The following is a 72,089-nucleotide window of genomic DNA, read 5'->3' as shown; positions in this document are numbered from 1 at the left end:
AAATCCTTTTAACAATTATGGGTTCAATTATCTGTATGTACGTTACACCCATAAGCCCCACCTAAGGGGTTGTTCACCTATAAATTTTATGTGCATTAGCTCTTGTTACACCTGAGGAAAGCAAGGGGATCTTGCTGAAACGCGTTGTGAAGTGATAACAAGAGCTTTATCCTTTTAACAATAAAGCCTTATCTTCAAAAGAACATCCAGATTCTAATCCATTACCAGTGCTCAAAGACCGGTTTCATCACTATTATCTACATTGTCTTCCCCCTTGAGGGAGGGATTGTTCGGCAGTCACAGCGACGACGCTGACCAGGTAAGTGCGTGTGACGCTGCCTTAGCGATAATGTTCGCTGCGGCAGCGATCACACGATATCGCACACACGACGGGGGCGGGTGCTTACACGCTCGATATCGCTAGCAATTGCTAGCGATATCGTAGCGTGTAAAGCCCGCTTAAGACCTCCTCCACACAGTCTACTTTAAAATGCAGAGTTTACATTGTAAAACACCAGTACATTTTTTAATACCTAACAAATGCTTTTTGAGTTTAGTTTTTTTTTTACTTTTTAGAATATTTCTTTTCCATACTATTGTGCCTATGAAGATTCTGCTATAAAAAAAACTGCCATAATTAGATCATGCTGCTTTTAAAAAAAATTAGAAAAACAAAAACACCTAAGACCGAAAAACAAAATCAAGCCAAATTTTAAAAACCACAATGTATTTTACGTAGTGCATTTTATGTTGGATTATATACATCTATCTTCAGAAAAATGTTCAAAAAGTGTAATTTTTTTAACTGCTGTGCTTGAAACAATCCTTCATTGTTTAAAATGCTAGAGGCGTTCTAAAATATATAGTAATAAAAATAAGATGCGTAAAATAATTGTCCGTCTTGTTTTCATATTATACTGAATTAAGGTGTGGATGATACTAGACACATTCCTTGTGTATTTCAAATTTGAAAAAGTACAGATATTCTTATAGATGGCAAATTATATTAAAATCAAATGGAATTTGCTATGAATGCTTTATGTCCAGCGAAATGGTGGCTTTCCAGTCTCCATATTGTTGGATTCTTTAAAAGGAAGAGAAAGGGTTAAAGAGGTTGTCCCATAACCATTCTTTTCATTGATGCCTTACCTTTTGACCTCTTGCTTGCCAGAGGGCGATGCACTCCTGAAGATTGCCAAATTGGCCAGTGGCATGGTTGCTCCCTGCTGGCTCATACTGATCTGGCTATGCGGAAGAGGCAGTTTTGACTCTGAAGCATGTGAGGAGCATAGGGAGCTAAAGCTGATGCATCCACGCCAACTTCAGAACAACATTTGCAGGATCCAAACCCATGTTCCCCAACTCCAGTCCTCAAGAGCCACTAAGAGTACATAGTTTTAGGATTTCCTTAGTATTGCACAGGTGATGATTCCAACACCACTGCATTACTAAGGAAACCCTAAAAACATGCACTGTTGGTGGCTTCTGTAAACTGAATTTGGGGATCACTGCCCTAGACCAAAGAGCTTGCAAGCATTCACTGTTTGTCAACAAGCAACACATTGAAGAAATTAAAATCCATTTCTTCTTGAGAACATAGATGATTTTTAACAAGTAGTAAATCGCTAAAATGCTTCTTATTATAAGTACTTTGGAATTTTATTCATTTAACCAGATGAGGGTAACCCTTTAAAAAATAAAACAGCTCCCCACTTCCTTTCTCTTCAGTCTTCAATCTTTGGTGCCCTTGACATTGACTTTGCCTCACATGAGGTCATGATTAGTGATGAGTGAGCATTACCATGCTTGGGTGCTTGTTACTAGTGATGAGTGAGCACTACCATGCTTGAGTGCCTGGTACTGATGATGAGCGAGCACTACCATGCTTGAGTGCCTGGTACTGGTGATGAGCGAGCACTACCATGCTTGAGTGCCTGGTACTGGTGATGAGCGAGCATTACCATGCTTGGTTGCTTCGTACTCGTAAGAAGCAGTTGGATGATCAGATGGGAGTGACTCGAGTGCCAAATATAATGGAAGTTAATGGGGACTTGAGGGTTTTTGCAGGAAATTTTCTGGAAAAATGCTTAACTTACCCATTGACTTCCCTTATACTCGGGTGCTCAAGTCACGCCCACCCAAGTATCCAACTGCTCTTAATGAGTGATGAGCGAGCACCCAAGCATGATAGTGCTCGCTCATAACTAGTACAAGGCATTCAAGCATGATAGTGCTCTCTCAACACTAGTACCGGGCACTCAAGTATGGTAGTGCTTGCTAATCACTAGTACCGAGCCCTCAAGCATGATAGTGCTCACTCATCACTGGTACCGGGAACTCAAGCATGATAGTGCTCACTCATCACTAGTACCGGGCACTCAAGCATTATAGTGCTCACTCATCACTACTACCGGGTACTCAAGCATAATAGTGCTTACTCATCACTAGTAATGGGCACTCAAGCATGATAATGCTTTCTCGACATTAGTACCGGGCACTCAAGTATGATACTGCTAACTCATCACTAGTACCGGGCACTCAAGCATGATAGTGCTCACTCATCATTAGTACCGGGTACTCAAGCATGATAGTGCTCACTCATCATTAGTACCGGGTACTCAAAACTCAAACATGATAGTGCTCACTCATTACTACTACCGGGTATTCAAGCATGATAGTGCTCACTCATCACTAGTACCGGGCACTCAAGCATGATAGTGCTCATTCATCACTAGTACCAGGCACTCAAGCATGATAGTGCTCATTAATCACTAGTACCGGGCACGCAAGCTAATAGGGTTCACTTATCACTAGTACTGAGCACTCAAGCATGCTAGTGCTCACTCATCACTAGTACTTGGCACTCAAGCATGATAGTGCTCACTCAACACTATTCATGATGATGATTCATTCATATGGAGCAATGGATGAAAATACATTTTCATGGCTGGATTCAAAAGAATCTGCCAAATTCAAGTTTTTACAGATCGGTCCTCACTACATATTCTCATTGCAGAATCTAGTATTTTCACAATGCTGAACAATTCTGATGTCTTGTCTTTATTTGCTTTGCCTCGTGTAAGTCTCATCGTTATTGTGCAGGTATATGCTTACATTCTTTATTTCTCTTTATTCCAAGGTACTTAAATATTAGAAAGACATATTCTCTTAGCAAAAAATGTCACAAAGCTCAGTGATTTCTCCTACAGACAGAGATTTGTGGAGTCATCAAGAGATTCAGGTTGCATCTGCAGAAATTGATTATCCTTCCTTTCTAATAAAGCTGAAGTCTCTGTACTATCACCAGCTACTGGTCCCTCGAAATGGAACAAGCAGCAGTAAAAATAGATATAACTCAAGAAAGCAGAAGAAAGAAAAAAAAATATCATTGCTTTCTTACCATTCTCTCTCACTCTCTCAGGGCGGCATGTGGGTTACATATAAATTATTTATGTTCAGGAAGCTGTGTAGGTGTTTGACTTTCTACAATAACAGATACACAGACAATACTGGAAATCTGAAATTGCTGTGTATCTTAAATCTACTGGAGCTGAAATCCAAATAAAACGACACAGCAATCAGGCAGAATGCTGATGAGCAAAACAAACAGGCTCGTCTAATGCAGTGACCACAATATCACAGGCAGAAAATTGAAAACGACAAAAACATTTTGTACCATTAGTAATCTGGAAGGAAAATAAAAGTTACATCTATCAATTTTTCTGTCTTTCCTCAATACCATACCTAAAAACCATACATTTTTGACAATTTTATACTGAAAGGTATGTTTCAGTGATCTCTATAGTCCTCTTGGGGGCACCAACACACCTTAGTGCTGTCACATTATTTTAAGAGTTCTGTTTCCCAATGGATATTTTTAATTTGGACAAATCCAAAGAGAAATGCCCATAGTATAACTCCTAAATGTACAGTTTATAATAATATTTAACTTTATAATAGATGGGTGTCTATTCTAATTCATAGCTTCAAATTCCTTGTATAATTGTAGATTGATAAGATAACATGTTTGCTCCTTACAGCTGCCAATGGAGAAAGCATAAGAGTTTATTGCATACTCCTGACTTATTGTATTCAATTCACACCAGTATGCAGTTTTTTCCCAAGCTCCCTCTAGTGGTTACTACATATCGCCAGTTTGTTATCGTTGGAGTTCTGAATCAGAAGCTATGCTGAATTTTTTTAACATTTTAGTTACATAAAAATATATTTAATCACATACAGTTAGGTTCAGAAATATTTGGACAGTGACACAAGTTTTGTTATTTTAGCTGTTTACAAAAACATGTTCAGAAATACAATTATATATATGATATGGGCTGAAAGTGCACACTCCCAGCTGCAATATGAGAGTTTTCACATCCAAATCGGAGAAAGGGTTTAGGAATCATAGCTCTGTAATGCATAGCCTCCTCTTTTTCAAGGGACCAAAAGTAATTGGACAAGGGACTCTAAGGGCTGTAATTAACTCTGAAGGCGTCTCCCTCGTTAACCTGTAATCAATGAAGTAGTTAAAAGGTCTGGGGTTGATTACAGGTGTGTGGTTTTGCATTTGGAAGCTGTTGCTGTGACCAGACAACATGCGGTCTAAGGAACTCTCAATTGAGGTGAAGCAGAACATCCTGAGGCTGAAAAAAAAGAAAAAATCCATCAGAGAGATAGCAGACATGCTTGGAGTAGCAAAATCAACAGTCGGGTACATTCTGAGAAAAAAGGAATTGACTGGTGAGCTTGGGAACTCAAAAAGGCCTGGGCGTCCACGGATGACAACAGTGGTGGATGATCGCCGCATACTTTCTTTGGTGAAGAAGAACCCGTTCACAACATCAACTGAAGTCCAGAACACTCTCAGTCAAGTAGGTGTATCTGTCTCTAAGTCAACAGTAAAGAGAAGACTCCATGAAAGTAAATACAAAGGGTTCAAACCTAGATGCAAACCATTCATCAATTCCAAAAATAGACAGTCCAGAGTTAAATTAGCTGAAAAACACCTCATGAAGCCAGCTCAGTTCTGGAAAAGTATTCTATGGACAGATAAGACCAAGATCAACCTGTACCAGAATGATGGGAAGAAAAAAGTTTGGAGAAGAAAGGGAACGGCACATGATCCAAGGCACATCACATCCTCTGTAAAACATGGTGGAGGCAACGTGATGGCATGGGCATGCATGGCTTTCAATGGCACTGGGTCACTTGTGTTTATTGATGACATAACAGCAGACAAGAGTAGCCGGATGAATTCTGAAGAGTACCGGGATATACTTTCAGCCCAGATTCAGCCAAATGCCGCAAAGTTGATCGGACGGCGCTTCATAGTACAGATGGACAATGACCCCAAGCATACAGCCAAAGCTACCCAGGAGTTCATGAGTGCAAAAAAGTGGAACATTCTGCAATGGCCAAGTCAATCACCAGATCTTAACCCAATTGAGCATGCATTTCACTTGCTCAAATCCAGACTTAAGACGGAAAGACCCACAAACAAGCAAGACCTGAAGGCTGCGGCTGTAAAGGCCTGGCAAAGCATTAAGAAAGAGGAAACGCAGCGTTTGGTGATGTCCATGGGTTCCAGACGTAAGGCAGTGATTGCCTACAAAGGATTCGTAACAAAATATTGAAAATAAAAATATTTTTTTTGGGTTTGATTTATTTGTCCAATTACTTTTGACCTCCTAAAATGTGGAGTGTTTGTAAAGAAATGTGTACAATTCTTCCAATTTCTATCACATATTTTTGTTCAAACCTTCAAATTAAACGTTACAATGGGCACTTGAATTCTGTTGTAGAGGTTTCATTTCAATTCCAATGTGGTGGCATGCAGAGCCCAACTCACGTAAATTGTGTCACTGTCCAAATATTTCTGGACCTAACTGTATAATCACTTTTTAAAGACATACCTTACTAGAAGGTGGCCCAATTCTAACGCATCGGGTATTCTAGAATTTATTGTGTAGATAATGTATGATTTTTGTTATATATATATATATACAGTTAGGTCCAGAAATATTTGGACAGTGACACAATTTTCGCGAGTTGGGCTCTGCATGCCACCACATTGGATTTGAAATGAAACCTCTACAACAGAATTCAAGTGCAGATTGTAACGTTTAATTTGAAGGTTTGAACAAAAATATCTGATAGAAATTGTAGGAATTGTACACATTTCTTTACAAACACTCCACATTTTAGGAGGTCAAAAGTAATTGGACAAATAAACCAAACCCAAAAAATTTTTTTTAGTTTCAATATTTTGTTGTGAATCCTTTGGAGGCAATCACTGCCTTAAGTCTGGAACCCATGGACATCACCAAACGCTGGGTTTCCTCCTTCTTAATGCTTTGCCAGGCCTTTACAGCCGCAGCCTTCAGGTCTTGCTTGTTTGTGGATCTTTCCGTCTTAAGTCTGGGTTTGAGCAAGTGAAATGCATGCTCAATTGGGTTAAGATCTGGTGATTGACTTGGCCATTGTAGAATGTTCCACTTTTTTGCACTCATGAACTCCTGGGTAGCTTTGGCTGTATGCTTGGGGTCATTGTCCATCTGTACTATGAAGCGCCGTCCGATCAACTTTGCAGCATTTGGCTGAATCTGGGCTGAAAGTATATCCCGGTACACTTCAGAATTCATCTGGCTACTCTTGTCTGCTGTTATGTCATCAATAAACACAAGTGACCCAGTGCCATTGAAAGCCATGCATGCCCATGCCATCACGTTGCCTCCACCATGTTTTACAGAGGATGTGGTGTGCCTTGGATCATGTGCCATTCCCTTTCTTCTCCAAACTTTTTTCTTCCCATCATTCTGGTACAGGTTGATCTTAGTCTCATCTGTCCATAGAATACTTATCCAGAACTGAGCTGGCTTCATGAGGGGTTTTTCAGCTAATTTAACTCTGGCCTGTCTATTTTTGGAATTGATGAATGGTTTGCATCTAGATGTGAACCCTTTGTATTTACTTTCATGGAGTCTTCTCTTTACTGTTGACTTAGAGACAGATACACCTACTTCACTGAGAGTGTTCTGGACTTCAGTTGATGTTGTGAACGGGTTCTTCTTCACCAAAGAAAGTATGCGGCAATCATCCACCACTGTTGTCATCCGTGGACGCCCAGGCCTTTTTGAGTTCCCAAGCTCACCAGTCAATTCCTTTTTTCTCAGAATGTACCCGACTGTTGATTTTGCTACTCCAAGCATGTCTGCTATCTCTCTGATGGATTTTTTCTTTTTTTCAGCCTCAGGATGTTCTGATTCACCTCAATTGAGAGTTCCTTAGACCGCATGTTGTCTGGTCACAGCAACAGCTTCCAAATGCAAAACCACACACCTGTAATCAACCCCAGACCTCTTAACTACTTCATTGATTACAGGTTAACGAGGGAGACGCCTTCAGAGTTAATTGCAGCCCTTAGAGTCCCTTGTCCAATTACTTTTGGTCCCTTGAAAAAGAGGAGGCTATGCATTACAGAGCTATGATTCCTAAACCCTTTCTCTGATTTGGATGTGAAAACTCTCATATTGCAGCTGAGAGTGTGCACTTTCAGCCCATAATATATATATATATATATATATATATATATATATATATATAATTGTATTTCTGAACATGTTTTTGTAAACAGCTAAAATAACAAAACTTGTGTCACTGTCCAAATATTTCTGGACCTAACTGTAAATATTGATGTTGTTGTGTGTAGTTGCCAAGTGTTTGTGTAGGGTGCTGTAAATGTTCTGGGTGTTGTCTGGGTGTGGGGGTGTGTGAGAGCGGTGTTGTTTGTGTGTTGCGTTGCTTGTGGCGCGCTGTGTCTACAGCGTTGTGTGTGTGGTACTGTGTGTGTTGCGCGGTTTGTGTGGGTGTGTGTGTTTTGGGGGGAGGTATGTTTTGTGCAGTGTGTGTGTTGAAGGAGTAGTCCTGTGGAGAGAGAAGTATAATAGGAGGAGAAGTCCTGGGGAGAGAGGAGGATAATAGGAGGAGTAGTCCTGGAGGGAGAGGAGTATAATAGCAGGAATAGTCCTGGGGGGAGAGTAGGATAATAGGAGGAGCAGTCCTTGGGGGAGAGGAGTATAATAGGAGGAGTAGTCCTGGAGGGAGAGGAGGATACTAGAAGCAGTAGTCGGGGGGGAGAGGAATATAATAGTTGGAGTAGTCCTGGGGGAGAGGAGTATAATAGGAGGAGCAGTCCTTGGGGGAGAGGAGTATAATAGGAGGAGTAGTCCTGGAGGGAGAGGAGGATACTAGAAGCAGTAGTCGGGGGGGAGAGGAATATAATAGTTGGAGTAGTCCTGGGGGAGAGGAGTATAATAGGAGGAGTAGTCCTGGGGGGAGGAGTCTAATAGTAGGAGTTATACTGAGGGAGAGGAGTATAATAGGAGGAGTAGTCCTGGGGGGGAGAGGAGTCTAATAGGAGGAGTAGTCCTTGGGGGGAGAGGAGTATAATAGGAGGAGTAGTCCTGGGGGGAGAGGAGGATAATAGGAGGAGTAGTCCTGGAGGGAGAGGAGTCTAATAGGAGGAGTAGTCCTGGGGGAAAAGGAGTATAATAGGTGGAGAAGTCCTGGAGAGGAGGTGTCTAATAGGTGGAGTAGTCCTGCGAAGAGGTGTCTAATAGGTGGAGTAGTCCTGGGGGGAGGTGTATAATAGGTGGAGTAGTCCTGGGGGGAGGTGTCTAATAGGTGGAGCAGTCTTGAGGGAGGTGTATAAGTGCCCAATGTGTGTGGGGGGCGTAGCTAAGCAGGCAGAGTGTGTGTGGGGCATGGCCGAGCGGGCAGAGTGGGTGTCTATTAGGTGGAGTAGTCCTGAGGGGGAGGTGTATAGGTGCCCAATGTGTGTGTGGGGCGTGGCCGAGCGGGCAGAGTGTGTGGGGGGAGTGGCCGACTGGGCAGAGTTTGTGATAGGCGTGGTCGAGCAGGCAGAGTGTGTGGGGGGCGTGGCTGAGTGGGCAGAGTGGGTGTCTATTAGGTGGATTAGTCCTGGGGGGAGGTGTATACGGTAGGTGCCCAATGTGTGTGGGGGGCGTGGCTGAGCGGGCAGAGTGTATGGGGGGGCATGGCCGAGCGGGCAGAGTGTGTGGGGGTGTGGCTGAGCGGGCAGAGTGTGTGGGGCGCGTGGCTGAGCGGGCAAAGTGTGTGGGGGGCGTGCCCGAGATGGCAGAGTGTGTGGGGGGAGTGGCCGAGTGGGCAGAGTTTGTGGTAGGCGTGGTCGAGCGGGCAGAGTGTGTGAGGGGCGTGGCCGAGCGGGCAGAGTGGGTGTCTATTAGGTGGACTAGTCCTGGGGGAGGTGTATACGGTAGGTGCCCAATGTGTGTGGGGGCGGTCAGAGTGTGTTGGGGCTCTATTGCATTGATCAATTCAGTAGCTAAATTTCTCTTTATTCATATATTCATGGCAGTAATGCAGGTTCCATTTTTCACATTTCATTCTTACATATAGCTATTGAATTTTTCATGTCAGTATTCACACAGCAGTTTCTGCTATTCCATGTATTCCCCTTACATAGTCACTGGTGTGCATACCTTATCTCCCCATAGAGTGTGTGGGGAGGCATGGCCGAGCAGGCAGAGTGTATAGGGGATGTGGCTGAGCTGGCAGAGTGTGTGGGGGCGTGGCCGAGCGGGCAGAGTGTGTGGGGCATGACCGAGCGGGCAGAGTGTGTGGGGGGGCGTGGCCAAGTGGGCAACTATTCAAAGTGGTTTCCATAGTTACCCAATGTGTATCATGGTTACCAGCATACGCCGGCTCCGGGACACGTGTGTCGGGAGTTGAGGTAAGCTAGCAAGCATGGTACACATCAGGTAACTATTCAAAGCGACAGTGCTGGTTCACTTTTTGTTTGTTGGTCTCCTGCTGTGCAGCACGCATCGGCGTGTTTGACAGCAGGAGACCAACGATCTGAATGGGCAGGGAGCCGGCATACGCTGGTACCCATGGTACACAATCGGGTAATTAAGCAAAGTGGTTTCCATGGTTATCCGATGTGTACCATAGTTACCAGTGTACGCCAGCAACCCCAGCAATGCGAGGGTATGTCTCCGCTGGGTTGCCGGTGTGGGCACCCGGGTGTGCAGCACTCACCTCGGAGTCGGGGCTCCGTGTGGGTTCAGGGAATGCGTGCAGGGGACGGGGCCAGGCCGAGCGTCCAATGTGTGAGGGAGCGGAGACTGGTCAAGCTGCCAATGCGTGCGGGGGGCGGGGCCTGGTCGAGCCAAGAAGCCAATCCGTGTGGGGGCGGGGCTAGGCTGAGCCCAGCGGCCAATGCGACGGTTGTCACTGTAATGACGTCATTTTGGTGACAGACAGACAGACAGAATAAGGCAATTATATATATAGATTCTCTATATTAGAATTCAGAAATACAACTTTCACTTTGTTAGTCTTGGTATCAAAATGCCAATGAATCCAAAATTTTCAGTACTGCCAATATGTTCACCACTAGATTTATAATTAAAGCACTGACTATAACCTACAGCCATATATTTTGTGTAGGTAATGGCAAGGCTAATGTCACAGGGAATCAGGGAAACAGAAGATGGATACAGCACTGGGGTAGGGAACATACATCTCTTCGGTGGTATGCAGTACTGGATTGGAGGGGCATACAGTTCTGGGGGGTATACAGCACTTGGATGGGGGGACATACAGCTCTAGACAGGGGCATTCAGCTCTGGGGTAGTGGAACATACCGCTTGGGGGGAACATACAGCTTTGAGGGAAAATACAGCTCTGGGGAGGCATACAGCTTTGATAGTATACAGTTCTGGGGTGCTGGCGCATACAACTCTGGGGGGAAACTCAGCCTGTGGTGGGAGACATACAGCTCTGGGGGAGTACACAATACTGGGATGGGGGGACATATACACCACTGGAGTTGTGGAACATACAGTTCTAGAGGGGGAATTCAGCTCTGGAGTAGGAGAACATTTAGCTCTGGGAGGAAACATACCACTCAAGGGAGAACATACAGATCTTGGTGGGTATACAGCTCTGGGGTTATACAGCCCTAAGGTATTGGGCATACAGCTCTGGGGGGTAAACAGCCCTGGGGTTGGGGGACATACAGCTCTGGAAGGGAATTCAGCACTTGGGTCGGGTGACATACTGCTCTGGGGGAGTACACAGCACTGATGTGAGGGGATATACAGCTCTGTGGGAGTATACATCACTGAGGTGAAGGGATATACAGCTCTGGGGGGTATGCAGCACTAGGTTATGGCACATACAGCTCTAAGAGGTATACAGCACTGGAGTGGGGGGACATACAGCCCTGGGGTGTATATAGCACTGGGGTGGGGAAACATACATTTCTGGGAGGGTAAAAAGCACTGGAGTAGGGGTACATACAGCACTTGGGGGTATACAGCACTGGGGTGCAGGATATACAGTTCTGATGGAGTATACAGCAATGGGTTGGGGGACATACATCTCTGGGGTGGTATGCAGTACTCAGTTGTAGGGACATACCGCTTTGTGGCATATACTGCACTAGGGTGGGTGTAAATACAGCTTTTAGGGGTATACAGCACTAGGGTGGGGGACATACAGGTCTGGGGGGTATACAGCACTGGATAGGGAGATGTGACATCCTGGACTAGCCAGGGGGTCACAGACACAACACCACCCACCACCCTTCCCCGGACAGGTGACATCACCAGGTGGGGTGGAGCCAGGCAGTTGGCCATGCCCACTGAGGAGTTCACAGGCCTCGAGGCGGGAAAACACATCAGTTCAGTTTCAGTGGAGTAGAGGATAGGAGAGTGGAAGGAGAGGAGGAAAGTCATGCACAGGCGGACCTGAGACCAGGCCCCCCAGTGGAACTGTTAGGTGTCTGGTGTCTGGGTCGGAGCCCAGGCACCTCCAGCAAGGTTGGCAGACGGTGATGGCCGTCTGCAGGAGTTGGCCGCATGGTCAGTGGAACCGTAGGACCGAGGTCGGGCGGTGGCCCACCGGTACTGAACCGGGGAGCCTATTGGGAGCCAAGCACCAGGCAGGGTACTCAGACCCCGACTAGGCTAGAAGCCGCCCTGATAGTCAAATTTATTGATTGCGGTCTGGACCTCAGAGGTTCATTCCCACCCAAGTCCCGATTGAAGGCAACAGCCCAACCATCCAGGATAAGTGCCACCGCCAAAGGCAAGAGATCCAAAGGGCCAGCGCCTGCGGGCAAACGGGCTCCTACAACACTTACAGGCCAGGGAGCGGACTACCAGTGTCCAGGCACAGGAGTCAATATCTACATAACACAGGTGCAGGGAAACGACAGCCATCACAAACCCGTCCAGGGAGAACACTGCAGCCGGCTGCGGGCCCCGTCCATTCTGCCGTTTGGTTTACCAGATACTCCAGTGTTTTGTGTCAGAGTGAGTACACCAGCGCCTTTGGGCCGTGCACCGCACCGCACCTGCGTCCTGTACGCCCACACTCCCTCGCCTCCCTACCCGCTGGGCCCCCGGGACCATCGCCCCTGCCCACGAAGGGGTTAACACCGAGCTGCACAACACCATCCCCTGGAGGCCTAGTCAACAGCAGCGGTGGTGTCCACCATACAATCACCACAACCCGTGGGTGGCGTCACGAACTTCACCAATTCCACTAAACCACCACCCGAACCCCTGCGTGCATCGCCACTACCCCTTTCAGAGCGACGTGACCCCCGGGTCCGTGAGAGGCTCGAGCCACCACCCGCAGTACGCGAGAACGGACGCGAGCGGCTCGGCGGCCGCAGCCGAGGCCGCGGGGCAGTACAGAGACATACAGGTCTGCGGAGTATACAGCACTGGGGTGAGGGGACATACAGCACTGGTGTTGGGGGCATACAGCTCAATGGGAAGCAGGTAGTGATGTTGCTCCTATCTCTCTGTTCATCTGTGTGATGGGAGCACATCACACGTTAGCGCCACCTACATATGAACTTTAATGCTCCTCATTGCAGCGTTCAACAGTGAACGCTGCATGCAAGTGACCATTTAAAAGGTTAATTCTATTTGTGGGATGATTTATATTTCCAATAAAATCTTTTTTTTTTTTTTGTGGGGTGGGGTGGGGGTGGGAGTGGTACAAGCAGTTCTAACTGCAATGTTGAAGTTTATGTGATTTAGTCATGGTTGGTGAGCACTGTGAAATACAGGCCTGTGATTTTAAACAGTTTATAAAATGTTCTTGAGTATTTGTTTATTTATACCCCTTTGTAACTGTGGGCGCAATGGGCATACATTTAGACATTTAGTACATGATAGCAAATAATGTCCACCCAGCTTATTCACACCAATCAACAAGTGTTTGTTTCAGTGTATTGTTAGTTAAAAGAAAAAGGTTTTAGTACCGTGTTAGCCAGTTGAAAAATGATTGATTGCTCTCAGTGAGAGAAACAAAATTAAAATTTTGTAGTTGTGATACCTTTTAATGGCTAACTAAAATAAAATATGATGTTATAAATAGAGATGAGCGAACCGGTCGCGGTTCGGCTCGAGGTCGGTTCGCCGAACGGAGCTCCCGTTCGAGTTCGGTTCGTCGAACGTTCGACGAACCGAACTCGAACGTATAGGCTATAATGGGAGGCAATCACAAACATATAAAAATGCATTATAAATGTACACAAACAGTTAATAAACATTGCCATAACACTTACCGGTCCTCGCGATCCCTTCTGCACTCTGTCTCCTGCCGCTATTCCATCCGATGATCGCTGAATCCTCCCGGTGACCTGCACTGCCAGCAGAGAAGCAGGACCTATCGTGACGTCAAAATAGCCATGTGACCAGTCACGTGGCTATTATCTCATTGGCTACAGACTGGTCACATGACTATGACACGTCATGTAGGACCTGCGAGTGCATCTCTCCGGTACACGGTGCACATATGTGTATCGCCGTGTACCGACGACATGCTCTAGCACACGGTCGACTCCCCGTTCCGTTAGGGACCGGCTGACACAGCCGGTCATTAACGGAGATCACCGTTGCCATAGCAACGCAGTTAGCGGTGACGTCACCGCTAACCGCGGCTCCGAGAGCACCGTTGCTATGGTAACGCGTCTGTCAGCGTTACCGCTAGCAGCCAGCAGTGATCACTCACGGAGTGAAGGCTGCACGCTGCTTCCCGATTGTAGTGAGTATTGTAGTTAGGATGGAGGTTCCCCAGCCCCAAGTGATGAGCTGGTGAATCTCATCCTTCCTCACTACAATCGTCACTACTACTACACTAGAAAGAAAGAAGACAGAAGAGCAGGATCGTGGAGGGCTGACAGGGGTAATAAAGATGGAGTCTCTAATGTGTCTGTGTATTTATTTCTATTAAAGTATTTTTTCTCTGTGTGGTGTCTTTTTTTAACCCTTTATTGGAGATTCTTAATGGCCGGGTCAAACGTGCCTGACATTAAGAATCTCTGGCTTAATACTGGCTGGTAAAACAAAGCCAGTATTAACTCATGATTACCCAACAAGCCACCCGGCTCCAGGGCTGTTGGAAGAGTTGGATACAGCGCCAGATGATGGCGCTTCTATGAGAGCGCCATTTTCTGGGACGGCTGCGGACTGAAATCCGCAGCAGAGGCGCCCACAAACCTCGGGCTAACCTGTGCTGCGGATTCCAATCCCCAGCTGCCTAGTTGTACCCGGCTGGACACAAAAATAGGGCGAAGCCCACGTCATTTGTTTTTTAATTATTTCATGAAATAAGTGAAATAATTAAAAAAAACGGGCTTCCCTATATTTTTGGTTCCCAGCCGGGTACAAATAGGCAACTGGGGGTTGGAGGCAGCCCGTGGCTGCCAGCTGTACCTGGCTAGCATACAAAAATATGGCGAAGCCCACGTCATTTTTTTGGTGGGCAAAAAACTTCTGCATACAGTCCTGGATGGAGTATGCTGAGCCTTGTAGTTCTGCAGCTGCTGTCTGCTCTTCTCCATACAGACAGACAGCAGCTGCAGAACTATAAGGCTCAGCATACTCCATCCAGGACTGTATGCAGAAGTTTTTTGCCCCCTGAAAAAATTATGTGGCTTCGCCATATTTTTGTATGCTAGCCAGGTACAGCAGGCAGGTACGGCTGCCCCCAACCCCCAGTTGCCTATTTGTACCCGGCTGGGAACCAAAAATAAAGGGAAGCCCTTTTTTTATTATTTCATGAATTTCATGAAATAATTAGAAAACAAATGACGTAGGCTTTGCCCCATTTTTGTGTCCAGCCAGGTACAACTAGGCAGCTGGGGATTGGAATCCGCACCACCGGTTGGCCTGAGCTTTCTGGGCCCCACTGCTGCGAATTGCAGTCTGCAGCCACCTCAGAAAATGGCATTTTCATAGAAGCGCCATCTTCTGGCGCTGTATCCAACTCTTCCAGCACCTGCCTGCTATACCTGGCTAGCATACAAAAATATGGCGAAGCTCACGTCCTTTTTTTGTAGCTTTTTGGCAAAAAAAAAAAAAAAAAATGCTTCCCTGGATTTTCCATTGCCAGTGAAGGTAACACCAAGCAGTGGGGGTTAGCAGCCAGTAGCTGCTTGGATTACCCTTAGCTAGCAATACAAAAAATGCAGTGGGAGCTAACATATATTTTTTTTAATTATTTATTTAAATAACTAAAAATAAAATGGGCTTCCCTGTATTTTGATTGCTGGACATCACAGTGCTGTAAAAATAAATCTTTAAAAAAATGACGTAGCGCTCCGCGGTATTTTTGATTCTCAGCGCAGATAAAGCAGACAGCTATGGGTTGCCACCCCCATCTGCCTGCCGTTACCTTGGTTGGCAATCAAAATACAGGGAAGCCCATTAATTTTTTCTATTTAAAAAATAGTTAAAAAAAAAAAATTACGTTGGGTCCCCCCATTTTTGATAGCCAGCTAGGGTAAAGCAGACGGCTGTAGCCTGAAAACCACAGCTGGCAGCTTTACCGTGGTTGGGGATCCAATGTGGAGGTCCCCTCAGGCTCTTTTTTATAATTATTTTATAAATATTAATAATTACACAATAAAAGTAGGGGACCCCCCAAATTGGATCACCAGCCAAGGTAAAGCGGACAGCTGTGGTCTGGTATTCTCAGGGTGGGAAGGTCCATAGTTATTGGGCCTTCACAGCCTAAAAATAGCAGGCCGCAGGCACCCCAGACGTGGCGCATCCACTAGATGCGCCAATCCTGGCGCTTCACCCCAGCTCATCCCGTGCCCTGGTGCAGTGGCAAACGGGGTAATAAATCGGGTTGATACTAGCTGTAAAGTCACCTGAGATCAAGCCCAGCAGTTTGTGATGTCATGGCGTCTATTAGATACCCAACATCATAAACTGTCAGTACTAACAAAAACAAAAAATCGACAAAAGAAATTTATTTGAAAAAACAGTCCCCAAAACATTTCCTCTTTCACCAATTTATTGTAAGAAAAAAAATAAAGGGGTCCCACGACGACTCTGGACCGTCTAGAATATGGGGGGGAGACACTCAGGGAACGTATCCCCCATTTTCTAGGAGTGCGGACCCTTCATGTGAGGAGTGTGGGTGCAATGAATCTGCACTCACTCTCCCCGGGTCCACAGCAGCAGAGTCCATGTCGTAATGGTTGCTACCAAAGCTGCAATGCCCTGCTCATGAGGTAAGGGCATGCCTAATCAGGAGAACTACTGTAGAGGAAGCTCTGCTCACTGGTATATAGGTGCTCAGAGGTAATAATAGATAAAATTAGTGAGTAACCTCGGCACTCTATATCTCCCAGACTAAGTCAGTAAGTCACAATGGATAGTAATGCAAAATCACTCTTTATTGGTCCGTATTAAGAAAATTTTTTTTTCATAAGCATATATGTTTTTGTCCAAAACAAGTTACAAATGACGTTTCGGCCTGAGCCTTCGTCAGATTGGACTTATCTGCATGTAATCATGAAAAATGACAATAATCAGTATCACATAAGAGTGAGAGAACAATAACATAAACTCGAACAATGTAGAGGTACAATTGGGATGCAGCAAAAAAATTGCAACACAGCAAGAAATGAAACACATGATACAAATGTCATAATACAGTACAAGGACAATATAGTAATGACAAATATGGGGTCAGAGTAGACTTAGACAGCTCTGGTACGAAAGAGATGTCAATCATAAAGTAACATGTGCAGTAGGTGTAGAGCTACACTATGCATGGCAGAGCTAATGGGTAGACCGACCATAGAAAAAGTAGAGAAAAAGTGGAGAAAAAGTGGAGAATAAGTGGAACATAAGAGGAGAAAAAGTGGAGAAAAAGTGGAGAAAAAAGTGGAGAAAAAGTGGAGAAAAAGTGGAGAAAAAGTGGAGAAAAAGTGGAGATTAAGAGGAGAAAAAGTGGAGAAAAAAGTGGAGAAAAAAGTGGAGAAAAAGTGGAGCATAAGAGGAGAAAAAGTGGAGAAAAAGTGGAGAAAAAAGTGGAGAAAAAGTGGAGCATAAGAGGAGAAAAAGTGGAGATTAAGAGGAGAAAAAGTGGAGAAAAAGTGGAGAAAAAGTGGAGAAAAAGTGGAGCATAAGAGGAGAAAAAGTGGAGAAAAAAGTGAAGAAAAAGTGGAGAAAAAGTGGAGCATAAGAGGAGAAAAAGTGGAGAAAAAGTGGAGAAAAAGTGGAGAAAAAGTGGAGCATAAGAGGAGAAAAAGTGGAGAAAAAGTGGAGAAAAAGTGGAGCATAAGAGGAGAAAAAGTGGAGAAAAAGTGGAGAAAAAGTGGAGAAAAAGTGGAGCATAAGAGGAGAAAAAGTGGAGAAAAAGTGGAGAAAAAGTGGAGAATAAGTGGAACATAAGAGGAGAAAAAGTGGAGAAAAAGTGGAGAAAAAAGTGGAGAAAAAGTGGAGAAAAAGTGGAGAAAAAGTGGAGAAAAAGTGGAGAAAAAGTGGAGATTAAGAGGAGAAAAAGTGGAGAAAAAAGTGGAGAAAAAGTGGAGATTAAGAGGAGAAAAAGTGGAGAAAAAGTGGAGAAAAAGTGGAGAAAAAGTGGAGCATAAGAGGAGAAAAAGTGGAGAAAAAAGTGAAGAAAAAGTGGAGAAAAAGTGGAGCATAAGAGGAGAAAAAGTGGAGAAAAAGTGGAGAAAAAGTGGAGAAAAAGTGGAGAAAAAGTGGAGCATAAGAGGAGAAAAAGTGGAGAAAAAAGTGGAGAGAACGTGGAGAAAAAGTGGAGAAAAAGTGGAGCATAAGAGGAGAAAAAGTGGAGAAAAAGTGGAGAAAAAGTGGAGAAAAAGTGGAGCATAAGAGGAGAAAAAGTGGAGAAAAAAGTGGAGAAAACGTGGAGAAAAAGTGGAGAAAAAGTGGAGAAAAAGTGGAGCATAAGAGGAGAAAAAGTGGAGAAAAAGTGGAGAAAAAGTGGAGCATAAGAGGAGAAAAAGTGGAGAAAAAAGTGGAGAAAAAGTGGAGAAAAAGTGGAGAAAAAGTGGAGCATAAGTGGAGAAAAAGTGGAGAAAAAGTGGAGAAAAAGTGGAGAAAAAGTGGAGCATAAGAGGAGAAAAAGTGGAGAAAAAAGTGGAGAGAACGTGGAGAAAAAGTGGAGAAAAAGTGGAGAAAAAGTGGAGCATAAGAGGAGAAAAAGTGGAGAAAAAAGTGGAGAAAAAGTGGAGAAAAAGTGGAGAAAAAGTGGAGCATAAGAGGAGAAAAAGTGGAGATTAAGAGGAGAAAAAGTGGAGAAAAAGTGGAGAAAAAGTGGAGAAAAAGTGGAGAAAAAGTGGAGAAAAAGTGGAGAAAAAGTGGAGAAAAAAATGGAGAAAAAGTGGAGAAAAAGTGGAGAGAAAGTGGAGAAAAAAATGGAGAAAAAGTGGAACACCCTTTGGTACCTTTCATGTGGCACTAAGGGGTGCTTAGCTTTGTATTTAGCCAAAAAAATGAAAAAAAAATGACATAGGGTTCCCCCTAGTTTTGTAGCCAGCTAGGGTAAAGCAGACGGCTGCAGCCTGCAGACCACAGCTGGCAACCTCACCTTGGCTGGTAATCCAAAACTGAGGGCACCCCACGCTGTTATTTTAAATTAAATAAATAATTAAAAAAAAAAACACGTAGGGGTCCCCCAAAATTGGATCACCAGCCAAGGTAAAGCAGACAGCTGGGGCCTGATATTCTCAGACTAGGGAGGTCCATGGTTATTGGAATCTCCCCAGCCTAAAAATAGCAGGCCGCAGCCGCCCCAGAAGTGGCGCATCCATTAGATGCGCCAATCCTGGTGCTTCGCCCCAGCTCATCCCGCGCCCTGGTGCGGTGGCAAACGGGGTAATATTTGGGGTTAATACCAGATGTGTAATGTCACCTGGCATCAAGCCCTGGGGTTGGTGAGGTCAGGCGTCTATCAGATACCCGACATCACCAACCCAGTCAGTAATAAAAAAAAATAGACGACAAACACATTTTTATTTGAAAAAACACTCCCCAAAACATTCCCTCTTTAACCAATTTATTAGATTGAAAAACAAATCCAGGTCTGGTGTAATCCAAGGGGTTGCCATGACGATCCACACTGTCCCAGTCAATGAAGAGCAGGATGTTCCCCATTGACTGGGAGAGCAGTGCAGTGACCTGAGCTAACATCAATGGGTCAGCCCAGGTCACTGCAGGGGGGTGACAAGTGCTGCTGTCAGCGAGGTACATTACCTGCGCTGATCTCCAGCACACTGACAGCCCCTGTCACTGAGGTCAATGACCGGCGCCTTCACAGCAAGTATCGCGAGAGGTCCGTGACGTCACCGCTAGTCAGTCTCGGGTCGGAAGCGATAGGTGATGTGACAAGCGGCGGCCATGGAGGACAGTGACAGCGCTGAGGTCGGGATGGCGGGACTTCATCACCGCAGGTAAGCCGAGCGAGCGAGCGAGCGAGCGGGCGGGCGGGGGGGGATGGGGGGGATGGGGGGGGATGGGGGGGGGGATGTGTGTGTGTGTGTGTGTTTGTGTATGTATGTGTACATGCCGCGGGCAGGAGGGGGCGGAGCGAGCTGAGCGGGAAAGTGTGGGCTTCCTGCACGTAACTAAGATAAACATCGGGTTACTAACCAAAGCGCTTTGCTTGGATACCCGATGTTTATCTTGGTTACCAGCTTGTGGCAGGCTGCCAGCGATGGCTCCTGCACACTGTAGCTGTAAAAAGCCCTGCTTTTTGCTGCTAGAACCGTTCTCGAACGTATCTAGAACTATCGAGCTTTTGCAAAAAGCTCGAGTTCTAGTTCGATCTAGAACATGCCCCAAAATCACTCGAGCCGCGAACTGGAGAACCACGAACCACGAACCGCGCTCAACTCTAGTTATAAAGCAAGCTTTCGAGACATCTCAGGTCTCTTCCTCAGGCATGGTATGACAAAATGTCTGAGAAGATCTTTTAGTTTCAAAGTTCTGCGGATATTTTGTCATACCATGCCTGAGGAAGAGACCTGAGATGTCTCGAAAGCTTGCTTCATAACATCATATTTTATTTTAGTTAGCCATTAAAAGGTATCACAACTACAAAATTTTAATTTTGTTTCTCTCACTGAGAGCAATCAATCATTTTTCAGTGTATTCACATGAGAATTGTCACACCCTATGAAAATTTGGAGTCTTTAAGACTAATAAATTCCTTTCTTACTCTAACATCTTCCCCTCTTTTCCTTCATGTCTGTCAAGCGCTGTATCCTTTCCTAAAGGATGAAGTTGGCTTATCCACCCCAAATTTACAAAAATAAAGAAAAGAAAAATAACTAAGCATTTGGAATACACTATTCATGGTGGGCACCATCCCACATCCTTCCTCTATCCTAACAACGAGATCGGGTCCACATAGGGGTTAATAAGAAAATAAAAAATAAAATATAGCAGACTGAGTAAGGTAAAAAAAACATACTGTACATCCAAGGCCAGCGATATACCAGTACTTGTATTCAGCAATGCTTGAGCGGAGCAAGGGGGTCTGACAAAGCACATGTAAGACTGTAAAGGCTACGTCATTGGTTACAGCCATGGAGAGGAGTAAGAGAAGAAGAGTGGCAGCATCCGACATTCATCCGACAAGGATGCGGTGCGCCCAGCTATCAGTGGGCAAGTTCTTGTCCAGTACAGCACCGACAACACAGAGGTGGCAGGCATGCAGGAGAAAAGAAGAGCGGTGATATCAGCAGTCATCGGACTACCCACAGAGGCTGCATGCACCCGCAGATAAGCAGGAGACACCAGAAAACACCTGCACTGCACCAGAGAACAGGAAAGTGAGACCCTTACTCAAGTATAAGTCAAGTATAAGCAGACATTTCAGCATCAAATTTGCACCTCCAGGAAGAAACGGCATTAAAAACGTTTTTGTGCATTTTTTTGCCAAGATATGCAGACATGTTGCGGACATTTTTACACGATATTCCTGCACCAAATCTACACCTTGTAGCAAAAAAATTGCAACACTATCTCATCATACCGCATGCGGTAGTAATGCATTTTTTTGCCAGGCGGTGTAGATTGGGTGCAGGAATATGGTGTGAAAATGGTAGTAGTAAATCTACATCTGTTGGTAAAAACCCCACAATTTTCTGCCAGAATATGCAGGTCTGTGAAGTCAGTGAGAGTTTGGTTACCTACAGTCACAGGTGGAGGGCCATGGGAACTTCCAGCTATGGCAGCAACTAACCTGAGTGATGTCACTGCTTATCGCTTAGGCTCAGTCTCTGGCTGAAGTTACAGCGTGTGGGCATGTTATATGGCCGCTTGCTGTGCCTTCAGATGTAGCAGAGCTGGAAGCGTCCCAGAACCTCTTCTGGATTATTTCAGACCTGGGTCTTTTGGGGGTTAATAAAGTGGTGAAAGAGGGTATTTTTTGGGTTATATTATATTTTAAAAGGGGAATTTTTTGGTGTTTGTGTTCATTTACTTTCACTTATAGATTAGTAATGGTGGGTGTCTCATAGATGCCTCACACTACTAATCTAGGGCTTAGTGGAAGCTGTGAGCTGACATAAACCCCTTATATTGCCCCAATTGCCACTGCATGAGGGCAATTGGGAAGAGCCGCGTAAAGCCCGCTTTACACGCTGCAATGTATCTTACAATGTGTCGGCAGGTTCATGTCGTAAGTGATACACATCCGGCATTGTAAGGTACATAGCAGTGTGTGACAGGTACATGCGATTGCGATTGAACATTAAAACGTTCATCGCATACACATCGTACCTTTCTCTAGAATTGCACATCAGATTGTTCATCGTACCCGGGGTAGCACACATCGCAGTGTGTGACACCCCGGGAACGATGAACAGATCTTACCTACGTCCTGCAGCTCCCGGCCCACAATGCAGAAGGAAGGAGGTGGGCGGGATGTTTACGTCCCGCTCAGCTCCGCCTCTCCGCTTCTATTGGCCGGCTGCCGCGTGACGTCGCTGTGACGCCAAACGTCCCTTCCACTCCAGGAAGTGGACGTTCGCCACCCACAGCGAGGTCGTATGGATGGGTAAGTGCGTGTGACGGGGGGGTTAATCGTTTGTGCGGCACATTCAACAAATTGAACATGCCGCACATACGATGGGGGCGTTGCAAATCACATATGATATCGTATGCAAAATTGCAACGTGTAAAGCAGGCTTAAGGTACCAGGACTGTCACATCTAAACAATGAGGCAATCCTAAGCGGCTCCAAGCTGCTATATTCAGGCTGGGGGCCTAATAAGCATGGGTCTCCCCAACCTGATAATACCAGCCCTCAGCTGTCAGGCTTTATCTTGGCTGGGTATCAAAATTGAGGTGGACCACATTACATTTTCTTAAATTATTTATTTCAATAATTTAAAAAAAACAACATCGGTTCACCTTATTTTGATACACCTCCAAGATAAGCGCTCAGCTGGGGGTTGCAGCCTGTAGCCATTGGCTTTATCTGTGCTGGTATCAATTGATGAGGGACCCTACACCAATTTTGTTTATTTATTTTATACCCTTATATGCACAGACAGCACCTGTGGCTCCAAACAATCACAGACTCTGTCTGGGGGCTGGATCTGAATGCAGAAAATCATCAGAGGCGCTGGTGGGTGGGGAAAGCAGTGAATATGGATGAGAGATAATCAACAGCTACAGAAGAACAGCCGAGGGAGCACTTGATCAGCGGGAAGACTCGGTAAGTATACCATGCTTTAATTCTTTTGCTTCCTTTTTTTAACACTGATTTACCTGCAAATCACAGCCATGCCAATACTTGACATGGCTGTGATGAGGCCGGGAGTACGTTTTCTGCAAATTAACACTTACTGAACATTGTCGACTTTTGAGCAAAGTGTTTAATAAGCTGAGCCCGAACAAACCGGCCAAGGGTCATATTGAATCGAACAGGTACACTCATCTCTACCCTTTACTTGTAAAATGTTCCCCATGTCATTGGCTGCAACACAATCCCAAAGCATGATTGATCCACCCTCATGCTTAATTTTTGGTGATATGATATTTTCCTGAAATTCTATGCCCTTTTTTCTCCACACATACCTTCAATCTATGTGGCCAAAAGTTCTATTTTTACATCATCAGTCCGCAATACTTGTTCCTGAAATGCATCAGGCTTGTTAACATGTTCTTTTGCATACTTCTGAAGCTGAATTTTATGATGAGGATACAGGAAAAGCTTTTTTCTGATGACTTTTTCATAACAGTTATATTTGTGAAGATGTCTCTAAACAGTAGAACAATCTACCACAACTCCAGTGTCTGCAAAGTCTTCCTGAAGGTCTTTTGTTGTCAAGCTGTGGTTCTGATTTTCTTTGCTTAGTCTTCCAGACCCTCTCTTTACTTCCATTGTTCCTGGTAACTGCCATTTCATAATCGCATTTTGAACTGAGGAAATGGCAACTTGAAAACGCTGTGCTGTCTCCTTATAGCCTTCTCATCCTTTGTGGGACTCCACCATTTAAATTTTCGGATGCTAGACAGCTGCTTAGAAGAACCCATGGCTGCTGTTTTTGGCACAAGGTTAGAGGAAACTGGGTTTTTATAAAGTTTTGAAATTTGCATCTGACTCGCCCACCCCAGGGCTCTGGGACACCCGATGCCGGGCCGGACTAGTCTGGGGGTAGTCAGCGGTGGTCAACTAAAGTGGCGGTAGTGAGGGTGATGATTAATAGTAAAGTTTGTGGAATTATGTTCTTGACGCCACCTGTGGATTGCAGCTATGGAGCCGCCGCTGCTGGATAGGGAATCCGGGGCTGATGTAATAGCAGCTGGGATGTTTCTGCTCCCCACAGGTGGAGCGGTACCCCAGGGCAACTGTTGGTGCTTATGAGAGTCTATACAATGGTAGGGGCGGTGCAGGGCCAATCAGGTAGTGTAAAGAACAGACACAAACAACAGTCTCTTTACCTTCTTTTCTTTTACTTGCAACAGATTAGTCCTGGGAGACTGTCACAGGTGGTAAGGGGGATCCGGTCGGCCTGGAAGTACCTGGGGTGATCTCTTTGGCCAGTCGAGTAATGAGGCCTACTCCCTGCTCTTCTCTGTTTGTACAGGACCTTGCAATCTTGGTTTAGCAGTGGCCCTCTTGCTGCTGGGACTTGTGGTACGTCCCTTTCTCCCGTGTGGTAGGCTACACAGGCCCTCTCTGGTGCTTCTCTACTGGAGTCCACACCGGGCCCCTGTGATGCAGCTGGACCTTCGGGTTCTTTTTGGGGCCAGGAGACCTGCAGCTCTCCTGCCCTTCGGATTCGGCTACTGGGGAAGGGTTTTACACCCTGCAACCAAAGACTTCGACGTCCGATGTTTGTTGCGAGCTCTTCTGAGGCGAACAAGTTCTGACCCATCCTCTTCTATCGTCTTCTCTACGTGCCTCGCTACGGCTCCTGCTTTCCTGGGTCGAGCTAACCTAGCTCAAAACCCCAGCTCACAAGACCGTACTACTCAGCTCTTCTCTCCTTGAACTTCCCTCACAGACTACCCAACTCCTCCCTCAGGTCAGAGCTTAAGGAAGTGCTCCCTTGAACTCCAGGTTTAGAGCTCCCTCTGCTGGCCTGAGGGAGAAACGGTGATGAATGTTGGTACTTACTGGCCAATAGACTCCCCCATTACCTCCAGGCTCAGCATTAACCCTTTGGAGGGGCAACACTGTTGGGCAACCAGATGCCGGGGCGTCACACATCATCTAGCCTTTCCTAATGATGAGAGGGAACAAGCCATAACCCAAATATGCTAATTAATGTCTGAAACCTTGGTCAAAGTTATGTGAACACACAAATCTCCAAGACTGTCAAAACTTTGGCATAAGACCATTTTCCTTTTTGTAATTTATAAAATGTAAAATATGATCATTTTTTTTGCCTAAAATACAAAGGAAATGTGTTTTTTTAATCTTCATGCCTTTTACAGAGATTTCATCTTCAATCTTAATTGTTCATAATAACAGTAATTTTGACCAAGGATGCCAAAATGTTTGCAGGCCACTGTAGGCAGGGATCATAGCCTTACCGTTCTTGCTGCTGCAACATATAATCTAAAATCCTTTTCAGGGCTAAGTCTACCCTGTTCTCTATTAGTGCTGCTCTAAGCACCATTTAGCTTCCAGTCTGTTTCCCAGCAGCACCCTATCTTCAACATGGACTAGTGTAAGTAGCCAAGTGTGTGGATCACAAATTCATCACCCTGATCCTCCTTACTTCCACCATGGGGAGTCACAGGAGACAAGTGATCCCACACTGGGACACTCTGAGGAGCTTTTTCAATTTACATGAATTGATTCTGACCTCTCGGACTGCACGTTTCAAAAGGGACATTAGGAGGTCAAGTGCAGTAATGACCAAATATTTAGGCAGCCACAGTTAGAAGAAGATGATGGTGGGGAACAGCAATTACTTTCTAAAAAGCTGAATGATATTGAGACACAGCTGCTAACAAGTCATGCTATTAAGTCAGGAGGAGGACCAGGGTGCAGAAGTGGTAGAAGACTTAGTGGACAATGAAGTCACTACCCAACCTGAGAAGGTGAAATGCGAAGGGAGGACAGCGGTGTAGAGGGAAAGGTATCTGCAGCCTGAAACAGGCAGGAAGAGGCATTGGGGAGGCCAGAGGGAGAAGGTGGACAATTGTTATCCAGAGCACCTACAGGTGACAGGGTCTGATGCTAAGGGTAAGGTATTCCCCAGTTTGGTGCTTTTTTACAGAAATTGTGGAAAGTGCAACCTGTGTAGTACCAAGATCAGGAGTGTTGAGTGTAGCCTAAACACCATAAGCATGCTTAGATACATATCATCAAAGCACCTGAGTAGGTGGGGAAAACTCCTGGGTCCACAATTAGTGTTTGCGGGTAACACCACTGCCTTTTCCCCTGTGCTATGTGCTTGCAAATCTCTCGTCTAGGACACAGGCATGGCTCCCTCCCGCCCTGCACTTGTCTATGCACATTCCCAACTGCTATAAGCAACCACGTCCACTTCTTTGCCACAGGGCAGAGTTCACCTGTCTCTACCCCAGGCCTTGGAATTAAGCAGAAATATGTAACTATCAACCTACAGGCCCAAACACTAAATGGGTACATTTCAAAACTGCTTGTCCTGGTAATGTTTCTGTTCAGGCTTGTGGAAAATGGACACTTAGGCACAACCTCATGGCAGTGGCCATCCCTCAGTACTCGGACACCAACCACCACTATTTCTCTCAGTGTGCTGCCCCTGCCTTACTCAGGCAAATGTCCCATAAAATCACCTGTGACCTCATCAATGCAGTTACTCGGAAGGTAAACTAACTATATAAATGTAAACAAGTGCTTGAGGCCAGGGTTCTACATTTTCCATGATGGCGTGTGGCACCCCTGAGGGTCCAGTCACCACAGAGTTTCTGCACCTCAGCCAGAGGTATGATACCCCATTCCCTAGTAAGGAGGAGCACACAGACTACAGTACACACACATTCTTAGTATAGCTACACCACTCCAGGCCAGGGTTAGGACAAGATTGCTCCTTAGGGAGAGCACTATTCCGGAGCCAGTCTGGAGGTGGGGTTAGTTAGTGGGTGGACACCACTTAGAATGGAGGGCAGAACAAAGTAGGAAGGGGATGGGAGAGGTCCTGGGGACTGGAGCTAGAGGAGCTAATCCTAGGATAAAGAGGAAGAAGGGATCCTAGAGCCGCGAGAAGTGAGATATCCATCCGTGGGCTCGCATCCACAACCGACGCATCGGTGTGGAGGGACTAGGCCACAAGGTGGACCGGCCCCTAGACTAGTGGAGAATAATCAGGCTAAGCTAGCAAAACCGGAGTCAGAGGTTTCTTCATGTGCAAAAGCCACAACCACATGCAAAGCCACTGAAAAGGTGACCACAGAGGACCAGGGGATTATGTAGAAGAGCCTCCCAAACAAGGTCCTCAGACATTGGCTCAGGGCATTGTGTGTGAGACACAGGGCACGAGGGTGAAGCTAGTGTAGGAAGACGACCAGGAAAGGGACACAGAAAGGGACACCGGTCTTGTTCCTCTGAATTACCTGGGGATTGGCTGGATCCCATCACCACAAGACTCAGCACTCCAAGAACAGCATTTGACCGGCCGGCCGTGATAATCTGGAACTGATAACTGTGAGTAAAGTACTATTGACTGCATTCCTCAAAGTCCTGGACTCTGCCTGCGCCCCTAGTCCTGTGCTGTCCCAAAATTTCACTGGCTAACAACTGCGTACGGTTAACCTGGGAGGAGCTGTACCATTATTGCTGTGTCACCATCTGCCACAGCGGTCCCATCTAGCAGCGTGGGTCGTATCTAGCTGAATACCACAGGTGGCATCACGATTCATCATTCCCCAATTTAATAATAATTTTAAATGACACCGCCAGGGTCACGGAGTCGGGCCCTATTGCCGTGACCTCCTTCCCAGAGCAGAAGCGGCCCGGTTCCCATTATCCCCCGAACGGCCCTGGTGGGGCGTGTCAGGCACACTGGGTGACTCTTTGCGGAGGCCAGGACCGAGTCAGACCTGGGAACGTCTCAAGTACTACCAACACCTAGGATTCCAGGTCCTAATTCCATCAGGGTTTCCCCCACCTAATACACATTCTCCTCCTCCTACATCACATCAACAGAGGGATCATGCAACCATCTTTTTTATATTTCAGGGGTGTTGCGATGCCCTTTTTCATAGTCTTAAGAGGCCTACCTCCAAAATTTTCTTCCATATATATGTATACTACCCAGGAGTAAAAGTTTTTCAGAACCTTGCACTTAGTACATAGACTTTTTTTTCTGACTGAAATGGAAAACTGTTGCATTTTTGAATGAAGCAGCATGTCAATACTTTGCAGCCTTTTTGCAGCGTTTCTTCAACTTTGAAAGCAATGAAAAAGTGCAAAAATGCTGTGTGTGGACATAGCCTTAAGCGGGCTTTACACGCTGCAACATCGTTAACCGATGCTAGCGATGGCGAGCGTGATAGCACCCGCCCCTATCGTTATGCCGATAGTTGGTGATTGCTGCCGCAGCGAACATTATCGCTATGGCAGCGTCACACGCACTTACCTGGTCGGCGTCGTCGCTGTGACTGCCGAACAATCCCTCCCTCAAGGGGGAGGGACGTTCGGCATCACAGCGACGTCACCGCGACGTCACTAACCGGCCAGCCAATCATAGCAGAGGGGCGGAGATGAGCGGGACGAACATCCTGCCCACCTCCTTCCTTCCTCATTGCTGGCGTGTGGCAGGTAAGGTGAGGTCCCTCGTTCCTGCAGTGTCCCATGTAGCGATGTGTGCTGCCTCAGGGATGAGGATCAACTTCGCCCAGGCGACAGCAGCGATATTTAAGAATGGACCCCCATGTCAATGAGGAGCGATTTTGGATGTATTTGCAACGATCCAAAATCGCTCCTAGGAGTCACACACAACGAGATCGCTACAGCGGCCGGATGTGCGTCACAAAATCCGTGACCCCAACGAGATCGCTGTAGCAATCTTGTAGCGTGTAAAGCCCGCTTAAGGGATGGAGGAAGCAATTTTTTACCTCATTTTTTTAATTGGCTTATATACCTGTCATTGTATGTTTCCTAACATTTTTTTTTCCTGTAAAATCCATTTTAGCTTCGGTTTTGTATTGCGTAATACTCTAACAACATTGTTGCCAGCAGCGACCTGTAAGAGTTGTGTCCAGGTCTCTTCTCCTTGCTGTTCCCATACTATCTGAGCACTGTTTCTATACATTTCATTGACTCTAAAGCCCCCTCCCAGACCTCCTGGGAGGGTCTGCAGTAAAAATGCTCCAGTTTCCCATTGAATTTAACTATATTCTTTCTTTGAATATAGCCAGTCCGAGCGTCCAACGTGCTCGATTTGAGTACTGAGCACTATGGCACTATTTTAGTGCTTGCTCATCACTAGTGACAGGATAATAACTTGTTTACATTCAAAACAGTACACCTTTTTTTCTCCCTAATTAAAGGTGTAATTTCTAGATGGCTTATGACAAGCTATTGCTTCTTCATTTCGCAAAGTCTAAAACTTGATAATTGTTGTATCTAACCATGTAAACAAGTTATGACTTCTTCCATTTGCATCACTTGTCTATAAACAACAGCAATGCAAGCATCTGTCGCACCTCATCAAAAGAAAGTATTTAGGCTTCTCTCACACGTCAGTGATTCTGGTACGTATGTTGCTGTTTTCACACGTACCGGAATCACAGACATACGCAAACCCATTAAAATGAATGGGTCTGTGCACACATTAGTGATTTCTCACTCCCTGTGTTTCCATGTGGCGCACATGCGTGTCTGTGTGTTCTGCACAGAGACAAGTCCGTTTTTTTCTCTGGTACCACTAATGTCACATGGACCACAAAGTGGTGTGATCCATGAGACATGTACCAGAAAAATCATATATCTTTAAAATAAAACAATTTTCTATTCCCCTGTCTGCAGCAATGCTTTCTCCTGACGCTGCTGTCTCCTGCTTCCTGGCCAGCTAATTAAGCTCATGCATATTCACTGCACCGTGACCCAGAAGCAGCAGCAGAGGGGAGACAGTAGCGGCCGGAGACAGCAGAGACACAGACATCAGCACCATGTACAGCAGCGCCGAGGATAGGTGAATATATCACAAATAGCACACGGAGAACACACATGTGCCAAAATCACAGCACACGGAGGGCCAAATGCATCTTTAACACATCAGTGAAAGATGTGTGTGTTTTTGACTGACATGTGAAAGAGGCCTTAGAGGTGCTTTACAAGCTGCGACATTGCTAACGATATATCATCGGGGTCACGTCGTTAGTGATGCACATCCGGCTCCGTTAGCGACATCATAGCGTGTGACACCAAGGAGTGACGATCAATGATCGCAAAAGCATCAAAAATCGTTGATCGTTGACACGTCGCTCCTTTTCATAATATCATTGGTGGTGCATGCCGCTGGTTGTTCGTCGTTCCTGCGGTATCACACATCGCTATGTGTGACACCGCAGGAACGACGAACATCTCCTTACCTGCGTCCACCGGCAATGAGGAAGGAAGAAGGTGGGCGGCATGTTCCGGCCGCTCATCTCCGCCCCTCCTCTGCTATTGGGCGGCTGCTTAGTGACGCTGCAGTGATGTCGCTATGACGCCAAACACACCTCCCCCTTGATGGAGGGAATGTTTGGCAGTCACAGCGACGTCGCTGAACAGGTATGTGCGTGTGATGCTGCCGTAGTGATAATGTTTGCTACGGCATCGATCACCAACGATGGGTGCGGGTGCTATCGCGAATGACATCGCTAGCTATCGATAGCGATGTCGCAGCGCGTAAAACACCCTTTAGGCTGTTCGTGCAATTTAGGTAGCCAATAAAGTCTGATATGGTAGTCTGTAATTAAATATGCTGTTGATTTCCTGTTATTTCCTGTTATTACCACCTGTTTTCCTGTAGCCAGATGGTTTAAGTTATTTGTAAAATATGAAGATTTTGTTTACATTGCAGGAGCTCAAAATGTATTCATCTGACATCAATGTGATCTCCGAGTGCACTATGCATATTTTAAATGCAAAATATTTTATATTTTGGCTTTTTAATTATGTGTTTTTCACTAATTTATTAATTTAGGAAAATTTGATGAGGTTGACAAATTTTAATTTCAAAAGATCCACAGATCTCTAGTCATTGATAACTGAGCTGGACTCTGTTTTCAACACATATATACAGTTTTGGCAAAAATTAAGAGACCATGCCACACAGCTAGGTCAATCAATGTGTGGATGAAGAATCACCACATCAAAACCCTGTCATGCCCTGCCCAATAACCAGACCTGAACCATATTGATAACCTCTGGAATGTAATCAAGAGGAAGATGGATAGTCACAAGCATCAAACAAAGAACTGCTTAACTTTTTGCACCAGGAGTGGCATAAGGTTACCCAAAAGCAGTGTGAAAGACTGGTGGAAAGCATGCCAAGACGCATGAAAGCTGTGATTAAACATCATGGTTATTCCATAAAATATTGATTTCTGATCTCTTCCTGAGGTAAAACATTAGTATTGTTGTTTCTAAATGATTATGAACTTGTTTTCTTTGCATTATTTGAGGTCTGAAAGCAATGCATTTTTTTTGTTATTTTGACAATTTCCCATTTTCAGAAAATAAATACAAAATTTATTGCTTGGAAATTCGGACACGTTGTCAGTAGTTTATAGAATAAAAAAAAACAATTTACATTTTACTCAAAAATATACCTATAAAGAGAAAAGTCAGAAAAACTGACAATTTTGCAGTGGTCTCGTAAATTTGACAGAGCTATAGGTTATATAGGTTGTAAATTGCCACAGGTTCATCAATTTCAATTTTTCTCCATGAATTACACATTTTTTCTCCCTCAATAATTTATAACCCAGGATACTATTATTTATGTCAAAAACATCCTTTTTAAAATGCTGATATAGAATCCGCCATTACTTCCTCTTGTGGTAGGGCATTCCACAGTCTGATTACTCCAACTGGAAACAACCTTTTCTAATTTCAATTTCTAAATTGCCTTGGCACCACAGATAATGGATGCCTACTGGTTCTCTAGTACTATTATTTGCATGATGTGGAAACTGTTATTTGGCAGTTGAAACTAAAAGCACAACCGACATTCACAAAACAAAGTATTTATGCAGTTACTTAATGTTTAATTTTTTTATTTACAATGTAATTGTGAAATGGTGGGTTTTTGATATGAGAATTACTAAACTATACAACCGAACATAACATGTTTTGAATTATCACTGATTAATTTAAGAAGAGACACTTTTAAAATCATATAAGATGTCTGTGAAATGTAGAAATTGTTTTTCAGGTTTACTGCTGTAAAACATGTCACCTATTTGCTTGTTTGCATAAATTATGGCAATATACATAGAAACATTGAGCTGATTTACTGCTGCTTGTCATTTTCACCCTCAAAAGTGAAAAGTCTGCTCTTCACATTAATTACATTCATTTTCAATCATCCCTACATTGTTTAGAAGCATACAGTATATCACAAAAGTAAGTACACCTCTCACATTTTTGTAACTATGTTATAATGTCGTTTCATAGGACAACACTGAAGATATGACACTGTGAAACAATGTAACGTAGTCAGTGCACAGCTTGTATAACAGTGGAAATTTCATGTGCCCTCTACACTGTGTGCAGAATTATTAGACAAATGAGTATTTTGATCACATGATAATTTTTATACATGTTCTCCTACTCCAAGCTGTATAGGCTTGAGAGCCAACTACCAATTAAGTAAATCGGGTGATGTGCATCTCTGTAATGAGGAGGGTTGTGGTGTAATGACATCAATACCCTATATAAGGTGTGCTTAATTATTAGACAACTTCCTTTCCTTTGGCAAAATTAGTCAGAAGAGAGTTTTGACGGGCTCTGAAAAGTCCAAAATTTTGAGATGTCTTGCAGCAGTCTTGAAATTGCCAAACTTTTGAAGCGTGACCACTGAACAATCAAGCGTTTCATGGCAAATAGCCAACAGGGTCGCAAGAAGCGTGTTGGGCAAAAAAGGCGCAAAATAACTGCCCATGAATTGAGGAAAATCAAGCGTGAAGCTGCCAAGATGCCATTTGCCACCAGTCTGGCCATATTTTCGAACTACAACGTTACTGGAGTATCAAAAAGCACAAGGTGTGCCATGCTGAAAAACTACCACTTTTGAACAAGAAACATAACATTAAACGTCAAGACTGGGCCAAGAAATATCTTAAGACCTATTTTTCAAAGGTTTTATGGACTAATGAAATGAGGGTGACTCTTGATAGGCTAGCTGAATGGGCCAGAGGCTAGTTCAATAAAGGGCAGAGAGTTCCACACCGACTCAGATGCCAGCAAGGTGGAGGTGGGGTACTGGTATGAGCTGGTATCATCAAAGATGAACTTGTGGGACCTTTTCGGGTTGAGGATGGAGTGAAGCTCAACTACCAGACCTACTGCCAGTTTCTGGAAGACAACTTTTTCAAGCAGTAGTACAGGAAGAAGTCGGTATCGTTCAAGAAAAACATGATTTTCATGCAGGACAATGCTCCATCACATGCATCCAACTACTCCACAGCGTGGCTGGCTAGTAAAGGTCTAAAAGATTAAAAAATAATGGCATGGCCCCCTTGTTCACCTGACCTGAACCCCATAGGGAACCTGTGGTCCCTCATAAAATGTAAGATCTACAGGGAGGGAAAACAGTACACCTCTCGGAACAGTGTCTGGGAGGCTGTGGTGGCTGCTGAACGCAATGTTGATCGTAAACAGATCAAGCAACTGACAGAATCTATGGATGGTAGGCTGTTGAGTGTCATCATAAAGAAAAGTGGCGGCTATATTGGTCACTCATTTTTTGTGCAGTTATATTGATTTACCCGGTGAAAATAAACAAGTGAGATGGGAATACATTTCTTTTTTATTAAGTTGCCTAATAATTCTGCACAATAATATTTACCTGCACAAATAGATATCCCCCTAAGATAGCCAAATCGAAAAAAAACACCCCACTCCAACTTCCAAAAATATTAAGCTCTGATATTTATGAGTCTTTTAGGTTGATTGAGAACATAGTTGTTGATTAATAATAAAAAAATCATCTAAAATACAACTTGACAAATAATTCTGCACACAGTGTAAATAACTCAACACACAGCAATTAATGTCTTATCTACTGACAATAAAAGTGAGTACACCCCCTAAGTGAAAATGCCCAAATTATGTCCAAATACTCATTCCTTTCCCCGTGTCATGTGACTCATTAGTGTTTCAAGGTCTGAGGTGTGAATAGGTAGCAGGTGTGTTAAATTTGCTGAAGATTTGCTAAAAAGAATTGTTGCTCTAAATAAAGATGGCCTAAGCTATAAGAAGATTGCGAACATCCCTTAGCAGTGCAGAAAATCATAATGAGAACCATAAGCACTATAGAAATTCATCACAAGCACTGCCAGCAGTTCAGAAATGTATCATCAGATTCATGAGAAGTACAGAAATTCATTATAAGACTCACCAGCAGCACATAAATACATCACTAGAACACCCATCAGTACAGTGATACATCACAAGACCCACCATACGTGCAGGAATAAATCATCAGACCTGCCATCAGTGCAGGATCACATCACCAAAACCATCATCAGTACATGGTAGATACATTTTATTGTCAGGTAAGACCTATATGCATTTGTATAGCATAAACCTACAACTTCCAGTATGTCCTTAAAAATGGTAAGGAGATACTTTGAGTTATTTTTATCAGTAATTTTCAGACAGCATACCATAGAGGAACCTGATGAGAGTTAGTCAGTATCAAAAATAAACATTTGCATCCAGGTACCTTATATTTGATGTTGTCTCTTATCGGAGTTATTCTCTTTCCTCTTCTTGTCCAAATGCCATCTCTGGTCTTGTGCAACACATCCCAGGACAATACCCTTAAAAAATGTCACAATGTCTCTGAACAAAAATATCTGCCCTGTGCTGTGTATCTGAATAAAAAATTCCTCCTCACTGTCCCCCCATGTCCTCTCCATACTTCCCCACACACTACCTAGTCTCTATTCTGAGCACCTTCAGTTTTTTCATTCCATACTGTCGCCTCATTATTTCTGCACTCATCCCCTCTCACTCGCCAAGCTGTGTCTACACTCATCCTCGCCTCACTCATATGGTGTTGGCAAAAAAAATTTCCCCCAAAAACATAGATATGCACATGTTATACGGTAGAAAGTTAAATGACTGTATTTTGAAAAATTTTATATATTTATATAAAAAAAATCCCCACTTGATAAAAGGATTAATCACAAAACGTGAAAACACAATATAGTTGCTTGTGACAAACAAGTGCATATCTCTTGCTTAGTCCAGAGTAACACTTGTGAGTGACTCGCGTGTAATTCTTGCAAGTCTCACATCACAACACTCGACACGGCCTGCTGCTCTTGGGACAGAAGCATCTCACTGCATAGAAATACATGAAACTGACTTGCTCCTGTCAGGTGAGCAGCAGGCCATGCCGAGACTCGCGCGTATTACACGTGAGTCACTCGCAAGTGTGACTCTAAACTTACACTGATTTCAGTTTTGGTTTTCTGCTAAAATATTTGTGCTGACTTGCTGCTACTTTCTAGTGCTTTAAAAATGAAGAAAAAACTATGTATTTGTAATTTGAATGCATCATGATAAACATCAGTTTCAGCACATACACTAATCAATCAAACACCTGTGCACTCACCCCCTATCTTTCTATCACAATGACTACTAAACTCATCTTCTTCACAGATGCCATTTTAAAACACCTTACTCTTCTTTAGAGTATTTGTCCAATGTAATAGAGGTTTCTCTTAATACAGAATCTCTATTGCTGAGCTGAGAATTTAAAGTCCTTTCAATAATAGGTAACACTAAAGGGGGCTTTACACGGTAGCGATATTGCTAGCAATTGTTAGCGATATCGAGCGTGTAAGTACCCACCCCCGTCGTGCAAGCAAAATCGTGTGATCGCTGCCTCAGTGAACATTATCGCTACGGCAGCGTCACACGCACTTACCTAGTCGGCAGCGTCGCTGTGACTGCCGAACAATCCCTCCCTCAAGGGGGAGGGACGTTCGGCATCACAGCGACGTCACCGCGACGTCACTCAGTGGCCGGCCAATCAAAGCGGAGGGGTGGAGCTGAGAGTGATGTAAACATCCCGCCCACCTCTTCCTTCCGCATTGTGGCCGGCGGCAGGTAAGGAGACGTTCCTCGCTCCTGCAGTGACACACATAGCGATGTGTGCTGCCGCAGGAGCGACGAACCACAACGAAAAACAACCCTTACCGATTTTTGTGTTTGGGACGACCTCTCCAAGGTGAACGATTTTCACAATTTTTTAGGTCGCTTAAGGTTGCAGGTACGTTTCACATGCTGCGATATCGTTAATGACGCCAGATGTGCGTCACTAACAACGTGACCCCGACAATAAAACATTAACGATATCGTAGTGTGTAAAGCCCCCTTTAGAAATGGTTGCAGCATTCTCTTTCTAGGCTTTTATTCAGGCTGTGATAGCCTCTCTTAATTGTTTGTGCTATATCATGTAATGTGATAGATTTATGGCATGATGGGAAAGTCTTCGCAGACACAACTAAGATCACTTGAAATTTCTGTAGCTGATAAAATATTTTGCAATGTGTACAAATGTAACGGGAATTATTTGGTGATTTGCTATGAATTTATTGAAATTCAAAACAAATTTTATTGATACTGAACCAATTTGCTGATCTCTAGTTCCTTAGATAACCCAAATCTTGGATTCCCTTGATGGATAAAGGTGGAGATATTTACACTTTCTTCCATACTGTGACAGCAATTCAAAAGACTCTTTTGCTATGAAGATCTAATACCTTTTTTTTTATTATTATTATTATTATTATTATTCCCACAGGTCTCCGGCCACAGAACCTCCACTTGTTTACTCGCTACAGTCAGGGTGATTGAGAGCCCGTCAGCTGTTCCGGAAGTGACCATGCCTGATTTTTTTTACCCATGTGAGATGTGACGCCCCAGGGGGGCCGATCCTGTTCGGGGACGCCACAGGGCTTGTTCAATATGGTGAACAGGTAATGTCAGTTTCTTTCTGTATATATTGTGACGCCATTCACGGCTTGTGGTCAGGGATGTGGATGACCGCTGCTGTAGGTTTTACCAGGGCCTGGGGCTGATGGGGTCTGCAGCCAGATGATGTATCCTCCCGTGAGTGAGGCAGGCCCCAGAGGCTCGGGTGAGCAGGGTAGCAGGTCCCGGAATAACACAAGCCGAGTCCAAAAGTCTTTTAACTGTTTTTTACTCACTCAGACATTACGGTGAGCTGACCCGGGCGTTGCTGTGATGAACCAGGTAGGATCAGGGGCTCCTTTGGGCCAGTCTGAGGGTAACCTACTAGCTCGCCTTCCTAGCACTCTGTTTTCGGATACCCCCTGACGTTGAGTACGGTGGGGGTCTTTCCAGGGAGTCGCAGCTGCCTTTTCTCCCCTGGGTTTGGCCCGTTTGCCAGCAGCGTGGACCAAGTGAGATGGCTCCAGGCTCTGTCCCCTTATGGGTCCCTGCATTGCTGCTGAGGCTCGGACTCTGTGAGGTTGGTGAAGTACTTGTAGTTCCCCTCACTGGCAGGTTTAGCAGGTCGTTAAACTGGAGTCTGCTCTAGGGACCTGTACCCCGTACGTTCCTAGTCACCAGGAGCATCGTACTGTTTTTCAACAGGTGACTGTTCTCCCCCGCTAACGGTTACTACCACGTGCAGGGTCTGATTAGTGGGAGCACGCGTATCCACCTCATGACCGCTGCTCACCACCACCAGACTGGCTCTCTCCCTTCTTTCCTGACAACCTGTGCACTCTAGCCCCTAGCCCCTCCGCTTCACCCCTTGACAAGATTTGAAAGCCAGTCCCCTCTGGAGACTGCCCAAGGGTCCCATCTACTGGTGTGGGAGAACTGCTTTCTATGTGTCTGTGCGTACACACCTCGTTCTGGCCCTTAGGATTACCAGGAAGTACTGTCCTAGCATGGGTGCAGTACTCAGTGGTGCCTGACCGGGTCAGGGGCGCCACATGAGACACCGAGGTCACATCCTGTGTGTTGCATGGAGCATACCTCACTTCTGTGCAAATGGGGAAATGGGGGGGCAATTTATTCCACTGTCCTGCTTTCTGCCTGATTTTTTTTTAAATCTCAATAGTCCAAGATGGGTCTCCAAATTTTGTCTTGTCTTCACTGGCAGGGGTGTGGGAGAAAGAAGCCTAATCCTGTCACTCATACATCTTTTGCTTTTTAAAATTGAACTGCCATGCAACATCCTGTGTGTTGCATAGACTATACCACCCTGCTGTGCAAAAACACTATGGGAAAATGGGGGGGGCAATTAATGTAGCTTTCTTGCTGTCTGCCTGAAATGTTTTTAAATATCGAAACTCCAAGATGGGTCTGTTGTGTCCTGTCTGTATTGGCAGGGATGTGTGAGCGTCTGTCTATACCTGTGTCTCATCCACCTCAATATTTCTTATGTCAATAGTCTAGGAAGCTAATGGATATGCCAAAACAGTAGGGCTGCACTGTAAAACATATTTTTGCTGTTTTGGAAGCTTTTCCACCCCCGTAAAGGTGTTTTGATTGCCTTGAGTTTGGCCTCCCATTGAATCCAGTGGGTTTCTAAAAGGTTCAGCGTTCGGTTCGGCGAAAGTCGTGTTTGTTCGGTAAGGCTCAGTGAACCGAACTTTGAAAGGTTTACTCATCTCTAATTATGAACTCATGATACTCCAATCGTGCCAATTTTGCACAATACTTAGAAATATAAATCAGAGAATTTCACTCTCTTTTATTCCCTGTATATTAAGACTAGGAAATCCAATGAAATTGGAATTAACTGTACATATGTTTTGTTAAGTAATATGCTGTAAATACCCAAAAAAGGATAATGTTAAATTTTGCAAAATACGTTTCAAAAATAATCAGTATAAAAAATAACAATAAAAACATAATTTTCATACAACATATAAATATATATTACATTTCATATGAAATATATTTTTTTTTATTTAAAGTTAATTAAACACTGTTCATGGCCAATATGTTGTGAACAACCAATGACCTAAGCAAATCAGTTCTAAATATTACATTTTTCAAGTTTTACTCAGCAGACTTTGACCTTTTTTTGTACAAAGGAACCTTCAATTGTACTTGAGTAAGATTTTGCATTCTGCATATTAACTACATCTCAGTAATTGTCAAGATATATGCAAAACTTCTTTTTGCAATATGATTTGGAGGTAACACTTGTTCATGGCGCAAATAACTCCAGGCCTAATCTAAAAAACTCACTCCCATATTGAATTCAACTTTTGGCTCTGATGTTTGCATGACATTTAAAGTTATGGATTTTCTTTGAATATTTGTTGCACTAATTACCATAATAAAGTTAATGTTGGTTTCTTTTCATACCCTCTTAGTTTTATTCCCCTTTTTCACATACAGTTTTTTGTGTGTGTGTGTGTGTCTGTGTATGTGTGTGTGTGTGTTTGTGTGTATGTAATGTGTGTATGTGTGCATATTCTGTATATAAGACCAAAACTTGAATTGGATACAGACGTTTAAAAGAGTTTTCCAGTATCATTGAGCTCAGTTGACTCATATAGTCTACAATGGATTTCCTACTGAACCCAGTGGTTGCATGCTGTAGTTGTGATGTCCGTTGATTAGCGAACCCAAACTGTAAAGTTCAGGGGCCGAACCAAACACATACTGTTCGTGCACACGGTCCAGAACACATGTTTTCCTGGGAAGCTCGTGTTACAGTTCGGGTCCAGTTCGGGTCCAGGGGCTGTAAAAAAAAGCACATTAGTAAAAACATTATTATTATACTTACTGTTTCGCGATGCGTCCAGCAGACCCGGTCAGCCGCTGTCTCCTGGTCGCTTCTGCTTCTGGGTTTGATCATTAACTTCCAGTGGTATTTATTGCACTTCTCATAACCCGTCAGTTTTCGGCTTTTTTCGGCCGTGTTCATGGTGACGTCATGGTTCACTTGAGTCCATGAGCCATGGACTCGATTGAACTTTGACTGTCACTGTGCGAGTCTCCTATCGCTATCACCCGGCAAGGAGCTCACCCTCCTTACAGAAGCAGGTTGGCTGCATGTACTGTATTTCCATGCAGCTGAGGCGCTCCTGTTTCAGGAGAGTCTGCGCCATGCTGGGTGATACTGAGGCGAGACTCGCAGGAGTCATACGCAAGTGGAATCATACCCTTAGTGTCAGCCTGCTTCTCAGTCTGTAGACACTTGTCTGTACAGAGTGATGAAGCAGAGCTGGTATTGTTCTACCTGTAAACTACGTAGGACAAAGGATTTGTTTTATAACAAAGATAGAGTCTCTCAATGTTTTTTTTGTTTTATTTCTAATATTTTTTTTTTGTGTGTTGTGTTTATCTTTTTACTGTTTACTAGAAATTCATGGTGGCCATGTCTAATTAGGTGGGACACCATGAATTTCGGGCTTAATACCAGCTGAAAATACAAAGCTGGTATTATCCCCTTTATTACCTAGCATGCCACTGCCATCAGGACCTCTGGACGAGCCAGAAAAACTGCCTGAAAATGGCTCCTAGAAACAATGCAGCCATTTCCCGGGGCAGCTGCGAGCTGCAGAGAATCCCAGCCCCCAGCTGCCTGGCTTTACCTGTCTAGTGATCACAATACAGCGGAAGCCCATGTATTTTTTTCTTAATTATTTTTTTAAATAATTAAAAAAAATTGAATGGGCTTTCCTTTATTTTGATTGCCAGCCAAGGTAAAGCCAGGCAGATAGGGGTGGCAATCCATAGCCATCCACTTTATCTGTGTTGAGGATCATAAATACTGCGGAGTGCTAAGTCATTTTTTAAAATTATTTATTTATTTTTACACTCCGATATGTGAGAGGGACCCAACAGCTAATCTCAGATGCTGTCACACAGAATGGGAGTCTGTGATTGTCTGTTGGAGTAATCTGGAATCTGCCCATATATTGCAGATCCTAGAATGTATGGGCTGATTTCACGTTACTCCAGCATGCAATCACAGACGCCCACTCTTTGACAGCGTCTGTGATTGTCTGTTATTTTAACAGGGAAATAAAACAACAACATACAGAAAAAAATAATTTATTAGTACAGTGGAAACCCCCAAAAGTTAATGATCGGACCCAGAAGCAAAAGCAGCTGGGAGACAGAGTCTGCAGGATGTGTCACGGGAGTGGTAAGTATATAGACAATGTTTATTATTAGCTATTTTCTTTATTTTACAGACTTTCCCAGACCCATATCATAACTGTAAATTTTAAAATCGGGGTTCGGACGCAAGTTCGCGATATCCTAGAATCTGAACTCGAACTTTACAAAAAGTTCAGGTGAGTCTCCCGAACACGAACATTTGGAGGTATGCCCATCACTAGTGATGTCACCACTGCAGCAGTGTGAACAGAGACCACAGGCAGCGGCAAAGTGACAGATCTAAAACTGTCAGAGGCTAAAATTAATTGCATTAATTTTACATAAACCCTTAGGCTCCTTTCTGATGTTCATGTTTCAGGTACGTGTGATATCCGTTTTTAACATGGATGCCACATGTACCCATGTCATTCTATGGTGTTACTCACACGTTCATGTTTTCACGGCCCCACATGTACACACAGAATCATGTCAATTTTTTCTCCAGCAGCACGGGTGTCAAACGGATTGCACACTGATGTGATCCATGTGACATCAGTGTGACAAATACCGGAGAAAACATTTATCTTTGAAATAAAATTATTTTGTATACTCACCTGTCTCCAGCGCTGCAGTTTTCGAGGCTACTGTCACTTGCTTCCAAACCCCTCTCACTATGCTCATTGCATATTCACTGCACCAGGAACCTGGAAGTAGCAGCAGTGCCAAAGACTTGAGTATCAGGGACAGCATTGCCAGGGACAGGTGAGTATCCAGCAGTGTATGTGCAGTGACTTCAGGAGGTCAACAGAGTATTCAATAAACTTGGATGACCTCCTGGTGACACCTGCGCTACCGCGGGAGTCGTGACAGTAACTTCACGGGTTTATCAGAGTTCATTGTGAACTAAGATGAACCCGTGATGTTACTGCCGGGTGTCGCTGGGGTGACTTGAGAAGGTCATCCAAGTTCATTGGATTCTCCGATGAACCCATGACATCACTGCTGCGGCTGCACACACTGCTGAGGGTACCCCTGTGATGACCTGGGCTGACCTTTTGAGGGCGATGACCTGTGCCTGCAGGGGCTGTTCTCTCAATCAATGGGGAACATTCGGTTCTCCATTCAATATGCCAGTAGTGTGGGATTGACGTGGCCTCCCCCTAATTAGATTACGGTGGACCAGGATTAGGAATTTGACAGGGGTATAAATTGGAAAAGAGGGTGTCTCTTGTCTTTATGTATTGAATAATTTTCTCTTTTTGTGTCTTTTCAGGTTTGATTTTGGGGAGCGTTGTGGGTCCTCTCATAATGGATTACGATAAACCTTTTATATTTTTATTTTCTTGAAAAAAACAAACAAATAAATTGGGGAACAAAGACTGCAGTCGGTGAGGTTCAAATAAACTTTATTATTATCCTTTCAACTACTGGAATAGTAATGATGGTGTCTGCTAGATGGCACCTATTACAAATGCAAGGGCTGGAGCTGGCATCAACCCCACAAATATTATCCCAATTGCCACTACACAAGGGCAACAGGAAGAGTCGGGTCCAGCACCAGAATTGGTGCATCTAATGGATGTGCACTTCAGGGGCGGCTGCGGGCTGCTATTTTTAGGATGGAAATGGCAAATAAACATGGCCCCTCCCACCCTAATAATATCAGCCCTCAGTTGTCTGATGTACCATGGCTGGTTTTAGTAAAATGGAGGGGACCTCACCTCACATCTTTTTTTTTTTAAATAAAAAAATGTAAAAAACAAGCTTGGGTTCCCCTCTTTTTTTTAATAACCAGCCAAGGTACAACAGAGAGCTGAGGGATGCAGCCCGCAGCTGCTGCTGTTCCTGTGCTGGATATGAAAATTGGGGGGACCTCATATCATTTATTTTTTTTTTAAATTGAAAAATAAAAATTCTGTAAAACAGCTGGCTAAGCTATCTATCTATCTATCTATCTATCGAGCTATTCTGTATGTTCTTTCTGTCTGTCTTTTTTATATGTTCTTTATTTTCTGTCTTTATAGCTCTCTATCTATTTTATCTATCTATCTATCTATCTATCTATCTATCTATCTATCTATCGATCTATCTATCTATCTATCTATCTATCATCTATCTATCTAATCTGTTCAATCTTTCTATAGCCATAATTTTTTAGGCTTTGCACATCTTTTACACATTAAAAACCATTAATTTCAGCATCATGCATTTTTTTACTGGTACCAGTCACACGGATGTCACACGCATGCAAACAGCGACATCACACGGGCGTCACATGGACATCACACATATGACTCACGGATGTCACATGGATGACCATAACAGTATATGTGGCTTGTACTTGTTTAAACACGGATGTCTGAAAGGCTAAGTTTGGTGCCCATTTTTCTGGGTAGAGTTAACTGATTTTCCCAATATTCTGCTCACTAGTACCTACCAGTTAAGGCCATTTTACACACAGTGACATCACTGCCAATCGCACCCGCCCCCATCAGTTGAGCATCACGAGCAAATCGCTGCCTGTGGCGTACAATATCGTTAGTTCCCATCACACATACTTAGCTGCCTAGCAACGTTGCTGTGGCCAGCGAACCACCTCCATTCTAAGGGGGCGGTTCGTGCGGTGTCACAGCGACATCACACGGCAGCAGTTCAATAGAAGCGGAGGGGCAGAGATCAGCTGAAACAAAGTGACGCTTATCTCGCTGCCGGAGGACGCAGGTATGGTGTTGTTCCTCATTCCTGGAGTGTCACACGTAGCGATGTGTGCTGCCTCAGTAACGACGAACAACCTGCGTCCTGCAACAGCAACGATATTTGGGATTAGAATGACGTGTCAACGATCAATGATTAGGTGAGTAATTTTGATCGCTTCACACGCAACGACGTCACTAACAAGGCCGGATGTGCGTCACAAATTTCGTGACCCCAACGACATCTCGTTAGCGATGTTATTGCGTGTAAAGCCCCTTTTAGACTTATGTTTCTGCATGGTTGGACGGGATTTATCTTCTGTTACTTCAGAAAGTGGTCACAGTTCAGATGAAGGCTTAAGGGTACTTTACATGCTACAACATCACTACCGATATATCGTAGGGGTCACGTCGCTAGTGACGCACATCCGGCATCAGTAGCGACATCGCAGTGCGTAACACTAATGAGCGACGATCAACGATCGCAAAATCGTTCCAAAATGGGATCATTGACACGTCATTTATTTCCTTAATATCGCTGCTGCCACCGGTACGATGTTGTTCGTCATTCCTGCAGCATCACACACCGCTATGTGTGACACCACGGGAGCGACGAACATCTCCTTACCTGCGACCACCGGCAATGCGGAAGGAAGGAGGTGGGTGGGATGTTATGTCCCGCTCATCTTCGCCCCTCCGCTTCTATTGGCCGGCCGCTTAGTGACACCGCAGTGACGTCGCAATGACACCGAACGCACCTCTCCCTTGAGAGAGGGATTGTTCGGCGGTCACAACAACGTCGCTTATCAGGTATGTGCGTGTGACGCTGCCGTAGCGATAATGTTCGCTATGGCAGCGATCACCAAATGTCGCACGAGCGACGGGGGTGGGAGCTATCGTGCTCGACATCGCTTGCAATCGCTAGCGATGTCGCATCGTGTAAAGTACCCCTTAGTCTAGCAGGGTTTTCACACTGGAACCCATACTTGGTACCTGAACTATACAAATGCAGCACACTAATAATATTTTGGTATTGTACACGACAAAAAGGTGGATGGTCATTGTAATATACATGGCACCGACCCTCCTGACATTGGCCCTGACAATGAACAGTAATGTTTTTGAGCATAAAAAATTGACATAACAAAATTGTGTTAAAATGATTACTTCCTAATATGTATGTACATATTAATGAGATTAATATGTGTCTAAAGACTCTAAAGAACAAGTCTCATGCACTCCTCCAATTAGCTGTAGTAGCTGTGGTATTATGTTTCTTACTTATTGGAACTTTCAGCCTGTAGAATTTTACAGGTCGAGGTCTCTGAAATCAGATGTGTTGAAAGAAGATAAATAAAAATTCTTATAAAAAACAATTTTTCAATTTGATAGTGCTCCCATTGGTGGTAAGGTGACATCATTGCAGGGTGCCAATAGGTTTTCTTGACCTCCAGGGGTCAGTTAATGACCACTGTGTCTGTCATGAGGATTTTCTTTTGAACGAGCGAGCATTCATATGTAATAATACTCTGGTGTACAGAGCAGTGCTGATGCTCATCCTTCTCTATATACCACAAGCGACTGGAAGATTGCCGCTTCAAGTCCCCTAAGAGCATTAATAAATACAATAAAAAGTGAAACAAAAAGTTTTTAAAAATATGTAAACTTTTTTTAAAAACACAAAAGTTCAAATCACCCACCTTTGACCCCAGTGAAAATTAAAAAACAAAAATCCACCTATTTAGTATCTGCATTTAGAAAAATCCACTTTATCAAAATATAAAATAAATTAATTTCATTAGTAAAAGGAGTAGCAAAAAAAATTCAAGTTGTCATAATTATTTTTTTATGGCCACTGCAACATTGCAACAAAATACAATAGGAAGTGATACAAACTTTAGATCTACCCAAAAATTATATCAGTAAATACGTCAACTCAGGGTGCAAATAAAACCTATTACACAGCCCCATATACTGAAAAATAAGAATGTTACGGTTCTCAAAAAATGGTGACAAAAGCAAAAAAAAATTATGACAAAGGTCTCAATTTGTTTTCACAACTTAAATAAAAAAATACTATACATGTTTAGAATCAATATGCTCTGAGTGAACATGGTAAATAAAAAAAAAAAAAACAATTGTGGAACTGCACTTTTTTTGCCACTTCACCGCATTTGGATTTTTTTTGTTTTACAGTACACTATATGGTAAAACAAATGTTGCCGTTAAAAATACAATTTGACAAAAAACAAGCCCTCATACAGCTATATTGATGGAAACATAAAAAAGTTTTGACTTTTAGAAGAAGAGGAGGAAAAAATTAAACCACAAAAACAGAAAATTGCAAGGTGGTGAAGGTGTTAAAAGCTGAATTAGTATCCTCCATTACTACTTCTTTTGGTAGGGCATTCCACAGTCTGACTGCTCAAATGTAGAATTGGTGGAGGGAGGTTGAACTAGATGGACCTAGGTCTTTTTTTTAACCTATGTAACTGTAAAGAATCTTTTCCTATTTAGCTGCTGGAATCGTCTTTCTTACACCTGTAATGACTGAATCCCCCTGGTCCTTAGTATTCTCTTTTTAAGGAATAAGTCGTGTGCCAGTCCTTTATATTGACCACACATGTATTTATAAATATAAATGAGATCTCCTCTGAGACGTCTTTTATTCTAATCTAAACAATCCCAACTTTTCCCACCTTTTATTATTATTATTATTTATTATAGCGCCATCAATTTCATGGCGCTTTACATGTGAAAGGGGTGTAACCTCTCATCATATGGGAGGCCTTCCATTCCTTGTAATGATCTAGTTGACCGCTTTTGAACTAACAGTTTAACCAAAATCAACCATAGAACCTTTTAATTAAATATACACAGTTGAGGGATGCAGAAGCTTTCAGGAATATGCCAAAATTTTATCCCGTCCCTGTCTTCCACCTAAATGTAGAAATAGCTATATCTCACTTTCTACTTTATCAGTAAAACTTCTAGCACAGGTAAAATCAATGTAAAAATATATTACACAGAACAGTACATTTTCTACTTCAGTGACAGACGTCATGTCTCACACTCCGCGAGACAACGTTCGAAAATATTGATTGACCATTGTGAAGTGGTAATTAGCAGAATGTACTTTGTCTAAATATTCGATTCTGGAAACCATTTTTATTCAGACAAAGAACTTAATAAGCTCTTGTTAAGAGAACATAATATACTATATGCCTATGTCCTACCTTCCTTCCGCATGCTTTCATAAGGCATTGCATTCAAAGAGCACTGTCAGTTTAGCCAGTGTAATCACAGCATTAGGCCCACAGAGAAACATTTGAAAGCTTCTAGTTCTTGTTCTGAAATGTGTACTAGTCAACTTTTCCATTAAATGTCAGTGCTGTGTCAAAGGACTCATATTAAAGTCTCCACACTCAGAAGCTTGGTAATAGCCAGAGGGTGTACAGAAATAATTGGCATAATATTCAGAGGGTTTGGAATTATTTTTATACTAGTATTTTGTGCTGGCTTATAGCCTGGTCAGCAAAACCTGTAATTTAATTTTTAATGAAATGACAAAACTAAACAATGCCTCTAGTATTTAGCTGTATAAGGGGATTGTTTTTACCTTAATGTATATACAATACCTTCCATCAACAAATAGCTTATAGCAGTTTATTTACCATTTTATTGTTATACCTATGAATAGAGCTAAGAGATAGCTTTACCTTTTAGAACTTCTTAAGTAGGTATAGATATATTCCACATACAAAACAATCATTTTCAACATATGCTGCACTACAGAACTTGCATAGATCCTGAAGTCAGTTTAAATCTCAAAACTATACTACTATTTTGCTCATCATCATAGGAAAATCTGCAATACCAGTTGTAAAGATCATTAATCCAGAGGAATCCATAGGCTTATAGCAAGTCTTTATACAGTGAGCTTTCCTTAGCAATGTGTGTTTGCATCAACATACTTTTTAACTTACGCTATGCTGCGTCTCTAGCATGACCTGTCAGGCAAGTTTCCCGTGTGCCTGTGCTACTAGCACGTATATATATATATACAGTGCCTACAAGTAGTATCCAACCGCCTGCAGATTTAGCAGGTTTACACATTCAGAATTAACTTGGCATTGTGACATTTGGACTGTAGATCAGCCTGGAAGTGTGAAATGCACTGCAGCAAAAAAGAATGTTATTTCTTTTTTTATTTTTTTTTTTAAATTGTGAAAAGTTTATTCAGAGGGTCATTTATTATTCAACCCCTCAAACCACAAGAATTCTGTTTGGTTCCCCTAAAGTATTAGGAAGTATTTCAGGCACAAAGAACAATGAGCTTCACATGTTTGGATTAATTATCTCTTTTTCCAGCCTTTTCTGACTAATTAAGACCCTCCCCAAACTTGTGAACAGCACTCATACTTGGTCAACATGGGAAAGACAAAGGAGCATTCCAAGGCCATCAGAGACAAGATCGTGGAGGGTCACAAGGCTGGCAAGGGGTACAAAACCCTTTCCAAGGCGTTGGGCCTACCTGTCTCCACTGTTGGGAGCATCATCCGGAAGTGGAAGGCTTATGGAACTACTGTTAGCCTTCCACGGCCTGGACAGCCTTTGAAAGTTTCCACCCGTGCCGAGGCCAGGCTTGTCCAAAGAGTCAAGGCTAACCCAAGGACAACAAGGAAGGAGCTCCGGGAAGATCTCATGGCAGTGGGGACATTGGTTTCAGTCAATACTATAAGTAACGTACTCCACCGCAATGGTCTCCGTTCCAGACGAGCCCGTAAGGTACCTTTACTTTCAAAGCGTCATGTCAAGGCTCGTCTACAGTTTGCTCATGATCACTTGGAGGACTCTGAGACAGACTGGTTCAAGGTTCTCTGGTCTGATGAGACCAAGATCGAGATCTTTGGTGCCAACCACACACGTGACGTTTGGAAACTGGATGGCACTGTATATGACCCCAAGAATACCATCCCTACAGTCAAGCATGGTGGTGGCAGCATCATGCTGTGGGGCTGTTTCTCAGCCAAGGGGCCTGGCCATCTGGTCCGCATCCATGGGAAGATGGATAGCACGGCCTACCTGGAGATTTTGGCCAAGAACCTCCGCTCCTCCACCAAGGATCTTAAGATGAGTCGTCATTTCATCTTCCAACAAGACAACGACCCAAAGCACACAGCCAAGAAAACCAAGGCCTGGTTCAAGAGGGAAAAAATCAAGGTGTTGCAGTGGCCTAGTCAGTCTCCTGACCTTAACCCAATTGAAAACTTGTGGAAGGAGCTCAAGATTAAAGTCCACATGAGACACCCAAAGAACCTAGATAACTTGGAGAAAATCTGCATGGAGGAGTGGGCCAAGATAACTCCAGAGACCTGTGCTGGCCTGATCAGGTCTTATAAAAGACAATTATTAGCTGAAATTGCAAACAAGGGTTATTCCACAAATTATTAAACCTAGGGGTTGAATAATAATTGACCCACACTTTTATGTTGAAAATTTATTAAAATTTAACTGACAAACAGAACTTGTTGGTTTGTAAGATTTATGCATCTATTAAAAAATCCTGCTCTTGTTTGAAGTTTGCAGGCTCTAACTTATTTGCATCTTATCAAACCTGCTAAATCTGCAGGGTGTTGAATACTACTTGTAGGCACTGTATATATATATATATATATATATATCTATATATATATATATATATATATATATATATATATATATATATATATATATATAAATATATACACTGCTGGCCAAAAGTATTGGCACCCCTGAAATTCTGTCAGATAATGCTCAGTTTCTTCCTGAAAATGATTGCAATCACAAATTCTTTGGTATTATTATCTTCATTTATTTTGCTTGCAATGAAAAAACACAAAAGAGAATGAAACAAAAATCAAATCATTGATCATTTCACACAAAACTCCAACAATGTGCCAGACAAAAGTATTGGCACCCTTAGGCTATGTGCGCACGTTGCGTAAAAACATGCAGTTACGCTGCGCTTTGTAGCGCAGCGTAACTGCATGCGTCCAGCGTCCCCTGCACAATCTATGGAGATTGTGCAGGGGCCGGGCGCACGTGGCGTCTAAGAGCGCAGCGCTTCGGCTACTGCCGAAGCGCTGCGCAAAAAGAAGTGACATGTCACTTCTTTCCTGCGCTTTGCCGGCAGCTCCTGCTCTGTCTATGGCAGGAGCTGCAGGCAGAGCGCATGGAATCGGCGCTCACTACGGACATTTCTGCAGCGATCTAAAGCGCACATGTGCTCTTCAGATCGCTGCAGAAATATCTGCAGGGCTAGTACGCAACGTGCGCACATAGCCTTAGCCTAATATTTGGTTGCACAACCCTTAGCCAAAATAACTGTGAACAACCGCTTCCGTTAACCACCAATGAGTTTCTTATAATGCTCTGCTGGAATTTTAGACCATTCTTCTTTGGCAAACTGCTCCAGGTCCCTGAGATTTGAAGGGGGCCTTCTCCAAACTGCCATTTTGAGATCTCTCCACAGGTGTTCTATGGGATTCAGGTTTGAACTCATTGCTGGCCACTTTAGTAGTCTCCAGTGCTTTCTATGAAACCATTTTCTAGTGCTTTTTGAAGTGTGTTTTGGGTCATTGTCCTGCTGGAAGACCCATGACCTCTGAGGAAGACTCATCTTTCTCACACTGGGCCCTACATTATGCTGCAAAATTTGTTGGTAGTCCTCAGACTTCATAATGTCATGCACATGGTCAAGCAGTCCAGAGGCAGCAAAGCAACCCCCAAAACATCAGGGAACCTCCACCATGTTTGACTGTAGGGACCGTGTTCTTTTCTTTGAATGCCTCTTTCTTTTTCCTGTAAACTTTATGTTGATGGCTTTTCCCAAAAGCTCTACTTTTGTCTCATCAGACCAGAGAACAGTCTACCAAAACGTTTTACGCTTTCTCAGGTAAGGTTTGGCAATCTCCAGCCTGGCTTTTTTATGTCTCAGGGTTAGAAGTGGGATCTTCCTGGGTATCCAACCATACAGTCCCTTTGCATTCAGACGCCGACGGATAGTACGGGTTGACACTGTTGTACCCTCGGACTGCAGGGCAGCTTGAACTTCTTTGTATGTTAGTCAAGGTTCTTTATTCACCATTCGCACAATCTTGTGTTGAAATCTCTCATCAATTTTTGTTTTCCTTCCACATCTAGGGAGGTTAGCCACAGTGCCATGGGCTTTAAACTTCTTGATGACACTGCGCACCATAGATAGATGGACTTGTAGCCTTGAGATTGCTCATTCTTCCTCACAATTTGGATTCTCAAGTCCTCAGACAGTTCTTTGGTCTTATTTCTTTTCTCCATGCTCAATGTGCTACACACAAGGACACAGGACAGACGTTGAGTCAATTTTAATCCATGTCAACTGGATGCAAGTGTGATTTAGTTATTGTCAACACCTGTTAGGTGCCACAGGTAAGTTACAGGTGCTGTTAATTACACAAAATTGAAAAGCATCACATGATTTTTCAAACAGTGCCATTACTTTTGTCCACCTGCTTTTTTATGTTTGGTGTGGAATTTTATCCAATTTGGCCTTATGACAATTTTTTTTTTTTTTCATTGAAGACAAATTAAATGAAGATAATAATACCAAAGAGTTTGTGATTGCAATCATTTTCAAGAAGAAACTGAGTATTATCTAAAAGAGTTGCAGGGGAGCCAATACGTTTGGCCAGCACTGTAGATATATATATATATATATATATATATATATATATATATATATATATATATATATATATATATATATATATATATTGTGAGACTGTGACCGGGGTTATCTATGACGGCCGGTATGTCTCGCCCCGGTTGTGCTCACTCCATGATAGAAAGTAAATCCACTCTAGGGTTAATGCTGTTTTCCTACAGGCTGAAGGAAGGGTTAAATGGAAACAGGAACAAGGGCAGGTGTGCCGGGTGTGAGGGAGTGAACACAACTCCCTGAGTTCTCTGCTGGAGAGGCACATGTATATTGTTGTGGACTTTTGTTTGGACATTAAAACCGTGTGCTGTGAACCTTAATGCCTGGATCCCGTGTCTTCTGCTGCGCAGCCGACCACGCTACCTCACATATGGTGGAGAATCGACGGGCATGCCAGCCGGTGAGGTGTAGCATCCATCCCTGGTGACCCAGTAGCACATGTCCTGGATTCGAGCGGCTATACTACAGCCCAAATCCGGTGACGCCATGGAGGACATACTAAAGCAGCTGGCTCAGGCTAATGAACAGCAACAACAGGCTAATGCATAGCAACAACAGGCTAATGCACAGCTACAAGAGGATAATGCACAGCAGCAACAGACCAATGCACACCTGCTCCGGGCGTTGGAACGTCAGCAGCAATCCTTGCAAGTGCAGGACAAAAGGCACCAAGAACAGCTGGTTCAGGCCAATGCACGTCAGCAGCAAGCCTTGCAATTGCAGGAACAAAGACATCAAGAACAGATGGTTCTCCTGGCCAAGTCGATCCGTGCCGGACCGGCAGCAACAACCCCGGGACCGGGTGACGACGGCAGCGTCCGGAAAGCGGTGAGACAAGCGTTGCAAAAGATGACCCCGGGGGATGATGTGGAAGCGTTCCTGGCGGTGTTTGAGCAGGTGGCCGAGCGGGAAAAGCTGCCGACCCCCCAGTGGGCTGAGGTATTGTCGCCCTATCTGACGGGGGAACCCCAAAAAGCGTACCTGGACCTCTGTACCGAGGACGCCATTGACTATGTGACCCTGAAAGCCGAAATACTGGCTCGGTTGGGGGTGAATACCTATGTACGGGCTCAGCGGGTAAATCAGTGGTTCTATGAGGAAGCCAAACCCGTACGCTCCCAGGCCTATGACTTGTTGCATCTTGTAAAAAAGTGGTTGCAGCCTGACACTCTGAGCCCGGCGCAAATGGTGGAAAGGGTAGTATTGGATCGTTTTGTGCGCACTTTACCCGTCACCGTTCAACGGTGGGTAGGACAGGGTGACCCGAGTACCCTGGACCAATTAGTGTCCCTGGTAGAGCGGCATGTGGCTACGCAGGACTTGATACGGGACACTGAGACTTTGCGTACCGCCCGTCGGTCCGGCCCCTCCAAGCCTAGGGCCAAGGACCCACCGCTGACAACGGTGCAGGAGTCCCCTACCGTCCCGTCTGAGGCCGCGGCCGCCATTCCTGAGGTCCGTAAGGTTCTGTACCCTAAACGACAACCCGTCAAGGGGGTTTCCGTCCCCATTAGATGTTGGCGGTGCCAGCGGGTGGGACATATGGAAGCCCAGTGTCCACTCACCACGGAGCCCATGGATTGTGGGGTTACCCGGCGGGGTTCAATGTATGCTCAGGTGGTGTGTACCGCTGACCTGGTCTCCCCAGAGACGGAGCCCCACTTGTGCCAAATACAGGTGAATGGATGTCCGGTTACAGGATTGTTGGATTCCGGAAGCTTAGTGACCCTTGTGCGATCCACCTTGAGGGCTAAAGTAAAGGCCACAGGACGTACCGTGGGGGTGGTTTGCATACATGGGGATCGCCGAGACTATCCCACAGGGATCGTCACCATCACAGCACCTTGTGGTCAGGTGCAACATGAGGTGGGACTTCTTAACACTCTTCCCTATGACGTGATCCTAGGAAGGGATCTGCCCTATTTTTGGACTTTATGGAAGGGACCCCCTAAGTCTCCTCAGATATTGGTCAGTCCGGGACCTGAGCCCTACAATCCTGAATCCGGGACACCTGCCGTAGGGGTCCCCATGATAGGGACAGAATGTGAACCCGATAGGTCCCCCCTAGAGGTATTGGCAGGAGAGGCTGAGACGGTCGAACCCATCCCGGAGTTGGAGGCGTCCCTGGATACAATCGGGACTGCCCAACTCCAGGACCCTACATTAATACATGCCAGGAGTCGGGTGACAGTAATTGACGGGGTGGCACAGCTGCCCGGTGCCCAGGTAAGGTACCCCCATTTCGCTCTTAAGCAGGATTTACTCTACCGGGTAGATGAAATACGGGGCGTGGGGGTAGAGCAGTTGGTGGTGCCCCAGCCGCATCGCCGGCGGGTCCTCGACTTGGCTCATAAACACCTGATGAGTGGCCACCTAGGGGTCAAGAAAACGCAGGAGCGAATATTGCAAAGGTTCTATTGGCCCGGAGTCTTTGGGGAGGTAAAACGGTTCTGCGAAACCTGCCCGGAGTGTCAGCTTACCGCACCCCTGACCCATTTTCGCAGTCCGTTGGTACCGTTACCCATTATAGAAGTCCCTTTTGAATGGATAGGGATGGATCTGGTGGGGCCCCTCGTAAAGTCCGCTCGAGGGCACCAACACATCCTAGTGATCGTTGACTATGCCACCCGGTATCCCGAGGCGATACCTCTCAGACATACTGCAGCAAAGCTTATAGCTCGGGAGTTGTTTGCTGTGTTCTGCCGGGTGGGGTTGCCCAAGGAGATCCTTACGGATCAGGGGACCCCATTCATGTCTAAAGTGACCAAAGAGCTATGCCGGCTACTCCAGATCAAGCAGTTGCGTACGTCTGTGTATCATCCCCAAACGGACGGTTTAGTCGAGCGTTTCAATAAAACCCTGAAAACCATGCTAAAAAGGGTGATTTCAAAAGACGGGAAAGACTGGGATATGATGCTTCCCTATTTGATGTTTGCCATCCGTGAGGTGCCACAGGCATCCACGGGGTTTTCGCCTTTTGAGTTGTTATACGGGCGACATCCCCGGGGATTGTTGGACCTGGCAAAGGAAACATGGGAGCAGGAGCCCACCCCCCATAAAAGTGTGATTGAACACATTTTGGGTATGCAGAACCGCATAAGTGCGGTCATGCCAATTGTGAAGGAGCATTTACAGGAGGCTCAGGCCGCGCAAAGCGGCCGCTACAATAGACAAGCCACCGTGCGGACCTTTAAACCCGGGGATCGGGTGTTGGTATTAATCCCCACGGCGGAGAGTAAATTCCTGGCTCAGTGGCAAGGCCCCTACGAGATAAAGGAAAGAGTCGGGGTGGTCAACTATAAAGTATTGCAGCCCGGTAGGCGGAAACCTGAACCAATATACCATGTCAACCTATTAAAACCTTGGCAGGAACGGGAAAGCCTGATGGCTGGTTTTTCCCCATCTCCCTCCTCTTCGGGTCGTTCACATCCGGCTCCAGCGACCTCCGGAGAGGACGAACCGGAAGTTAGGATTGGAGAAGCCCTCACCAAGACTCAGAGGCGAGAGGCCAGACGGTTGGTTGAGCAGAACCCCGATGTCTTCTCCGAGCTGCCCGGTAGGACCAGTCTGATACGACATGATATTGTCACCGAGCCCCACCTGAAGGTACGCCTGAAGTCATACCGGGTACCGGAGGCTCGACGACAAGCCATATTGGAGGAAGTAAAGACAATGTTACGCCTGGGGGTCATCGAAAAATCCCGGAGTGAATGGGCTAGTCCGATTGTCCTAATACCAAAACCCGATGGCTCCTTAAGGTTCTGCAATGACTTTAGGAGATTGAACGAAATATCCAAGTTCGATCTCTACCCCATGCCCCGGGTGGATGAGCTGATTGATAGGCTGGGATAGGCGCGATATTTTACCACGCTCGACCTGACCAAGGGGTACTGGCAGGTGCCACTGACGGAGTCCGCCAAGGAGAAAACCGCTTTTGTTACGCCGGAGGGTCTCTTCCACTATGTTGTCTTGCCTTTTGGGTTACATGGCGCTCCGGCCACGTTCCAGAGGTTGATGGACTTAGTGCTGGAACCCCACCAGGCGTATGCATCAGCGTACTTTGATGACATCATTATTTACAGCTCCGATTGGCAGACCCACTTGGAACAGGTACAAGCGGTGGTGGACGCGCTTCGAACAGCCGGATTGACAGCCAATCCCAAGAAATGTGCGTTGGGACTCACGGAAGCCCGCTACTTGGGCTACGTGATAGGCCAAGGAGTGATTAAGCCCCAAATTAACAAGGTTGAGGCGATCCAGAAGTGGCCTAGACCCCTGACCACGAAGCAGGTTAGGGCCTTCCTGGGTATCGTGGGGTACTACAGGAGGTTTGTAAAGGATTTTGCGGGACTATCAGCCCCCTTGACGGACCTTCTCAAAGGCAAGAAGTCCGTCATGGTGCGCTGGACTCCGCAGGCCGAGGACTCCTTCCGGGCCCTGAAGGGGGTCCTGTGCGGACAGCCCGTTCTTGTACACCCTGATTTCCGGAAGGAGTTCATAGTACAGACTGACGCCTCAGAGGTCGGCCTTGGGGCAGTGCTGTCTCAGGTGGTTCAGGGGGAGGAACACCCCGTCACCTTCTTAAGTAGGAAGCTCACCCCTCCCGAGCGGAATTATAGCGTAGTGGAGAAGGAGTGCCTGGCGATCAAGTGGGCCTTGGAGTCCCTACGCTATTACCTGCTGGGACGGCAGTTTCGCTTGGTGACGGATCACTCTCCACTGGTCTGGATGAGGTCCGCCAAGGAACGGAATGCCCGGGTTACCCGGTGGTTCCTTTCTCTGCAGAACTTCCGGTTTACGGTTGAACATAGGGCCGGTAGGTTGCAGGGCAACGCCGATGCCTTGTCCCGCGGCCCGTGTTTGATGGCGGGAGTTCAACCCCGCACGCTTGAACTGAGGGGGGGGTGGGGTATGGGAGACTGTGACCGGGGTTATCTATGACGGCCGGTATGTCTCGCCCCGGTTGTGCTCACTCCATGATAGAAAGTAAATCCACTCTAGGGTTAATGCTGTTTTCCTACAGGCTGAAGGAAGGGTTAAATGGAAACAGGAACAAGGGCAGGTGTGCCGGGTGTGAGGGAGTGAACACAACTCCCTGAGTTCTCTGCTAAAGAGGCACATGTATATTGTTGTGGACTATTGTTTGGACATTAAAACCGTGTGCTGTGAACCTTAATGCCTGGATCCCGTGTCTTCTGCTGCGCAGCCGACCACGCTACCTCACAATATATATATATATATATATATATATATATATATATATATACATACATATATATATATATATACACACACGGAGTCAAAATTGTTGGTACCTCTCATTTAATGAAAGAAAAACTCACAATGGTCACAGAAATAATTGAATCTGACAAAAGTAATAATAAATAAAAAATCTACGGCAATGAACAAATGAAAGTCAGACATTGCTTTTCAGCTTCCACAGAATTATTAAAAAATAAAACTCATGAAATCGGCCTGGACAGAAATTATGGTCTCTTAACTTAATATTTTGTTGCACAACCTTTTGAGGCAATCACTGCAATCAAACTATTCCAGTAACTGTCAATGAGACTTCTGCACCTCTCAACAAGTATTTGGCCCACTCCTCAAAAGGAAATTGCTCCAGTTGTCTTATGTTTAAAGGTTGCCTTTTCCAGATGGCATATTTGAGCTCTTTCCAAAGATGCTCAATAGGATTTAGGTCAGGGCTCATAGAAAGCCACTTCAGAATAGTCCAATATTTTCTTCTTAACTATTCGTTGGTGTTTTTAGCTGTGTGTTTTGGATTATTATCCTGTTGCAAGACCCTTGACTTGCGACTGAGACCAAGCTTTCTGACACTGGGCAGCATATTTCGCTCTAGAATCCCTTGATAGTCTTGAAATTTCAATGTACCCTGCACATATTCAAGACACCCTGTGCCAGATGCAGCAAAGCAGTCCCAGAACATCATAGAGCCTCCTCCATGTTTTACAGTAGGGACAGTGTTCTTTTCTTGATATGCTTCATTTTTCCATCTGTGAACATAGAGCTCATATGCTTTGCCAAAATGTTCCATTTTTGTCTCATCTGTCCATAGAACATTCTCCCTGAAGCTTTGGGGCTTGTCAGCATGTGTTTGGAAAATTCCACTCTTTTTATGATTTTTTTTTCACCAATGGTGTCCTCCTTGGTCATCTCCAATGAAGTCAACTTTGGCTCAAACAACGACAGATTGTGTGATCTGTCACTGATGTTCCTTGAGCTTGAAGTTCAACTTTAATCTCTTTAGAAGTTTTTCTGGGCTCTTTTGTTACCATTTCTATTATCCATCTCTTTGATTTATCATCAAATCTCCTCCTGCGGCGACATCCAGGGAGGTTGGCTACAGTCCCATGGATCTTACATTTCTGAATAATATGTGCAACTGTAGTCACAGGAATATCAAGCTGCTTGGAGATGGTCTTATAACCTTTACCTTTAACATGCTTGTTTATAATTTTCTTTCTAATCTCCTGAGACATCTCTTTGCTTTGCTTCCTCTGGTCCACGTTGAGTGTGGTACACACCATGTCACTAAACAGCACAGTAAGTATCTGTAGCCCTATATATAGGCCCACTGACTAATTACAAGATTGTAGACACAGGTGATGCTAATTAGTGGACACACCTAAATTTAACATGTCCCTTTTGTCACATTACTTTCAAGAGTACCATCATTTCTGTCCAGGCCTATTCATGAGTTTAATTTTTTTTAAAAATTCTGGGGAAGCATGGTTGAAAAGCAATGTCTGAATTTCATTTGTTCATTTTCATAGATTTTTTATTTATTACTTTTGTCAGATTTTACATAGTTACATAGTTACATAGGTTGAAAAAAGACCTAGTTCCACCTAGTTCAAACTTCCTCCATCAATTCTACATTTTGTCCCTAAGTCACTTATAACCAACAATGCTATGTATACTGAGGAAATCATCCAGCCCTTTTTTTAAAAGCTGTTATAGTATCTGCCATTACTACCTCTTGTGGTAGGGCATTTCACAGTCTGACTGCTCTAACTGTAAAGAACCCTTTTCTATTTAGCTGTCGGAATCGCTTTTCTTCCACTTGCAGTGAGTGTCCCCTCGTCCTTAGTATCGTCTTTGGAAGAAATAAGTCATATGCCAGTCCTTTATATTGACCACACATGTATTTATGCATATAAATGAGATCTCCTCTCAGACGTGTTTTTTCTAAGATAAACATATCTAACTTTTTCAACTTCTCATCATATGGGAGGCCTTCCATTCCTTGTAGTAGTCTAGTTAGTTGCCTTTGAACTGACTCTAACTTCTGAATATCCTTCTTAAAATGAGGAGCCCAAAACTGGATCCCGTATTCCAGATGCGGCCTTACAAGTGATTTATAGAGGGGTAACAAAATGTTGGGATCCCGATATCTAATCCATCTTTATATACACCTTAAAATCTTGTTTGCTTTAGCAGCTGCTGCCTGACATTGAGTGCTGCTGTTCAGCTTATTTGTAATGAGAATACCCAAGTCCTTCTCCTGTTCTGTAGACCCGAGTTTACTTCCATGTAATGTATAGGCAGCTATAGGATTACTCCGTCCTAGCTGCATTAAACTCTAAATTTGTCAGTTTTTCTTTGATTAAATGAGGGGTACCAACAATTCTGACCACATATATATAAAAATTTCTATATATACATATATATATATATATATATATATATACAGTATATAACCCCCTCAGTCAGATAATGACAGAGTCTGGCTATGGATACAAGTTCAAGAGTGGAAGCATCATCAGCCACCTACTCTACATGAATGACATCAAGCTGTATGCAGAAAATGAAAGAGACATCAGTTCACTGATACACCTGACCAGGATATATAGCGAAGACATCGGGATGTCATTCAGACTGGAGAAGTGTGGCCGGCTAGTCATAAAGAGAGGCAAGATAGTAAAGACTGATGGAGTGGAACTACCGGCAGGGCACATAGCAGATGTACAAACCTGCTACAAGTACCTCGGCATCCCACAGGGATACGGTAACCATGATGAGGAGGCAAGGAAAGCAGCAACATCCAAATACCATCAAAGGGTAAGACAGGTCCTAAAGAGCCAGCTCAATGGGAAGAATAAGATCCGTGCCATCAATACATACGCTCTGCCAGTTATCAGATACCCTGCTGGCATAGTGTGCTGGCCAAAAGAAGAAATGGAAGCTGCAGATGGGAAGACCCGGAAGCTCCTCACAAACACCCAAAGAAGAAACAAGAAGTATCCAGGAATACATCAGAAAAATGGCACCAAAAGATGAGATGCTGAGGGAGAGCCTAAAACAGCAACAACAACAGTCCAGGAAGGAAGAACAAGAACATGAAGTGCCATGGCAAGACAAGCCGCTGCATGGGATGTACCATAGACAGATAATGGAGGTGGCTGACATGAAGAAATCCTACCAATGGCTGCAGAAAGATGGACTCCAGGACAGCACAGAGGCACTAATCATAGCAACACAAGAGCAGGTGCTAAGTACCAGATCCATAGAAGCAGGAAGCTACCACACAAGACAAGACCCAAGATGCAGACTCTGTAAAGAAACCACGGAAACAATCCAGCATATAGTGGCAGGATGCAAAATGCAAGCAGGAACAGCGTACACCGAACGCCTCAACCAAGTAGCGGGAATTGTATACAGGAATATCTGTACAGCCTATGGGCTAAGTCCTCCTACATCCAGGTGGGAGACCCCAGAAAAAGTGGTGGAGAATGAAAGGGCTAAAATCCTGTGGGACTTCAAGATCCAGACGGATGATAACTAACAAACCAGATATCGTGATAGTAGACAAGGATCAGAAGACAGCAATGATAATAGATGTGGCAGTGCCTAATGACAGTAACATCAGAAAGAAGGAATATGAGAAGCTGGAGAAATACCAGGGCCTTAAAGAACAACTGGAGAAGATGTGGAAGGTGAAGGTAACAGTGATTCTAGTGGTGATAGGAGCACCTGGAGCAGTGACCCCTAAGTTGGAAAAATGGCTGCAACAGATTCCAGGAGCAACACCTGAGCTCTCTGTCCAGAAAGGTGCAGTGCTGGAAACAACTAAGATCCTGCGCAGAACCCTCAAACTCCCATGCCTCTGATGGAGGACCCGAGAATGAGGAAGGACAAATAACCACCCACAGGGGGTGAGAAGGTAGTTTTTTATATATATATATATATATATATATATATATATATATATATATATATATATATATATATATGTATATATATATATATATATATATATATATATATATACCGTGCCTACAAGTAGTATTCAACCCCCTGCAGATTTAGCAGGTTTGATAAGATGCAAATAAGTTAGAGCCTGCAAACGTCAAACAAGAGCAGGATTTATTAACAGATGTATAAATCTTACAAACCAACAAGTTCTGTTGCTCAGTTAAATTTTAATACATTTTCATCATAAAAGTGTGGGTCAATTATTATTCAACCCCTAGGTTTAGTAATTTGTGGAATAACCCTTGTTTGCAATTACAGCTAATAATTGTCTTTTAGAAGACCTGATCAGGCCAGCACAGGTCTCTGGAGTTATCTTGGCCCACTCCTCCATGCAGATCTTCTCCAAGTTATCTAGGTTCTTTGGGTGTCTCATGTGGACTTTAATCTTGAGCTCCTTCCACAAGTTTTCAATTGGGTTAAGGTCAGGAGACTGACTAGGCCATTGCAACACCTTGATTTTTTCCCTCTTGAACCAGGCCTTGTTTTTCTTGGCTGTGTGCTTTGGGTCGTTGTCTTGTTGGAAGATGAAATGACGACCCATCTTAAGATCCTTGGTGGAGGAGTGGAGGTTCTTGGCCAAAATCTCCAGGTAGGCCGTGCTATCCATCTTCCCATGGATGCGGACCAGATGGCCAGGCCCCCTGGCTGAGAAACAGCCCCACAGCATGATGCTGCCACCACCATGCTTGACTGTAGGGATGGTATTCTTGGGGTCGTATGCAGTGCCATCCAGTTTCCAAACGTCACGTGTGTGGTTGGCACCAAAGATCTCGATCTTGGTCTCATCAGACCAGAGAACCTTGAACCAGTCTGTCTCAGAGTCCTCCAAGTGATCATGAGCAAACTGTAGACGAGCCTTGACATGACGCTTTGAAAGTAAAGGTACCTTCCGGGCTCGTCTGGAACGGAGACCATTGCGGTGGAGTACGTTACTTATGGTATTGACTGAAACCAATGTCCCCACTGTGATGAGATCTTCCCGGAGCTCCTTCCTTGTTGTCCTTGGGTTAGCCTTGACTCTTTGGACAAGCCTGGCCTCGGCACGGGTGGAAACTTTCAAAGGCTGTCCAGGCCGTGGAAGGCTAACAGTAGTTCCATAAGCCTTCCACTTCCGGATGATGCTCCCAACAGTGGAGACAGGTAGGCCCAACGCCTTGGAAAGGGTTTTGTACCCCTTGCCAGCGTTGTGACCCTCCACGATCTTGTCTCTGATGGCCTTGGAATGCTCCTTTGTCTTTCCCATGTTGACCAAGTATGAGTGCTGTTCACAAGTTTGGGGAGGGTCTTAATTAGTCAGAAAAGGCTGGAAAAAGAGATAATTAATCGAAACATGTGAAGCTCATTGTTATTTGTGCCTGAAATACTTCTTAATACTTTAGAGGAACCAAACAGAATTCTTGTGGTTTGAGGGGTTGAATAATAAATGACCCTCTGAATAAACTTTTCACTGTTTAAAAAAAAAAAAATAAAAAAAGAAATAACATTCTTTTTTGCTGCAGTGCATTTCACACTTCCAGGCTGATCTACAGTCCAAATGTCACAATACCAAGTTAATTCCTAATGTGTAAGCCTGCTAAATCTGCAGGGGGTTGAATACTACTTGTAGGCACTGTATATATATATATATATATATATATATATATATATATATATATATATATATATATACATATACAGTATTAATATATATACATATATATATATATATATATATATATATATATATATATAAACTAATTAATATATAACAATGTATATATATATATATATATACATATTGACGGAAATGTTTTGAACCTTTGACTTTCAGGCTCCCTATCTCACCATCCACTATAGCTTTGAGTGTGCGACAACCTTCATTTTATAGACAATCATCTTGCCTATCTACTGCTTTCCTCCTGGTGGTGGAAAAATCTTTTGCTTCTTATATAATATAGATTACAACCTGTTTTTACGTTCCCTTATAGTACAGTGTGTCATGTTAGTGCCATGTCAGAAGTCTAGAATGGTGGCCCAAAAGAAGGTGAACAAGCCTCAACTTCACTATTGTCTTAAAGAGCGTTGATTCGAGTTTGCAAAAAAAGTACAAAAAGTCGACTGTAGATTGGAAATGGGTGATTTGTAGAGATGAGATGAAAGTCATTAGACTAGGTGCTGATGGGTGCAAATAGGTCTGGAAGAAAAAGGGAAAAAAAGGGCTAATTGATTGATAAACTAAAAAACTGTCAAGTTAGGTGGAGGATATTTGACCAGGATCAATGGTTGTCTCAATGCTGAGCTATTTTTAAGTAGAGATGAGCCACGCCCCTAGTGTTCGAGTTCGGTTCGGTTCGTCGAACGGCGGATGTGTTCGTCGAACGCTCAACGAACACCTTCGAACACCATTGAAAACAATGGCAGGCAAACACAAGCACATACAAACACATAGAAGACACAAAAAAAAGGTTCAGCTTACCAGCGTAGAAGCTACAGGACAGATCAGGAGGTGCACGGATCGATTCAATGAGCCAGTTCTGGTAGGAAGTATGTATACACACAGTAAACGTCTTCTATGGTGTCCAAAAGTGAAACTAATCAGAAGTCCTTATAGGGCAAGGACATGTGACATACACAGCCAATGACACATGCGCTTGCTTGTGTGCAAAAAATGCACTTTGCTATGTTTGTGTGTGATTGGCTAACAGCCTGAACCGCCCCACTGTACGCGCGGATAGTAAAAAAAAAAGGAGATCGCCATTATTTTAAGAACCCCCGCCCCCCCCGCACACTATACACTGAATTTGGATATTATTATTAACATTGCGCACATTGCGTAGTGTACATGCGTATAATTGTGCAGCGATTTGGCAGCACATGTGAATGTATTGTGACTGCAGAATTGATGCAGAATGTATGCGTTCTGGATGCTTGCTCTGCCATTCAGCTCGGCTCCATGCCCGCTGAGAGCAGAAGGTACTTTCACACTTGCGTTGAACAGCATCTGTCACAATGTGTTGTGTGACGCATGTGACGGATGCGTTGTAAATAGTGTGATATAAAGGCAACGGATTCCTGTAAAATAATGTGTTGCGAGAGAGAGAGCGAGTCCCCATCATCATCACCGCACACACCCCGACACTACCGCCCGCATCATCATCCCTGCACACACCCCGGCACTAACGCACTCATCATCATCGCCGCACACACACAGGCACTACTGCACCCATCATCATCACCGCACACACCCCGGCACTACCGCACTCATCATCATCACCACACACACCCCGGAACTACCGCACTCATCATCATCCCCACACACACCCCGGCACTACCGCACCCATCATCATTCCCGCACACACCCCAGCACTACTGCGCTCATCATCATCCCCGCACACACTCCGGCACTACTGCACCCATCATCATCACCGCACACACAAGCACTACCGCGTTCATCATCATCCCCACACACACACAAGCACTACCTGAGGGAAGTCTCCGGTGATAGTACGGCTCACTTCAGTTGCTACGTGGAGCTGACATAGAGCGGTCGGTCGTGTTCTACAGCGCTCCCTGTCAGCTTCATGTAAAAGAGCTGAAAGCGTTGTGGGACCTCTGTGGATTACTTCGGACCTGGATGGGTGTTTGGGGATTAATAAAGTGGTAAATGAGGGGTTTTTTTTTGTCTTTTATTCCAAATAAAAGATTTTTTGGGTGTATGTGTTTATTTACTTTCACTTACAGGTTAATCATGGAAGGTATCTCGAGGAGACGACTGCCATGATTAACCTAGGACTAATGGGGGTGTTACACGCAGCGATATTGCTAGCGATATCGCTGGGGAAAGCACCCGCCCACCTCGTTTGTGCGTCACGGGCAAATCGCTGCCCGTGGCGCACAATATCGTTAGGAGCCATCACATGGACTTACCTGCCTAGCGACGTCACTGTTGCCGGCGAACCGCCTCCTTTCTAAGGGGGCAGGTTGTGCAGCGTCACAGCGACATCACATGGCAGGCGTCCAATAGAAGCGGACGGGCGAAGATGAGTGGGACATAACATCCCGCCCACCTCCTCCCTTCCGCATTGCGGCAGCTGCAGGTAAGCTGCAGGTCATCGTTCCCGAGTTGTCACACGTAGCGATGTGTGCTGCCTTGGGAACGAAGAACAACCTGCGTGCTCAACAATCAACGATTTTTTAAAAAGGAACGACGTGTCAACGATGGACAATTTTGTGAGTATTTTCCATCGTTAACGGTCGTTCATGCATGTCACATGCAACGACGTTGCTAATGATGCCGGATGTGCGTCATGGAATCCGTGACCCTGGCGATATATCGTTAGATACGTCGCTGCGTGTGACAGGGCCTTTAGTGGCAGCTATAAGCTGCCATTTAACTCCTTATTACCCCGATTGCCACCGCACCAGGGCAATTCGGGATGAGCCAGGTAGAGTCCCGGGACTGACGCATCTATTGGATGCAGCAATTCCGGGCAGCTGCTGGATGATATTGTTAGGGTGGTGGGATCCCCATAACGTGGCGCTCCCCATCCTGACAATATTAGCCTCCAGCCGTGTGGCTTTATCTTGACTGGTATCAAAATTAGGGGGACCACAGTTTTTTAAATTATTATTTATTTATTTATTTTACTGCACGATATAGACCCGCCCACCCGCTGCTGTGATTGGTTGTAGTGAGACAGCTGTCACTCAGCGTGTCTGACTGCAACCAATCATGGGCGCCGGTGGGCAGGGAAAGAAGGGAATACGATATTGAATAATGAGCGGCAGCCATTTTCAAAAGAGGAAAAGCCACCGGAGCTTTGTGACAGCCGTGCAGCTGACAGCTGTCACTCAGCTTGGGGACATGTCTGACTGCAACCAATCATAGGCACCGGTGGGCGGGGAAAGCACAGAATAAGTAATTGACTAATGAAGTGGCAGCCAATTTCTAAAGAGGAAAAGACACCGCAGATTTGTGACAGACGTGGAGCGAGGCGCCCGTGATCGGTGAGTAGGAAAGGGAGAGGGATTGTGCTGGGGACGCAGGACACATGGAAATACGCAAAATGCGCACATAGCCTTACTGTGAAAAGCCGTGCTTTTGGTGATCGAACCATTATCGACCGTTAACTCGAACTGTCGAACGAGAAGCAAATCGTTTGAGTTCGACGAACATCGCCCAAAACAACTCGAATTTGAAATTGGTGAACGGTTCGATTCGAACATCGCTCATCTCTATTTGTAAGCATCCTACAAAATGAGTTACTTCGTACCCTTAAGTACTATGGATATGAAAAGGATGACATATTGTTCCAGTAGGACAATGACATGAAGCATACATTAAGATTGGTGAAGAAATGGTTTAAAGACAATAAGGTAGAAGTGCTGGATTGGCCTCTACAGTAACTACTGTAGACCTCAACACACTTGAACATTTGTGGGAAGCGTTTCAGAAAAAGCTAAATAATTACCTTAGAGAGTTGACCAGTATAAACCAATATTGGGACCATGTTTAAGAGACCTTGGATCATGCTTAAATCTGATTGAGAGCATGCCCAGAAGGATTCAGGCAGTGTTTATCATTGCAGATTTGTCTTTATAGTTATTTTCTTCTTGGCATGGCAGTATTGTGTTATCTTATAATGGGCAAACCCTTGCCTAAATCATTTATGTTCTTAAAATTGTATGTTGGAGTATTTGGAGAGCTTATCCGTATGTAATTTTAATGGTCACCTTGTTTCTTCCATACACAGGAAGAAGAAACTATCACTATCTGCCAACAGATTCCTGAGGAAGCAGTGAGGTGCGAAGTAAACACCAAGAATTTCCAAGACATATACATTTGCTCAAGGGCGGATGAATAGTGAGGGCCCAGGGCAGTTTAGAAGTTCTTCCTTCAGCCATGCCACATGATCACCTTTGATAGATCAAGTCATAGATCACATGATTAAATTCAGGTGCTCTGGTGCACATTTGTACAGAAGATGCAAAATTAGAGAGAAAGCAGCATGCAATGCGTGACACACACATTTTTTACCTTATTTACATTGCTAAGCATAACATTTTTCCAAGGGGCTAAATAAAAGTCTGAATGTTGTGGAGGCTAAGCCAATAGGTTGAAATTCATTATGCTCAATTTAAATATTCATATTAATTATAATATTTATTTTATTTTGATAATAGTTGCTTATTTTAATATTTTAGCTGAATTATTTATGTTAACATCCCCCTATATAGCCATGTGGCGAAACGCATGTCAGGGCATTCCTGCTAGTATATATTTTGGTAATTATGAGAGATGACATGTCACACTTGTTTTGCACAATGCATTTTTTTGTACATGAAGGTATTTTTTGCCACAATTTATATGTTGCGCCTTGTTGTCTGATTTTGCTATGAGTTGTCTTATATTATTATTTTTCTTTAGGAACTTCTCCATATATTACTATCAGGCACAGTTTCTTTGTGATGACACTGCTCTCTAGAGGATTCATGACTGCTAACATATAACGTCAGTGAATTATGTATGAGATAGAGGTTTATTTGTTTGTATGTGTCCTTTGTCAATTTGTATGTACTATTCTATACATAGGATTTATTTTGAATCTTTCTACGACTGTTAGGGCCGCTTTACATGCTGCGACATCGCTAGCATTTTCTGGCGATGTCGAGCGCGATAGCACCTGCCCCCGTCATATGGCTGATATGTGGTTATCGCTGCCGTAGCGAACATTATCGCTACGGCAGCGTCACACGCACATACCTGTTCAGCGACGTTGCTGTGACTGCCGAACAATTCCTCCCGCAAGGTGGAGGTGCATTGGGCGTCACCGCGACGTTACTAAGCGGCTAGTCAATAGAAGCGGAGGGGCGGAGATGAGCGGGACATAACATCCTGCCCACCTCCTTCCTTCCTCATTGCTGGCGGACGCAGGTAAAGTGAGGTTCCTCGTTCCTGCGGTGTCACACATAGCGATGTGTGCTGCCGCAGGAACAATGAACAACATCATACCTGCAGCTGCAACGATAATTGGGAATGGACCCCTGTGTCACCGATTAGCGATTTTGAACGTTTTTGCAAGGATTCAAAATCGCTCATAGGTGTCACATGCAACAACATCGCTAACGCGGCCGGATGTGCATCACAAAGTCCGTGACCCCAACGACATCGCTTTAACGTATAAAGCGGCCCTTAGAATACGGCCCACGTTAGGATTTGTAACTACTAGCAGAAGACACTTTGTCGGTAAATTGTTGATTCTATAGTGGTCAATTTACCTTTATATGTCCTTTGCTGCTAAATACAGTATGCACGATTTTTGCAACCGTATAATTGTGGATTTTGGGAAGAACCTAACAAACCTCATTTTTAGTTGTTTTACTTTTGAGTTTAATATGATGTCTACCATGATGTTATATGTTAAGATGTCATCTCTTGGTTAGCCCTTATTATTTTTTTACACACATATTGTACTTATTTACATTCACAGAAATTACACTACATAAAATGTTACTTTTATTAATACCATTAAAAACATAAAATAATTATAGAAACAAAATTAATTCACCCCCAAATTGGTAAAAAAAAGGGCAATACAAGTATACGTACCAAATATCTGATGACAAAAAAGGAGAAGGGAAGGCAGGATGAAGCCACCCTAGTACTTCCTTGTTTTGGCCTACCTAGCAATGTGGGTTGGCAGCCTAATATATACAAATGGCACCTCTATTCAATGATGGCTGACCCGAGTAGCCCTGTTATGCTCTAGAATCCAAAAGGGGGAAGGTGGGTAGCAGTATACATTCATTAAAAAGGATAATCACTCACTACCATCAATCTATGGCATATACAAAAATCCAATCTAACCCCTATGGCATTCTAAGGGGCAATTAAAGATGGCATATAGATATGTGGGTGGATACAAAACAAATCCAATAATTCTAATATTTCCCTAAGAAATTTACCCTTAGAATTGGTCTAGACTAACAAAATAGGTTGGTAAAATAATTGGCAAACACTGGTATACTGAGTAACTGAAAAGGTCACTGCAATGAAAGTGTCAAACACATACAAAGTCTGTTACAACCTTGGAAGGCAGTTACAGTCAAACTCTTATGTCTACACCCAATATGATATAAAACTCAACGTTTCCTCTAGATAGGTTAATCAGGAGTACAAAATGAGAGTATAGATGTAAATTCAATTTCACTTTACTTCAATAAAGTATTAGGTGCATATCAACTTAATCAGAAATCATTGTTATTGCCATAATTAGTGATGAGCGAGTACTAAAAAGCTCGGGTGCTCAAGGCTCGGGCCGAGCATCCCAAGATACTCGTGTACTCGGCCCGAGCACCGAGCCCAATGTTATCCTATGGGGGACCCGAGTATTATTCTGAAATGACCACCGGCAGCATGTAGAAACCATAAAACTGTAAATTAAAAAAAAAAACGTGCGTGTGTGTGTAAGCGTGCATATATATATACACGCGGAGTGGAGTGCAAGAGGGGCCGTAGCCGAGCGGGGAAGTGTCGGGCTAAAGGCACGGTCATGCTGTGAGGGCCGGCCAATCACTGCAATTCCACAACAGGGCTGTGGCATTGCAGTGGTCTGCCAGCCAATCCCTGCATAAGGGCTGGCTCTAAAAAGAGCGCCAACATGAAGACCACGAGTACAGCACGAGTATTGCGAGATTACTCGGTCCCCGCCGAGTAGCCCGAATTCAGTGATACTCGTGCGAGTACCGAGTAGTAACAAGCATACTCGCTCATCACTAGCCATAATGTGATAAATACATATCATATTCCAATGCAACCATCATGCACTTCAACTTAATCAGGGTCACAGTTGCTACCATAATGTAATACAGCCATAAATATTCCAATGCATGTGTTATGTAGCAAAGGTAAATTTAATGGGTAGAAATGCCTTGATTAATATACATCAAAAATTGATATTCTCAATTGATAAGGTGCTAAAGCTCAGGGATGGATCAAATGCCTATTAATAAGGTGTCTGAGTTTTAACTTAGATCACAAACCCGCAATGCTGCAAATATCAATAAGTTGCTATACCAATATACCAGGTATATGTGCATGGTAAATACTTAGCTGAGAATGAAGTTGCACTCAATGACCTCCATTATTAGGATAAAATGCAGATAAGGAGACCCATGCACTGCAAAAGCCCCTGAAACATTGTCTTGCCTATGTCTGACTCCAAGTTCAGCATCCGGGAAATATCACCAGTGGCGGGAAAGATGTTGAAATGGAATGCGCTTTACATAAATTGTGCATGCGTTAATGTCAGGGGCACTGGGGTGTCACTAGTGTCTTCTGTCCTAAAGTGACTGTTCTAGAATCTGAGCTCCACATTAACCTCACTTGCAGCCAGTTTGTGACCAGTTTTTGCGAAAGCAATTGCCTGGGTGCTACCATCTCCACCATTCTTAAAAAAACATGCCCTCTTGTCTACCTAAAGTGACTATGGTGTTTAATAAGAAAAGGGGCAATATGTTACCCTCACCCCAGGTTAATAATAGGCATTAGTGCTTCACCAGTAGAGGTTGGCAAGGGAGGGTGGTCATCTCCACTAAGTGTTCTCTGCCTCAGGGTACATTTTTGAAGACATGGGGGATGTCTCATTCTTCAAGGTGTTTCTCTTCTGCCAAAAAATGCATGCATAGTAATAAATATCTAGGTCCGGACCTGTGTGTGAATGAATACTTGTTGATACTATAGAGGTCAGAGGTATAGAGGACTAAAAACACCAAGTAGAAGTGTGCATCTGGGCCTCTGGCTCGAGGTTTATCGGTTTGTATAGAGTAGCAGACATTATTAACCCTACGGCTGTTCGGCTGGAGCTACCCCCTGTACTTAACCCATGACGTTTTTTACAAGTCATCTCTCATGACCAGTTTGTAGTTGAAATGATCTTGAAAATCAGGTGATAGCAAAAGGGAACAATAAATGTGTTGGTGCGTTTCTTCAATAGGTAGAATCTGGACAACTCCGGCCTTAAGCGTCCTGAGGCCTCTCGTAGAAAGGTGGTACTGAGACAAGTGTCCTCCATCCCTAAGATATTTTTGATGGTTCTGGGATCTGAGTTCCACATTAACCTGTGAGGATCTGTATATGAAGTGATCTCGCCAAGGTTCTGTTACTTTGATCATCCAAGATAGTGTACAGTTTTACAGCTTCACCCCTTTGGCCCTACATGTAACCTTTGACAAGGCCGATTTTGAGCAAGCCCTACTGTCTATTGTCCCTTTGCACACTTTTGTACATTGTGAAGTGATCACTGATGCAGCTGTGTCCTTTTACTCCCCTCCATGCTCACTGTCCGTTGAATTGCTTTGTGCACTCCATGGAGCTTGGCCAGTATGTAGCACTGTGTTGTGATCTGTAGTGTCACATTCTAAGCATTTTAGACTGACCTTCCAGTCCTTGTCAAGATGAGTTGTAAATGACCAGCATTTGTAGCAGATGCCTTTTTTCGAGAAGCTGTTGCGATCTTGCACAGGTTTCTCTCTGAAGGCTCAGCATTTCAGGAGAGGATGAGGTTTCTGATGGAGTGGACACTGCTTGCAAGGATCTTTGTCTATGTCTTTGTTTCTACTTGAGGGTGGCTAGCAGACAGCAGACTTGTGAACAGAACCTGGAGAAGAAACTTAAGTCTTGTGTACTGCCACAGAGGTCTTGCGCGGATAGGGATCTGGTGATGGTATGGCATACGACAGTGTAAAGTCCAACCTGGAGTTAATCCTAATCCATTCTTGTTGGTGTACAAATTCTACAAAAAAAAGAAGGGTGAGAATGGAACATTGTGTTTATATTTGTACGTCGAACCATGTATGAGCCACCTTTCCTGCAGATTGTAGGCTAATTTTTGAACTATAGGGTTAACACCTCTGGATTTCTCAAGGAATACAAGTCTCTGTAAGTCCTCTTCACATGTAGCATCTTGGACTTCCATTAGCACTTCATTTAGTTCTCGGAGTTTCTGAAGGCCTTTGTTAGATATTTTAGGAAAGTCAATAATTCTTTGAGTAAGGCTCTTTCTACTGCCTCTGCTGAGCTGTAAAACTCATCTAGGTTATCCCTGATCATTTTGAGGCCAATCTCAGGGCGGTTTATATTAATGGCTCTTATCCATGCTGCTTTTCTGCCTTACTCTTCTCCTAGATATTTGACTAAGACGTCTAATTTTTCTGTGTGTAACAACCACAAGTCTCTAGTGACATTTTAGAAAGAAGCTCTCCATGCCCTGTAACCGTCTGCTTGGTCATTGAAT

Source organism: Anomaloglossus baeobatrachus, chromosome 5, assembly GCF_048569485.1.
Source record: "Anomaloglossus baeobatrachus isolate aAnoBae1 chromosome 5, aAnoBae1.hap1, whole genome shotgun sequence".
Taxonomy (NCBI): Eukaryota; Metazoa; Chordata; class Amphibia; order Anura; family Aromobatidae; genus Anomaloglossus; species Anomaloglossus baeobatrachus.
Note: the sequence above shows the minus strand (reverse complement) of the source record.